At 47.9% G+C, this 71,042-nt stretch overlaps 2 protein-coding genes across 8 annotated transcripts; both read right to left on the reverse strand.

Annotated features, from left to right (window-relative positions):
* Nucleotides 1-2,092: 2,092 nt before the first annotated feature.
* Nucleotides 2,093-37,360, reverse strand: LOC132211836 (F-box/WD repeat-containing protein 12-like). Of its 6 annotated transcripts, XR_009447574.1 has the most exons (12): nucleotides 37,210-37,359; nucleotides 32,027-32,064; nucleotides 23,014-23,177; nucleotides 22,488-22,606; nucleotides 14,564-14,773; nucleotides 10,347-10,505; nucleotides 9,015-9,225; nucleotides 7,760-7,938; nucleotides 7,548-7,675; nucleotides 2,810-2,919; nucleotides 2,426-2,613; nucleotides 2,093-2,312 (listed from the first exon to the last, which is right to left on the reverse strand). XR_009447574.1 is itself a non-coding variant. In XM_059656482.1 (11 exons), the coding sequence occupies exons 1-11, from the start codon at nucleotides 37,297-37,299 to the stop codon at nucleotides 2,594-2,596; spliced, it is 1,428 nt and encodes a 475-aa protein (XP_059512465.1). In that variant the 5' UTR covers nucleotides 37,300-37,359; the 3' UTR covers nucleotides 2,093-2,593. The 6 variants fall into 6 exon arrangements, 3 of the variants coding, with proteins under 3 accessions (XP_059512465.1, XP_059512466.1, XP_059512467.1); XM_059656482.1 differs by having other exon boundaries at nucleotides 2,093-2,613; XM_059656483.1 differs by having other exon boundaries at nucleotides 2,093-2,613; nucleotides 2,777-2,919.
* A 2,736-nt stretch (nucleotides 37,361-40,096) lies between these two features.
* CDK20 (cyclin dependent kinase 20) lies at nucleotides 40,097-47,919 on the reverse strand. Of its 2 annotated transcripts, XM_059656486.1 has the most exons (8): nucleotides 47,587-47,916; nucleotides 47,081-47,194; nucleotides 44,364-44,552; nucleotides 44,008-44,129; nucleotides 43,759-43,821; nucleotides 42,861-42,984; nucleotides 42,297-42,452; nucleotides 40,097-41,060 (listed from the first exon to the last, which is right to left on the reverse strand). In XM_059656486.1, the coding sequence occupies exons 1-8, from the start codon at nucleotides 47,659-47,661 to the stop codon at nucleotides 40,863-40,865; spliced, it is 1,041 nt and encodes a 346-aa protein (XP_059512469.1). In that variant the 5' UTR covers nucleotides 47,662-47,916; the 3' UTR covers nucleotides 40,097-40,862. The 2 variants fall into 2 exon arrangements, with proteins under 2 accessions (XP_059512469.1, XP_059512470.1); XM_059656487.1 differs by lacking the exon at nucleotides 47,081-47,194 and having other exon boundaries at nucleotides 47,587-47,919.
* Nucleotides 47,920-71,042: the final 23,123 nt, after the last annotated feature.

Here is a 71,042-nt window from a genome sequence, read left to right on the forward strand (position 1 = left end):
GCCACCAACTGGGACTCTGATCACACTTGTAAAGAGTGAGGAGGCCTCACTCTTTATATAATAGGAGGGTGGGAGGGGTACAAAGCCTGGACTGAGCTGGGACACAGAACATGTATACCTTCTCAAATTCCCTCAGCCACTTCCTTTCTCCCGTGGTTGGCACCCCATCTGCATCAGGCATTCCCCACTTTGGAAGATGACTGAAGTACATATTGCAGCTACCTACGTGGCTGATGCACAGCATCTGAGCTAAGACCTCAAAACTACACTCTCAGAGGCAAGGAGATAGGATGTAACCCTACCGTCTCCCCGGCCAAATTGCAGGGAATGACAGAAGGCAACCTTGGTGTGGACCGGAACAGGTGAGCTGAGAACTGTGACTCTGATCCTGCCCTGGATGGGTTGTACTACTGGAACACATACCTTGGACTGGCCAAAGACCTTCAGACTGTGAACGGGGCGGGAGGCAGCCTCCATCATGAGGATCCTGTATCCCCACACAGCCACAGACACTTGGCATCATCTAGATTTCTATATTCCCTCCCCTTTTTGGCCAGCCTAATTGTGTAGCAGTAAAGTGATATGTCTTTATTTTGTGTGATTACTAATGTTTTGAGCATGTTATCCTATAATTTAGGGTTTGGTTTGATTTCTTCTCCTATAAATTACATTTCCTATTAGCTCATTTTTGGAGCTGCTGTCAATGGCATGTCTTCTAATGTTGGTGTCACTTGTACAAAGGATTTAAATTATGACATAGACTAATACATTTATTTGGTTAGGGGTTTTATTTTATATATTTAATTCTGCTTTAAAAATTTTCTCTATAATCTTAAAATTTTGTTTAGATCCTTTACACACAAACTTATTTGTTTGCATGATGGGAGGAAGGAATCTCATTTTATTCCATCTGGATAGCTAGCCTTACCAAATCACTTACTGCAGCATAATTTTTCCATTCTGATTTGAAATGTCACATATATTATATAACAAATTTCCAAATATACATAGATCTGTTTCTTAATCTTCTACTCTGTCTTTTCATGCACTGGTACCACTTCGTCTCAGTGCTAAAGTTTAATTTTGTCTTCAAACTCACAGGGCAGGTCTCTCCATCCTCTAGCCTTATAAAATGTACATATACATTTTGTAATCATTTTTCACTTTCTATTTTAAAACTGCTTCAACTTTATTGGTATTGCTTTCAATTTATGGCCCCTTTAAAATAGTAACTCTATCTATATATTCTTTAGAAAAGCTTTGTGTGTTTCCTCCATAAAGTTTTTTGTTAAACATAATTTCAAGATGCCCTGGCTGGCATGGCTCAGTGGTTAGAGTGTTGGCCTGTGGACCAAAGGGTAGCGGGTTTGATTCCTAGGTTGCAGGTTTGTTCCCCAGCCCCAGTCAAGGTGCATGTGGGAGGTGACCAATCAATGTGTCTTTCTTACACTGCTGTTTCTCTCTCTCCCCATCCCTCCTTTAAAAAAAAAAAAGAAAAGAAAAAGAAAAAAATTAGTGGGAAAAATATCCTCAGGTAAGGATTAAAAAAAAAAGATCATTTCAAGATATAATTTCTGCTGTTATTGTGATGGCATACTTTTCCTATCGTATTTTCTAATTGTTGGTACACTAATTTTAATATGTACGTAACTAATTCACCAATCATGAGGAATTTTGCTTTACTAATTCTAATTATTTTCTTAATATTTTTTTTAGAAATTATGGTTAATATACCTCTTTCTAATATTTTTAGAACTCAGTTTTGTTTTTAAAAAAGTATTACATTTATTAGCACCTCCAAGGTAATAATTATGGTGGTGATGTCACTCTTACATTGTTCCTAACGTCAGTGGAAATGTTTCTAATTATTAAGCATGATTGCTGTTTCTTCTAGATTTCCTTTATCAAGAAAATTATCTTCTGCCCCTATTTCATTGAGATTTTATTTCTACTTAATCCATCTATCTAAAATGTTTTCAATCTTCTGTGTGTATGTATCAAAGCCACTCTTTTTTTTAAAAAAGGAATTATTGAATTACAATTAGCAATTACTATTTTAGAATTTGTAAAGACTTCACTTGTAGTCAATTGCTAGAGAGAATATTTTAATGTTTTATATCCACTTAATACAGAATATCTTGGGCTACATCAGGAGCTCATGAAAGGATTTGAGGAAGACTCACAGAGACCCACCAGCTTGCTGTTCCTCTTGCTTACAATTAAGAACTCTGAAAGATATGCCACTACACCAGTCAGGGCTTCCGAGGGGACCAGGTCCAGGGGCACCACCATCAAAAAATACGAAAGTCTCCCTACAATTACATGATGCAATGCCATGAAACTCATCTACATGATAGCGATTTATTTTTTCAATGTGTCTAAAGCACACTGCACAAGATTAAGAAGATAAAATACATTTACTTACACATTTGAACAACAAAAATGATTCTGTGACACCCCCAGCACTGTAAGCATGGGCTTTCTAGTCCCCCGTTGGGCATTCTGTCCTTTCTGCCACTTACTATCTGAGTAGCGCTGGGCAGATTGCTAGGTGGCTGGAACATGGGCCAACAACAGGTTACTGACTCTCCTGTTACGTTTCCTGTTCCTTGTCTGAGAAACAGAGAATCATTCTTGTTTTATCGGCTTGCTGTGATTATTTACATAAACTCAAATAGCACAGTGCCCGCTCCTAGGAGGCATTTGAAAATTACTACTTCCATTCCCAATGTTGATTCAAAAATCATTTTAGTCTGTATGTACACAAGCTATTCACCAAAGTGAGATGATCTTTAACCAATGCAGTCACCTAGGTCTCGTTGCAGTTGGAAGTAGTATGACCTCAGAATACTCGTGCCAGCGCTTCTGGCTTCCACGCCCACAATGCTCATGCTGTCACTTTCCACCTGGGTAAATCCACTGCGAAGGAAAGGACATGCTGCGTGTTAACTTGAGACGAGGACAAATGTGTTGGCAGTAGGGTCTTCACACACAACCTCATACCGCCTCCACCCAGCCCCGTTTGAGGACCTACATTCATTGGTAACAATTAGCAAATATGGCCACTTCTGCAGTGGGAATAGCAGCTTCGGACCCTCCTGAGAGGAGCTGCCTGAATCACAGTGATCCTGGCTATTCTGGAAACTTCTCCTGATATAGGAGGAGGGGCACCTGATCTAATCTTGGCAGGTCTGAGTCATTCCCCAGCATTTAGAACCATCAGTTCCTGATCAGTCTCGGTGAAGATGTGAACACAGCAGCTAATAAGGCCACCATTCTCTGTGATGTTACCTGTGTCTGCCTAGACCAGCGGTTCTCAACCTGTGGGCTGCGACCCCTTTGGCAGTCGAACGACCCTTTCACAGGGGTCGCCTAAGACCATCCTGCATATCAGATATTTACATTACGATTCCTAACAGTAGCAACATGACAGTTATGAAGTAGCAACGAAAATAATTTTATGGTTGGGTCACAACATGAGGAACTGTATTTAAAGGGCCAGAAGGTTGAGAACCACTGGCGTAGACAAACGTACCATGTGCTGCTCTGAGGCATGAGAGAAAAATGAAGCAGGTATATAGAAAACCAAACCAAACTAAACTAAGCAAAAACAAAATTAGAGAAGGAATTTCTTGTTTCTTACAGAAGCCTAGCTGTTGGGCTATAGACTGCTTCTCGGATAATGCTGCTCTGGCCTTCGTGAAATACCTTTTAGCTTCAAGTCCATGCTGACTTACTAAGTTTCTTTAAGTAGCAACTAAAGTTCTAGTCAACTTAGAAATATCCAGAGTGGAATGCAGCAGTTTCCAGACTCTCAGAAAACTGCAGCATTGGCTGGTCTATCTAGGGGCTGAGCAGGTCCCCAATCTGGTCAGCCAGCCAGCCAGTGATCACTGTGATTTTTGGGCAAAGAAGGTTGAATTTGCATCTGCTTTCTCTCTTTAGAATCATCATTCCTCCTCTTAAGTCTTTTTCTTTCTCAATTGATTTTTAGTAAATTTGCAGAGTGGGGCAACCATCACCATGATACAGTTTTAGAACATTTCCATCACTCCAAAAAGATATTGTGCCCTAGCCCAATTGGCTCAATGGTAAGAGCATCAACCTGCAGTCTGAAGGGTTCTAGGTTTGATTCTGATCAAGGGCATGTACCTCAGTTGCAGTCTTGATCCCCAGCCCCAGTCAGGGCACATGCAGGAACAACTAATTGATTTGTCTCACTCACATCGATGTTTCTCTCCCTCTGTCTTTCCCTCTCAGCTTCCACTCTCTCTAAAAAAAAAAAAAAAAAAAAAAAAAATCAACGGGAAAAAAAAATTCTCAGATGAGGAATAACAAAAAAAATAAATACAAATAAAAATTTAAAGTAAATTTTAAAAAAGATTTGTTGTACCTATCTGTAGTAAATCCCATCCTACTCTAGCCACTAATTTATCTTCTGTTCCTACAGACTTGCCTCTCCTGGATGTTGCATAATGGAATCATAGAGTACTATCTTATACATCTGGCTTCTTTAGTGGAGCACGATGTTTCTGCATTTCACCCATGTCAAGTGTATGTCAATGCACCATTCCTTCTTATAGCTGAGTAATATTCCCTGTATGGATGTACCACAGTGGATTTATCCGTATCGGCTGGCATTTGCACTGTCTGCACTTTTAGGGTTGAGTAAAGCTGCTAAGAACATCCCGTGCAAGTCTTTGTGTAGATGTGTGTGTGTCTATTTCTCTTGAGTAGATGTGAAGATTCACATCAAGTCTGGGTGTAGATGAATTTATTTCCTTAGGTACATACGAACCTTCCTCTAACGTCTTTGTGTAGACATAGGTCTGTTTCTCTTGGGTAGATCCTAAGTGCTACTGGGCTGCTGGTAAATTTATGTCTAATACACATTTTCTTTGGAGAATCAGAATTCGTATTCAGAGATGACAACATTTTAGGAAACTGAAAAGTTCCTAGAAAGTTTTGGTTATTTCTTGCAGTAGTCACGAAGGTGCCAAAAAAGGAGATAAAATGTTGCACATCTTAGAACTTACAGGGAACAACAGCATTAAGCAAGATTTCTGGGTTTATTATTGCCAAATGAAGCTCCCCAAAAAAGAAATTACCACTCAACTAAGGATTTCTGGAGGTACGTGTTGTAAATCAGGGAAGGGGCATAATTTGAGGTCATGATCCATTCGTTCTGGAGTCCTGATTAAAACACGTTTTTGAGATGTGCCACTCACCTGCCACACTGAAAACAGTGTCACTTCAGCAGATGGACATGTTTACAATTTTATAATGCGCGTACTGCAGTGTTTAAAAGCACATGTGAAATGGGAGATTCCAAAGTTTCTACTTGCTTACCATGACGAGAGCAGTGCAATTCAGCAAATGGATGTATGCAGCTTTGTGATGCACACAGTGCAGTGTTTAAAAAGACTTATAAAGAAGTTTCTAAACGTGCTACTTGCTTGCTAAGTTAAGAACAGTATTGTGTCAGTGAGAGGATGTTCTAACTACTCAGTAGTGCTGTAAAGAATGCAATAGAGAATTCCGTAAAGACAGATAAAAAAGAATGAAACAGCGCATTCGTGAGGCCAACATCTAAGCACAAGCCCCTGAAGGCTGACCTGAACAAGGCAACAGCACAGGTGTTTGCGTGCATCTCCCCAGAGGGGGGACGGTATCCCTGCCCCTGGAGGGAGATCGTCGTTATTACTGACAGAGGGGCTCACTTCACACAGGCGGGCCTCGGATCCACAGCAGACACAGCAGAGCGAGGCCACGACGCCGCTCCCAAGTACAGGGGAACCTAGTACAAATGTATCCCAGCGTAAACTAGCGGAAGTACAGTACGTCCCCACCTGCAAATGTGGACATGGAACGGCCTGGCTCCCAAACACTCCGGTTCGGCCCAGACCTCCGACTTCCAAGGAATTTAATAAGGAATTCTGAGTGAAGCAGTTGCTGGTGCCAATGCTTTTCAGAATGCAGAGCACTGAGTTGGCCTTACGTCTTGTTTAGAAAGTTGAGAGGGTTAAAAACTACCTACAGACCAATGATCTTAAAATTTAGTTGACTCCCTACTAATTCTTAATCTTCCCAGAAAATTGTATTTATTTACTGAAAAGAACTAAGATTCTTCTGTTTTAGGAATTTCCTCTAATAATTGTCCTCAAATACCTACTGATTTACAATTCAGAAAATACGTAGTTTTGTTACAGAAATCTGTAATTTTTTTAAATATTTGGTTTGGGGCACTGTATTTTTTCATTTAAGATTATAAGATGTTTCATGGGCACAGACAACAGTGTGGTGATTGCAGGGGGCAAAAGGGTGAGTGCAGATGGAAAAGGGTATGGGGGAATAAATGTTAATGGAGAAAAATAAAATAAAATTTTAAAATAAATAAATAAGTAGTGTGAGAAGTTTGTTACAGGAGGCTGAATTTACCGCATACCTCATGACAAGAAAGTGACAACTCCCCCAGATGGAATATGAGATCTGGAAGCCCTGTCCTCTACGGCCCTCTAGCAAGAAAGCTCACAAGTGGTTCCAAACTATTAACCCAAAAGCACGATGCAGAACCGCATTCTTTCCCTTTCACAGGCTTGCCCCACGGACCCCCCCACACCAGGGTCTGGCAGTGAGTTCAGAATTGTGTGGGCTATGAAGGGAGGGTAAGGCTGGGCTGCAGGGCTGTCAGGCCCCACCCCGGACCTCCCACATCCCCGTTGATCTTTGCGTACAATAACCACACCTTTGCACGCCCACTGCACCTGGGCAATGTGGGTGATGCCACATAAACTGTGGGTGGCGGTTTCGTACATTAAAGGAGACCGAATGGAGGGTGCAGAGCATCTTTTTTTCAGAAGAGGAAACCGATTCTGACGAGTGACTTTTGTTGGGTCCCCAAGTAGTGCGGGGCAGGCTAGGCTAGGACTCCAAGTCCCAGTCACATTCTCTCCAAGGGAATCCTTAAAAAGGTACTGTGGGGGATATATGCACCCCTATGTTCATAGCAGCACAATTTACCATAGCTAAGATTTGGAAACAGCCTAAGTGCCATCAGCAGATGAGTGGATTAGAAAACTGTGGTACAGCTACACAATGGAAAACTATGCCGCTGTAAAAAAGAAGGAATTCTTACCATTTGCAACAGCATGGATGGAACTGGAGAGCATTATGCTAAGTGAAATGAGCCAGTCAGAGAAAGATAAATACCACATGATCTCACTCATTTGTGGGATATAATGATCAACATAAACTGATGAACAAAAATAGATCCAGAGACAAATGGCAGGGGAGGGGGGGTTAGAGAGCAACCAAAGGACTTGTATGCACGCATATTAGCATAACCAATAGACACAGACACTGGGGCGGGGGAGGGGGTTTTGCCCAGGGTGGGAAGGGGGGGGTGTCAATCAGGGGAAAAGGAGACATACATAAAACTTTAGCAATAAAAAAAAAATTTTTAAAAAAACAACTTATATATAAAAAGCCACTGTGGGGAGGCCAGGAGAGGCCATCTTACAGGTAAAGGAGGAATCGGATGCAATTACCTGGCCCAGCGGTGGGAGCCCCCGAGCAAGTGATAGCAGCTCTTGAGGACAGGAAATTTATTCCCCTTTTTCCACATGTAGACTCGCAAGGAGAGGTCGAAAGAAGAGGTGACGACTCGGCTCTGGTCCTTGAAATGAAAGCTACGTGAGGCGGGGATGTGGGCTCCGGGGGCTGGGCTCCTCGATCCGGGCCGGGGGGGTGCGGCACTCACCACACACAGGGACGTGATGGGCCGCTGATGGTCCTGGAAGGCTGCCAGCCGCAGGCCGTGGATGGTGAAGAGCACCAGCTCAGACCCCGACACCAGCAGCACCACTTGGGAGCCGTGCCCCTTCATGAGGTGAGGAGGCATCATGGTGTCTGGCAGGTTGAAACTTGCGATCTGCTGTACTTTTTGAAAGAAAAACACACCGATTGTCATTTCTTGATAGCAGCTGGAGTCTGGGACAGCGTGCCTCACCTAAGATGACGCAGCACATTGAAAAGGGCAAGGGCTTCAGTTACAGCAGCGTTCGCGGCTGAACCACGCGTTTACTCCCTCAGCCTCCCATGCATTGGCTCTACCGCACTGAACCGGTGCCTGGCTTACAGGGGACACAGTGCAGGTGGAAGTGACAGTACCTGGCACACAGCGCCATCCAGAGAATGGGGAGAATGAACACCCTTCCTCATCTAGGACAGGGTGATATGAAAAAGGGCCACATGAGAACCAAGACATTTACGACATCTGCCAAAAACTATGTTGAAGACACAGTCTTTTACACTGTATAGCGTTCCTTGGTTGTTTTTTTTGTTTTGTTTTGTTTTTTTTTAAATCAACTTGATCACTTTCTAATAGAGTTTAGCACCAGGAAGAAAAAATTACCTCTTTTGAAAAAATTCATGTGCTTTCTCGTATCAGACAAGGGATTATTCCATATCCTGTTTTCCCTTTTTCCTCGGCTGCCAGGAAGCTCAGAATAAAAACTAAGGTCAAATGATGACATGAAAACAAATGAACATAAAACCAAAGGAAAACAGCGAAGGACCACAGGGAAGGCCTGTCCGGGAGACAGGGAAGGAGAGGGCCGTGGGTCTTATTTTCCTATGGACTAGGAGCTCCTGGGGAAGAGAGAGGTGTGGCTTTTATCATCTTTGCCTGCACTGTGCTGAGAACAGTGCCTTGGATACAGCGGTGAAAAGAAGCAGGGACGAATGGAAGCAGGAAAATAAGTCCGGAGAGGGCAGACTGTAAGCTGACAGTAGTTAATGTCTGAATTCAGGGCTACGCAGAGGGCCTGACACAGAGCAGGTGCTCAACCACTCACACAGTACATAACATCACAAACAAGGAAACATTCGTTGGGTCACTATATTCTCTGCGAGAAAAGAAAGTGTCCCAAAGGCAACATGAGGAATCTGTGCTTGAAGCATCCTATGCAACGCTGGTGACATGCAGGCCCACAGGTCCTGTTGGGGGTCCTTACCCAGAACGCTCACTGCATCCCTGGACTTCTTAGCCCCTGGCTCGTAGGTGGTGACCACCCACTGCACGCCGCCGTCATCTCTGTGCACCACCACCAGCCTGGCCGCCTCATCGGGGGCCCAGCAGGCTTTGGAAGTCAGCCCGATGGGGAGAGCGGTGGAGACAGGAGGCTCGTCTTCCAGTGGACACAGCAAGGAGCGCGAGTGGAACACCTGGGGAACAGCACCGCCGGCCTCAGTGCGATGACGGGGACGCCTCCGACCCCGGAGCACTCTCCGGTGGCTCTGCTCAGGGACCCACACCCACAGTGGCCTTCCGGGCGTTAGGGAGCAGCTGTGCCACTCGCAGACCCTCTTTTCCGGTGGCTCGGGCCAGGGAGCAGGTCAGTCTCAGCCCACGTCTGGCCAGAAGATGTCTAGGTGTACGAGTCCCAGTGAGGGCAGGGGTGAGTGACTCCAGTAAACGGCTCTTCTGCTTCTGAGCAGCTGCATAGCACTGTCCTACTTCTACCTCCAGTGTCTGCCTCCAGGATCCCTTCCTACTTCCAGGTAGTCTGGTCCCAAACATTTCTTGGTCCCTAGGACTGCTATGTCAAGAGGTCCCGCTCCTGGTGACCACTGCCCCCCCGCCAGCCCCTTCCTGAGCCTCTCTCCTCCACTGCCCCGTCCAGACCTCTCACCTCCCCTGGCTGCCAGGTCCCGGCACTGCCGCCCGCCTGCCTGCCCTAGCTCTCTTCCTGGCTTCCTCATCCAGCCACCCAGCATGGCTCAGGCCTCTCCAGGGGCTCCAACTCTGCTCTAATTTTCCAGGTCCGTTCCTGGCGCTCAGGCTGGACGTCTCTGAGCCCATAAATCACCAAGACACTCCCTGGGTCCCGGGGCTCTGGTGCTGGTGGTGGTGCTCAGTGCCACGGGCTGGCCATGCTGTGCCCGGTCCAGGTAATGATGCTGTCCCCCACTGCCAGCATCTCCTCATGCCTGACCTGACACCCTCTCATCCTCGCTCTCAGGGAAGCTCTGTTCTCAAGCCGCTGAATGTCTATGACACTCCACGAAGGTGTCCCTAAGGCCCCAGCTCCTTCAGAACTAACTCTGTCCTCTAGCCAAGCCACGAACCCCTTCCGACCTGGGAGCCACACAGCAGCCTGGAAAGAGCAGCGGCTCTGGGGAGAGGCCTGCACCACCACTGCCCAGCTGGTGGCCCTGAGGGGCCGCAGGCGTGGTCCTGTGCGAGGAGCCATCCTCCCAGATGCATGTGCAAGACCGGGCACACAACCCACTACCGTGCACACAAAGCCTGGCCCTTGGGACAAGGGACACAGCCCAGCACTGACCTTGGGGCTCAGGTCTGAGTCCTGGGCCAATGTGAACACCCACTGGCAGTCGGGAGAGCAGAGCAGGCTGGCGGGGTGGTTCGGGAACACGCTCACCCTGGAGAGCACCTGCAGCCCGGGCACCGTGAGCGTGTGGAGTGTTCCGTCGGCACAGGCCGCCTGCAATGCGAAGTGCGGTGACCACCTGTGTCCTGTCCTCGCCCAAGAACCAGGTGGCCACATTACTCCTTCCTCGCTGGGGTGAAATGACACTTATTAAGTCAAAAGTAATGAATTACTCAAACAATATGAGAGCAAAGCCTCTCCTCCCTCCACACAGAAGCCCTTGCTATCCTCATGCTCAAATGCGAGCCGCAGCCTGTCCTGCCTTTTCTGTTTCCAAATACTCTTTGGAAATCTCTTCTCATCAGAAGACTTTTTTCCAGGACTTTTTACTTTGTCCCATTATGATGGAAATTTTGGTTGTTTACAAATTCCATTACCATGAACGATCTTTGTGCAGCAATGCCAATATTTCCCCCTGAGAAGTCCCTACAACTGGAATTGTTAGGTCCAAAGAGTATCAGATTTAAAACTTCTAACAGGAAAAAGGCAAGCTTTATTAAAAGTGTTCAATCTATATTCTTACTTGCCATGTATAAAAATATTTATTTTTCATCACACTTATTATAAGACCGATTTTTTTTATGTGTTTGCTCATCCAGTAGGTCAAAAGCCTTGTTGTGATGCCACTTTCTTGGTTATGAGTTGGGTTTCACTCCTTTACACATTATTGGCCACTTGTACTTTTTTCTATGAGTTGACTATTCATGTCCTCACCTATTTTTCTACTAGATCTCTATGCTTCAAAAAATATGATATTAATGCCTTGTTAAATAAGCTACAGTGTTTTCTCCTGATTTTTTATGTCTCAATTTTATAATACTCTATAGTTCAGATGTTTTTAATTTTTTAGGTAAATATGTGTACTTTTTCAGTTCCAGGTTTTGTCTTGCCTAGCAAGGCCAGGCACATCCCAGATTGATTTTAAAAACCAGTTAGTTATCCCTTGGATAATTTTATAACTGCCTTTTACATTTTTAAAACATATTTTTATTGATTTCAGAGAGGAAGGAATAGGGAGAGAGAGATAGAAACATCAATGATGAGAGAGAATCATTGATAGGCTGCCGCACGGCCCCTTCCCGGGGATCGAGCCCACAACCCGGGCATGTGCCCTTGACCGGAATCGAACCCGGGACCCTTCAGTCCACAAGCCGATGCTCTATCCACTGAGCCAAACCAGCTAAGGGCTAACTGCCTTTTAATTTAGTTTTAATTATTCTAAATGTATTTCCACAGATGGAGTGATATGGGAGTAGCTTAGCTTCTCTCTCCTAATGGTCAAGGGCTCCATTTCTTGAATGGCTTGTCCTTCACCTACTGTTTTAAAAAAACATTTTTCACAGACATTTGCACCTGGAACACAATCTGGACTTTCTTTTCCTGAAAACACTTGTTCTTACTGGCCAAGAAAACACAAACACTTCACAACGCATAGAAAACAGCAACAAACAAGGTCATGAAAAGAAAAAGTGAGAAGCAACACATTTAAGCTGATAAAACTATTCCACCAAAGGAAAACCAGGATCAGAGATCTGTAGCCACATGGACGGAAGTTAAGTATCACAATACAAGCATATGAAGGGACATCTGGAATCAGAAATTCAACACTCAGAATGGAAACGGATAAAAAACATATTAAATAAGAGAAATTACTTCAGGAAAGATACTGATGAAAAAGTTATCTCGCCCTGGCCAGGTGGCCCTGTGCACCAAAAGATCGCCAGTTTGATTCCTGGTGAGGGCACATGCCAGGTTGCACGTTTGGTTCCTGATCGGGGTGGCATATGGGAAGCAACCAATAGATGTTTTTCTCTCACATCAATGTTTCTCTCTCTCCCTTCCTCTCTCTCTAAAAAAAAAATCAGTAAAAACATTAGGAAAAAAGAAAGAAAAAGTTACTTCACAAATGAAGATAACAGCCCTAGTCAGTTTGGCCTGCGGACGGAAGGGTACCGGGACCAATTCCAGGGAAGGGCTTGTACTTCGGCTGTAGGCTTGGTACCCAGCCCCAGTCGGGGTGCATGCGGGAGGCAACCAATTGATGTGTCTCTCTCACATCGCTGTTTCTTTCCCTCTCTCTCTTCCCTTCCCTTCCACTCTCTAAAAAATCAATGGAAAAATATCCTCGGGTGAGGATTAAGGGGAAAAATGGACATAATAAACCTAAGAGAGAAAACATTCTCTGAACAAATAAGGGCACTAGAAGAGGAGAAAGAAAACAGGTAGGAGCACAAAAGTAGAATGAAAGGCTAAACTGAATCGGAAAGTATCTGAGAAGATAGGCAAGAAGATCAAATAAACATGAAGTTCCTACAGAGCGTTAATCTGTTGACGCTTCATTAACAGATTTATAATTAAAATTCATATACAGTGAAACTTCCTAGAAATAAAAAACCCTGAATCTATGTATTGAAAGGGTGACCCAGGATGATCACTGCAGACATGTCACAATGAAACTATTAGACTTTAAATATTTAACTATATCTTGAAGGCCTTTGGTTTTAAAAATCCAAGTTTCTGACAAGTGAAGTCAGGTACCTGTAGACTTTCAACAGAAACATAAACAGTGAAATAATATTTTCACAAAATTCAAGAGAAGTGTGAGCAGGGATCTGGTGCCCAGCCAGGCTATCCTTCAGCATCAAGACTACAGAAAAGGGGTGCCTCGCCTACTCCGGGGATTTCAAATACTAGGTTTTTTCATAGATCCTTTATGGTCTTGCTACTCAAAAGAACTGGCAGCCCCAATATTCCCAAGAAGCCGGTTAAAAAGTCAGCATCTCAGGCATCCCCAGGGACCCACTGAATCAGAACTGCCTTCACACAAAAGCCACCGGTGACTGGGTCCCAGCAATGTCTAGAAGCTTGGCCACGCCTCTTACCCTCTCTTCCGCATTTACACTCTTGCTATCCCGGTTCTGTTCCAGACCATGGTTGTTATCTTTCAGCTCACTAATTTCCTTCCATAGTCTAACTTTTTAATTGATGTATATAACATATATGGCAAAATGCACAAAACATAGAGCTCAAGGAATTATTACAAAAAAAAATTCATGTCACCACTTAAGCTAAGAAGTAGAACTTGCCAGTGCCCACAAGCTCCATCCATCCTCCCCAATCTCTGTGTGGTTCCACTGTCGACCCTCCATCAAGTCCATTCACATTTGCTTTTCAGTTTTTCTGTTCTGATTATTTTCTAAATCATTTTTATAGCTTTTAAATCAATTTTTGTTGAATTTATTGGGGTAACATTGGTTAATAAAATTATATAGGTTTCAGGGGTAAATTCTATGATACATCACCTGTATATTGTATTGTGTGTTCACTACCCAAAGTCAAGTCTCCTTCCATCACCATTTATCCCTCCTTTCTCCTATTCCATCTCCCACCACAACCCGCTCCCATGGGTAATCATCATGCTGCTGTCTGTGTCTATGTCATTTTTTATAGCTTTAAGTTCTCTGTTGAAATTTGCTTCCCTGATCATAGCAACCATTGGTGTCTTATGTCTGTATCTAATAACCACAATATCTGAAGCCCCTGTGGCTCTCTCAACATTGTCTGCTGTTTATCCTGCCAGTTCTAGTTGGTACTATTCTTTTTTTTTTTAATCCCTGCCCGAGGATATGTTTTTATTGGTATTATAGAGACAGAAAGGGAGAGAGAGAGAAACACTGATCAGTTTGCCTCCTGTACTTGACCCAACTGGAGACTAAACTCACAACCAGTATGTGCCCTGACCAGGAATGGAACCCACCACCTTTGGTGTACGGGACACGCCAACCAACTGAGCCACCTGGCCAGGGCTAGTTGGTACTATTCTTATCCCCTAGTTAGCTTTAAGTGTGTGATGGCTGCTATGTCTGAAAGAGAAATAATGTGAGGCCTGAGGTACTGGTATCCTTTTCCAGAAAGGATTTTCGTTTACTCTGACCAGGTGATAGGAGGCTGAGCTGCAGGAGGCTGAGCTGCAGCAGGTGACTTTTCACTCTCAGCCCAGCCTTACTGCCAGGTTGCAACACCTGATAATCCACCCAAAGCTCCAACTCTCCATGGCCCTTGGCTGGGAGACGGCTAGCACCCACAGAGGCTCCTGAGCGCCGGGCACTCACCAGCAGGAAGGGGCCCTCTGGATGGTCAGAGGCCTCCAATGCAGACGAGTGTGTAGGCAGGCAGAAGGAGGCTGACTCCCGCCCGCTCTCTGCTTCCCACACTTTGATGAGTCCCTGTGCGTCCACGGTGACAACCAGCTGCAGCTGAGGGTAAGTCACCAAATTCACCAGAGCATCAGGCTGTAGAGGGCTCGACCAGATCTCCATGCCCTGGGCAACAACAAAATTAATATAAGAACTTATATAGAGCAGTTTATTTCATAAACACACATTCTTTTCATTCATCCCTCAACTAGCACACCCTGGGACATGCAGGTGAAAGGACCCCATCCCCATCCTCACAGGACTAACCAACAGCAGGGCAGGGAATACCACGGAGGTGGCTGAGTGTGGGTGTGTAGAGACTTTGGGGGGGGACTGGGTGGCATCACCAGGTGGACCCAGGATGGGGTCCTGCATGCACATAGGCCGGTATGTCTGCTGCACTTCCGGTGGTGACCTACAGCTCTGCTGTGGAAGGCTGGGCAGGGAGGCAGGATCCAGCACTACACAGCCGGCTGGGACCTGGCCACGAATCGCTGCACACACAGCCTCCACACGGAGCATCTCGCCCAGACCTGGGTAGTCAGTTTCACCGATAAGCTAATCGGGCTTGTGGATATGAATGGCTTGTGTTGCATATCTGCAGCTGCCCTGGCCAGGACACCCACTTCCCTACAGTGAACCCAGCAGTACCACCACAGGCCAGCCCTGGCTGGCCCAGGCCCATGCCCACGCCCAGAGGAAAACCAGTGGTCCAAGCTGGGTCGATTCCATGGTCTCTTACCGGGATTCTGAGAACTGGATTGGAGAGGTCAAGAGCCCAAGTGCCAGAGGGCCCACGGTACATTAAGACAGGGCATCTGAGAACCAACCCATTAGCCACTGTTCTGAGTCTCCAGAGCTCACACACAGGATTCTTTCCAATTTGGGGTTATTCTGACCCTTTTTCTATTATGTTATCTCTGTATCATGGTCTCTATCTCTTTTCCCACACCTGGTATCTCAGTATTCTTCCACTAGTTTCTTTCTTCCCCACAGGGCAACAAATTAACAGTTGATTTCTGTTGCTCAGCTAACATGCCATCAGTGGGGCAGAACTTGGCCTGTGGACGGACTGAGGGTGAGCTTCGGAGGACACAGGGTGTTTACCAGTGGTTAGTGGCAGGAAGTGGGCGAAGGAGCAGTTAAACTCCCCTTCCTATTTCAGAATGGGAAGCAGTGGCCAGCGGAACAGGGCAGAAAGATGCTGACCAGTGATGGTCTCAGGACTCCACTCGATGTGGCCCAGAAAAGAGGCGTGGGGACTGGGGGCGTCAGAAGCTGCTAGTGGCACCAGATACTTCAATGCTAGAAAAAGAGAAACTCAAACCCTAGAATTCTCCAGGGAACAGCAAATAAAACATGGAGACAAATATTGTGAATACATAGAAAACTAAAAAAAAAAATTTAAAGAATAATTACAGACTGCAGGAAAAGCAAAATGTTAGTTTACCTCAAGGCTTGGCTGTGAAAAGCATTGACATAATTGTGGGGGAGCACGGAAGACTTGGTTGGAAAATCTGTAAGGAGGAAATTCTGACCAAGGAGCGTTGGCTGAAGGCACCAACCCGTTTATTGGAATTCCCTAGGGGGGCTGGCTGAAGGTGATTGCCCCTAATTGTTCCTCGACCTTTCCCAACAAGTCTGTGTACATTTAGACCCTTGGGTGTTTACCGGAATATTTATGCCCAATCTTTAGACGTCCTTGCTTAAAGGACACTGCAGACACATGTGTCCTCCCACGAATGCTTACCCTACTAATTGTATCTAAAAGTTAAACACAAAGGCTGGTGGTGGTGCACAGAGATGACAACAAATGCTCAAGGTAATGCATAGCAAAGACCTACAAACAAGATTATTCTACCCAGCAAAGCTATTATTTAGAATTGAAGAGCAGATAAAGATCCTCTCAGACAAGAAAAAGCTAAAGGTGTTCATCCCACCAAACTAGTATTAAATGAAATGCTGAAGGGTATTCCTTAAGAAGATGAAGAGGAAGAGGAAGAAGAAGAAAGTAGAGGAGGAAGAGGAGGAGGAAGAGGGGGAGGAGGAGGAGGAGGAGGAGGAGGAGGAGGAGGAGGAGAATGATGATAAAAAACGTGAACAATAAAAAGGCAATAAATACATATCTATCAACAACTGAAGCTAGAAATCAAAGGAACAAGGAATCTAGTGAAAAAATAAAATGATGAATAAAATAGAACCAGAGGCATTGAAACATGGAACAGACTGACGAACTCAGAGGGAAGGGGAAAGGGGGGCAGGAAGAGATTAACCAAAGAACATATATGCATATATGCATTACCTATGGACGCAGAAAATAGGGTGGTGAAGGCCTAGGGCAAGGAGGGAACCAGGTGGAAGGGGACAATGGGGGGGGGCGGAAATATATGTAATGTTCTCAACAATAAATATTTTAAGAAAAAGGAAAATAAAGTATTTTCTAAAAGCATGACGATAATTTAAAGAAACTTTGGGACAACATGAAACAAAACAACATTCAGATCATAGTGTACCCATAGGGAGAAGAGAGTGAGCAAGAGAAAGAGAACCTGTTGGAAGAAATAATGACAAAACACTCCCCTAAGCTGGGGAAGGAAAAAGCCACACATGTTCAGGAAACACAAATGGTACAAATCAAGAGGAATCAAAAGAGACCCACTCTAAGACACATCATAATTAAAATGGCAAACATTAAGGACAAAAAGAGAATCTTAAGGGCCACAAGAGAGAGAGAGTAAATGCCCTACAAGGGAGCTCCCATAAGACTATCAGGAGATTTCTCAACAGAAACACTACAGGCCAGAAGGGAATGGCATGAAGTGTTCAAAGTAATGAAAAGAAGGAATCTGAAATCAAGACTACTCTATCCAGGAAGGCTATCATACAAAATAGATGGGGAAATAAAGAGAATTTCAGACAAAAAAAAGGCTAATGGGGTTTATCATCATCAAACCAGCACTACAGGAAATGTTAAAGGCACTACTGTAATAAGAAGAAACATATATAGAGAGAAACATAGGCCTAAAGAATAAAAATGGCAATGAATAAGTACCTATCAATAGTAACCTTAAATGTAAATGGATTAAATGTTCCAATCAAAAGACATGGGGTAGATCAATAGATAAGAAAACATGACTGAAATATGCTATCTACAAAAGACGTACCTCAGAACAAAAGACTCTCACAGGATAAAAGTGAAGGGAGGAAAAAAATATTCCATGCAGATGGAAATGAAAAAAAAAAAAAAGGGTAGCAATACTTATATCTGACAAAATAGACTTTAAAGCAATAGCCTTAACAAGAGACCCCAAAAAGTCCATTACAGAATACTAAAGGGATCAATCCATCAAGAAATAATAACCCTAGTAAACATTTATGCACCCAATATAGGATCACCTAAATATATAAAAAAAGCTCTCGGCGAACTTTAAGGGAGAGATCAACAGCAATACAGTCATAGTAGGTGATTTTAACACTCTATTGACATCACTGGATAGATCTTCCAGACAAAAAAAACACACACAAGGAAACAGAGACCTTAAACAACACACTACATCAGATGGATTTAACTGACATTTACAGAACATTCCACCTCAAAGCAGAAGAATATACATTCTTCTCAAGTGCACATGGGTCATTCTCAAAGATAGACCACATGTTAGGACACAAAATAAGTTTCTACAAGTTTAAGAGAGCTGAAATTATATCAAACATCTTCTTAAACCACAGTGGCATGAAATTAGAAATCAACCACAATATAAAACACTAAAAAAAATTCAAACACACAGAGAACAAATAGTATGTTTTTAAACAATAAAGGGTTACAAATGAAATAAAAAAGAAATAAAAAACTTCCTGGAAATAAATGAATTTGAACACTCAGCAACTCCCAAATGTATGGGACACAGCAAAAGCAATTCTGAGAGGGAAGTTCATAGTATTACAGGCATACCTCACTAAACAAGAAAAAGCTCTAATAAATGATCTAACACTACAACTAAAAGAATTAGAAACAGAACAACAAGAAAAGCCCAGAGTAAGCAGAAGGAAGGAAAAAAAATTAGAGCAGAAATAAATGGCAGAGACAAAAAAACAAAACAAAAAAATCAATAAAACCATGAACTGGTTCTTTCAAAAGATAAACAACATTGATAAAGCTTTAGCTGGACTCATCAAGAAACTAAGAGAGAGGACCCAAGTAAATAAAATCAGTAATAAAAGTGGAGAAGCAAGCACTGACACTACAGACATACAAAGGATTGTAAAAAAATACTATGAACAAACTATATGCCAACAAGTTGGACAATGTGGATGAAATGAACAAATTCCTAGAAAAATACAATCTCTCAGAACTGAATCAGGAAAAATCAGAAAACCTGAATAGGCCAATAACAACTGATGAAAGAGAAGCAGTAATCAAAAACTCCCAGCAAACAAAAGCCCGGGTCCGGAATTCTTCACAGAGGAGTTTTACCAAACATTCAAATAAGAACTATCACCTATATTTCTCAAACTATTTCAAAATATCCAAGAAAAAGGAACACTTCCAGGCTCTGTTTATGAAGCCAGCATTACCGTAATCCCAAAACCAGATAAAGACACTACAAAGAAAGAGAATTACAGGCCAATAGCCCTGATGAACATAGATGCTAAAATCCTCAATAAAATATTAGCAAATCGGATCCAGTAATATATTAAAAAGATCATACACCATGAACAAGTGGAATTTATTCCAGGGATGCAAGCCTGGTACAATATTCACAAATCAACAAACATGATACAACACACAAATTAAAAGACAAAAATCACATGATCATATTAATAGATGCAAAAAAAGCATCTGACAAAACCCAACACCCATTTTTTGATAAAAACTCTCAGCAAAGTGGGAATAGAGGGCTCATGCCTCAACATTATAAAGGTCATATATGACAAACCTACAGCCAACATCATAGTCAATGAGCAAAAACTAAAAGCATAGCCCCTAAGAAGAGGAATAAGACAGGGATGTCCACTTTTACCACTCTTATTCAACCTAGTACTGGGAGTCCTAGCCACAGCAATCAGACAAGAAGAAATAAAAGGCATCCAAATTAGAAAGGAGGAAGTAAAACTATCATTATTCACAGATGACATGATATTGTACAAAGAAAACCCTAAAGACTCCACCAAAAAACTACTAGATCTAATAAATGAATTTGGCAATATAGCAGGATGCAAAATCAACACCCGAAAATCGATGGCTTTCTTTTATACCAATAATGAATTTTCAGGAAGAGAAACTAAACAGACGATCCCATTTCCCATTGCAACAAACAAATTAAGATACTTAGGAATAAACTTAACCAAAGAGGCAACAGACCTATACTCAGAAAACTACAGGATGTTGAAAAAAGAGATAGAAAAAGATATAAACAAGTGGAAGATTATACCATGTTCATGGATTGGTAGAATCAAAATCATTAAAATGTCCATACTACCCAAGGCAATCTATAGATTTAATGCAATCCCTTTTAAAATACCAATAGCATATTTCACAGAGCTAGAACAAATACTTCAAAAACTTATATGAAATCAAAAAAGACCCCAAATAGCTGCAGCAATCTTGAGAAAGAAATCCAATGTTGGAGGGATCACAATACCAGATTTCAAGTTATACTACAAAGCCACCATAATCAAAACAGCTTGGTACTGGCACAAGAACAGGCATATAGATCAAAACAGAACAGAGAACCCAGAAATCAACCCTAGCAATTATGCTCAATTAATATTTGACAAAAGAGGCAAGAGCATACAATGGGGTAAAGCTAGTCTCTTCTATAAATGGTGCTGGGAAAATTGGACAGGTACATGCAAAAGAATGAAGCTAGACCACCAACTTACACCATACACAAGAATAAACTTAAAATGGATTAAAGACTTAAATATAAATTGGGAAAACATAAAAATCCTAGAAGAAAACAAAGCAACAAAATATCTGAAATCTCATGTAGCAGAATTTTCACAGATACATCTCCTGGGGCAAGAGAAACAAAGGAAAAAATAAACAAATGGGACTGCATCAAACTAAAAAACTTCTGCACAGCTAAAGAAAGCTGTCAAGTTGAAAAGAGAACCCACTGCACGGGAGAACATTTTTGCCAATGATACATCTGGTTAGAGGTTAATCTAAAAAAAAAACACCCAAACATATATATAAAGTACTCATACAACTCAACAAAGGAAGACCAACAACCCAATTAAAAAGTGGGCAGAGGACATAAATAAACACTTCTCTAAAGAGGACATACAACAAAAGTCCTGGAGACATATGAATAAGTGCTCAACATCACTAATCATCAGAGATGCAAATTAAAGCAGCAATGAGGTACCACCTCACACCTGTCAGAATAGCTACCATCAATAAATCAACAACAAGTGCTGGTAAGGATGTGGAGAAAAAGGAACCCAAGTACACTGCTGGTGGGAATGCAGACTGGTACAGCCACAATAGAAAACAGTGTGGAGTTTCCTCAAAAAAAAAAATTAAAAATGGAACTGCCATTTGACCCAGTGATCCCACTGCTAGGAATATATCCTAAGAATCCCAAATACAATCAGAAAGAATATATTCAAAAGCAAAACAAATGATAACTGTAACTCATTCCAAAACAGCTCTAGCCCTCCTGCCCCGCTTCCCACACCCTCTCTGATTTTCCTTTCCAAGTCCCTCCCGGTTCCTGGAGTCCCTTACAGGACCTGGTTTGGAATCCTGCAGCCATCTGGAATCCTGGGCTGGTGTCTAGTTGGTGATCACACATCAACAGCCACTAGTGGTCTCAGACCTGAGTGGGCCATTTCAAAAGCACCACCTGCCATCACCAAAGAAACATACCTCACACCCGTTCTTACGGTTTCTACTGTAAAGTCTGGGCAGAGCAGGGACCCAAGGTGGCACAGGGGTATGAGAACGCAACTCCCACTAGCCAGCTGCTCATGCAGACTGAAAAGGAAGGCTCAGGTCATGGTCAGGTCGCTCTCTTACGGGCCAGAAGAGGAATGATCTGTGGGGAGTTAGGTAGAGCCTCCAAGGGTCCTGCTTGGAGACCGCCCTCCGCTCTGTGCACTATGTTCAAGTGCAAGGAACCTGTCACTTCCAGCAGAACTGAGCCACAGAGAGATAAGCACCCACCTCACCATGTGGTACTAGGGTGCCGTTGCCTGTCTAGGGATTCTGGAAACGTGAAGTAATCTACAGTTTTCTAGGAAAGGACCCATTATAAGAGTCCGGGTTACATCCATGTGTGGCCGGGCAGAACCCTGAATTTACAGGGAACCACACACTCAGAGACACTCCCTCTCCCAGGCTGTCTATACGTGTATAAAATTAGGATGATAATACCGAGAAGTCTGCTCAGCTGCTGTGAGAATCAAATGAGAAAATGGATAGAAAAACTTTTAAACTAAGAGCACCAGCAACGTGTGAAATACTAATCAAGTTTCAAGGTTTTAACACTAAGCTTGCACTGGGGGTGACTAAAAGCTGCAGTTCCCTGGGCTCAACCACCCAGGGGCCAGCACTGAGCACAACAGTGCCCCTCCCTCCCCACCCTCACCCCCCACCCCCCACCCCCGCACACACTTGTGCAAACAGCCCTGTGCAGAGGAAGTTAGAAGCAGGTCATTTGCGATCACTCAGACTCTAGTTTCAAGCATGACCTGGCATGGCGTCTGAGCCCCTTGCCGCTCAGATTTCTCATCTGTACAATGGGCTCCCACTCCTCACCTCAGAGGTCACCTGTGATGCCTAATGACACCGAAGACACTCAGTACTCCTCCTGGCCCCCTCCAGGCCACTCACCGCATGTAGATTCCAGGCACGCACAGTGCCATCTGAGGACGCAGTGCACACCACAGACTTCTCCCGCCTGTCAAAGCAGTACTCGTTGGGCGAGATGTAGGCCAGCTTAGCTATCTCTCCTGAAAGAGAACAGACTTGCCTCGAATGGACACTCCTGCCTGGAGTGTGAGCACAACCTGGGAAGGGCAGGCGAGACAATCACCCCTTTCTGTCCCTGCAGCACAACAGGCGCGGATTGGGAGACAGCAGTGGACAGAAAGGGCTAGGGCTTTAGACTTACAACTTGGGTTTCATGCCAGGACTGCCCACAGCCTACCACCCCCAAAACAATGAAATACATGCAATGAGCCCTCCTCACAGGGTTACAGTGACTGTCAATGACAACATCGATGTCGAACCCAGCATGGAATGCACGTGTCAAGTGGCATTTTCCAACTCACTGGCTGAAACACAAAATGCCATGGGACCAGACCAGGGAGAGTGAGTGGTGGGAAAGCGGGCAGCTACCACACTCCCAACACCATACCTTTGTGCCCGGCAAGGGCTTTGCAGATGAAGTCCTTCTCTGGCCGCCCAGATTCCACTCGGAAGTCCAGCTCGGATCGGCAGAGGTAGTACTGTTTCCATGTCTGTGTGCCCCGCGTCACCTGGGAGTCTTTACAGGAGGACCAGCGTCTCAGACACAACTGCCTGAAAACAGACCACAGTCCCAGGCAGGGCGGAACAGTCATCAGCAGGTACTGTGGTACCAACAGGCCAGCTTCACCATCTATCAGATTGAACACCTCACTATGCCTGTGTAGACCGCATTTCCTCTACTGTTAAAGGGGGAAATGAAGAGATAACGCAATGAGTGCTTTGTGTGTATCCAGTCAATCTGCAGAAGTGGGTCTGATTGCCATTCTGCACCAGGACAGAGAGGCAGAGAGAAGTAAACACTTGCCTACAGTTATGCAGCCATAACCATTCCAAGGCTCTGCATATTTTGAAATATCTAACTCTTACTACTGAATTGTCTATCTTTCCCTTCAATTCTGTCAGCCCTTCGTGTATTTTGCTGCTGTTAGTAGGTGTATATATGTTTATAAATTTTATTTTTTATTGATTTCTGAGAGGAAGGGAGAGGGAGAGAAAGATAGAAACATCAATGATGAGAGAGAATCATTGATTGGCTGCCTCCTGCACACCCCACACTGGAGATGGAGCCCACAATCTGGGCATGTGCCCTGACTAGGAATTGAACCATGACCTCCTGGTTCATGGGTCGATGCTCAACTGCTGAGCCACGCCAGTTGGGCTGTTTATAAATTTTAGATCTTGATGGATTAACCTGTAGTTTTTGCCTTAAAGTCTATTTTGTCTGATATTAGCCTGGCCATTCCAGCTCTCTTTTGGTTACTGTTTGCATAGTATATCTGTTTCCATTCTTTTATTTTCAACCTGAGCCTCTGAATCTAAACTGTGTCTCTTATAGTTTAGATTCCTATAGTTTCGCTGCCTTGTTATTGGAGTGCTCAATCCATATACATTCACTGTAACTAACAAGATAGCATTTACATGTCATTTACTTATTTCTATGCATTTTTCCTTTTCATACTCTATCACTGTCTTCTTTTATATTCGGTATTTTTTAGTGTACTATTTTAATTCCCTGTTGTTTCTCACACCATAGTTTTTTTTAATTCTTAATGGTTGCTTTGGCGATTACTATTAAAATATTTATCTTTTATTTTTTTACTTTAAACAAAATTATTTTTTTTCTCTTTGTTAATCCTTACCTGAGGATACTTTTCCCATTGATTTTTAGAGAGAGTGGAAGGGAGGGAGGAGGAGAAAGAGAGAGAGAAAAGACATATAATTGAAACCTTAAAAGTAAATGGAGTATCCCTAGCCAGCTTGGCTCAGTGGACCAAAGAGTCCTGGGTTTGAGTCCAGTCAAGGGCATGTACCTTGGTTACAGGTCTGTGTTTCTCTCACATCAATGTTTCTGTCTTTCCCTCTCTCTTCCACTCTCCCTAAAAACTAATGTAAAGATATCCTCAGGTGAAGATCAACAACAATAAAAAAAAGTAAATGGAGTAAATGCTTTCATCAAAAGAGATCGGGGCAGCTGACTGGATACATAAATACGACCCAAATATATGCTCTCTACAAGAGATGCACCTCAGAACAACAGTCTCACATAGGATCAGAGTGAAGGGATGGAAAAAAAAAATTTCCATGCAAGTAGAAAAAAAAAGCTGGGGTAGCAAAACTTGTATCTCACAAAATAGACTTCAAAATGAAGGCCATCACAAGAAACAACAGAGGTCACTGCATAATACTAAAGGGATCGATCAAATAAGAGGCTGGAATCTTGTTACATTCATACCATGGAATACCAGAAGAACAAACACTCCAAAATTTATATGGAACCAAAAAAGACCCCAAATAGCTGAAGCAATCTTAAGAAAGAAGAATGAAGTTGGAGGGATCAAAATACCAGATATCAAGTTATACTACAAAGCCACTGTAATCAAAACAGCCTGGTACTGGCACAAGGACAGGCATATAGATCAATGGAACAGACCAAAGATCCCAGAAATCAACCCAAGCTATTACACTCAATTAATATTTGACGAAGGAGGCGAGAACATACAATGGAGTCAAGACAGTCTCTTCAATAAATGATGTTGAGAAAATTGGACAGATACATGTAAGAAAATGAAACTAGGCCACTAACTTAGACCATACACAAGAATAAACTCAAAATGGATAAAGGACTTAAATGTAAGACATGAAACCATAAAAAAAACAAAACAAAACAAAACTAGAAGAAATTATGGGCAGCAAAATCTCAAACATCTCTTCCTCAAAAAACTAAAAATGTAACTCCCATTTGACCCAGTGATCCCACTTTTAGGAATATATCCCAAGAAACTAGAAACACCAATCAGAAAGGATATATGCATCCCTATGTTCATAGCAGCACAATTTACAATAGCTAAGATTTGGAAACAGCCTAAGTGCCCATCAGCAGATGAACGGATTAGAAAACTGTGGTACAGCTACACAATGGAATACTACACTGCTGTAAGAAGGAAGGAACTCCTACCTTTCCAACAGCATGAATGGACCTGGACAGCATTATGCTAAGCAAAATAAGTCAGTCAGAGAGATAAATATCACATGATCTCACTCATTTGTGGAATATAATGAACAACATAAACTGATGAACAAAAACAAATCCAGAGATAAAGAAGCATCAATCAGACCGTCAAACCTCAGAGGGAAGGCAGGAGAGGGTGGGTGGAAGGGGGAGAGATCAACCAAAGGACTTGTATGCATATAAGCATAACCAATGGACACAGACACTAGCGGGGTGAGGGCATGAGCGGGGGGTGGGGGTTGGGGTGACAGTGGGGGGATAAGGATACATATGTAATACCTTAATCAATAATGAAAAAAAGAAAAAATTAAATTAAAAAAAACCTCAGACATCTCTCGTAGCAATATGTTTACTGATACATCTCCTAAGGCAAAGGAAACTAAGGAGAAAATACACAAATGGGACTACATCAAAATAAAAAGCTTCTGAACAGCAAAAGAAACCATCAACAATATAAAAAGGGAGCCCTCTGTATAGGACAACATATTTGACAATGATATATCTGATAAAGGGTTAATATCCAAAATATGTAAGGAACTTATACAATTCAACAAAAGAAAGACAAACAATCCAATTTTAAAAAGGGCAAAGACCCTAAACAGACACTTCTCCAAAGCAGACATACAGATGGCCAAGAGACATATGAAAAAATCCTCAAAGTCACTGATCATCAGAGAGATGCAAATTAAAACAACGAGGTAGTACCTCACACCTATCAGAATGGCTTCCATCAACAAAACAAATGACAAGTGTTGGCGAGGATGCGGAGAAAAAGGAACCCTTTTGCACTGCTGGTGGGACTGCAGACTGGTGCAGCCACTGTGGAGAACAGTATGGAGTTTCCTCACAAAATTAAATATGGAACTGCCATTTGACCCAGTGATCCCACTTCTAGGAATATATCCTAAGAAACCCGAAACACCAATCAGAAAGAATGTATGCACCGCTATGTTCATAGCAGGGCAATTTACAATAGCTAAGATCTGGGAGCCCAAGTGCCCATCAGTAGATGAGTGGATAAAAAAGCTGTAGTACATTAATACCACAGAACACTATTCAGCAGTAAAAAAGAAGGATCTCTTACCCTTTGGGACACCTTGGAAATAAGCCAGTCAGAGAAAGACAGGTACCACATGATCTCACTCATACATGGAATCTAATGAACAAAATAAACTGATAAAAAAATAGATCCAGGGATATAGAAGCATTGAACAGACTGTGGAATCCCAGAGGGAAGGTGGGGGAGGGTGGGTGGGCAGAGAACCACCAAAGACTTTATATGCATACTAGGAGCCCAGCGCGCGATTAGAAATTGCGTGGTGCCGCCCACCCTCCAGTCTGGTCCTGCCTCCCTCTCCGGCCCTTAAAGCAGCTGCAGCTGCTGCTGATCAGGACCTCCCCCAGCACAGGTGCCCAGAGGCCCCTGCCGACCCACCCCTGATGATGCATGTGCACAACCTCCTGTCCGGTCAACCCGTTACAGCATCCTGGTTAATTAGCATATCTCTCTATTATACACATATAGTTTATATATATATACATATATATATAGATAGATAGATAGATAGATAGATGATATAGATATAGATATATATAGATAGATATGCATAACCCATGGACACAAACAATAGGGTGGTGAAGGCCTGGGATGGGAAGAGAGGGGAGGAGGAGGGGCAGGCTAGAAGGGGTCAATGGGGGGGAAAAAGGGTTATATGTAATACTTTCAACAATAAGGATTGAATATGGAAAAAAAAAAGAAAAAGCCGAGTCAACTGTACTTAAATTAGCTGATTTATAGTCTCTGTCTACTGGGTCCAATGTCTAGGCTTCCGTGGGGGCAGTTTCTCTTGTGTGCTTTGTTAATGCATGTTAGCCATACTTTATTTCTTTGCATGACTTGTAACTTTGGTTGAAAACTGAAGATTTTAAATGACATATTGTGGAACTCTATAAATCCGATGCCCCTTTCCCCAGGTGTGTTATTTATGCTGTTTGTTATTATTGTTTGTTTAGTGATGTTTCTTAACTAATTCTGCAAAGTCTATAGTCTTTGTCACATCTGGTCACTTAAGTCCCTGCTCAGTTAAATACTGCTCACTAATGATTGGACAGAGATTTTCTAATCGTCTAGAACAGGGGTGGGGAATGTCTGGCCCGAGGGTTGTATAAGGCCTACGAAGTCATTTGGCATGGCCCTGCCAAGGCATTCGGGGTGAGTTAAATGTTTGACTAAATACAGCATGCTAATTTTTAAGTTGATAATTCTGTATGGCCTAAGGATGATGTTATAAATATCCAAATGGCCCTTAGCAGAAAAAAAGGTTCCCCACCCCTGGTCTAGAACCACTAAGTCTCCCGGGCATTGCCAAAGGCTCTGTGTGTATGTCGGGACATACATTCAACACACAGCCCAGCCGGGCAACTGACTGCTCTGCCTTATCCTTCATTCCTTCAAAGAATCTCAAGGTCAGCCAGAGGTGCGAGCCTAGAGCCTTAGTCAGGTCTCTCCTGAGTTAGTGCAAAGCCCTGCTTGTGCACAAGACCTAGATTTCTAGGAATATGTCTGAGCTTTCCAAAACCCCTAAGGACATCACATTCCCAGCTTTTCGTTTTCCGTTTTTTGGTTAGCCTGTTATTTCTAACTGTCATACATCAGCACTGACAGCCACAAAGGTAACCGTCTATAACTGTTTTTGACAAATACACCAAGGTAAAGGCTTTTTCAAGTGGGTGAACTTCAAGTCAGGCAAAGTAAAGAGAGCCTACGAGGTCTTCCACGAAACACCAGATTGAGGTCAAAGAGTGAGGCTCTGCTCCATTCTCCCCCTCAGTGAGTGCCAGGCTCCTGGTTTCACTGTGACTGGGAGCTACTGATATTCAAGATTAACACAGAGTTGGAGGGAGCTGTGGGAATAGGGTACGTGAAAGCTTGCTGTTCTTACTGAGAATATGCCATTTTTTTCTTTAATAAACACTTCCCAGACTATTATGTCTCTGGTTAATTTCCAGAGTTATATTAAACGTTGATTTTGGCAATTTGGGTGTTTTCTCATTGGTTTTATGGAGAACATTTTCAGAGGTCATTAATCAACCATTTTCCAAGAGTCTGCATTCTTAACTTATACATGACCACTGTCCTAAGATTGTTGACGATGAAATATTAGCTCATCCGCACTGCAGAGAAGAAGTCCCCATCTAGTCTGTGGGCATCTAGTCTGTGAGACATAGCTCTTGCCCTAGGAGCACTCTCAGCTGGTGGTTAGGAGGAGGAGAAGCAAAACTAAAATTGAGGGGAGAGATGCTACTAGAAGTTTCAGAAGGGTAGCTTATGGTGCCATGGGAGCTGAGCACAAGGGACATGGACACCTGGCTGAAGAAGGTTAGGGAGGCTTGTGGGACAAAGGCTTCCAGCATTTCCGGTCACCAGAGCTACTGTGGCAGTGCAGGGCTCCCATCTCACAGAAAAGAACATGGTCAGGTAGGAAACAGCTGGCTCACAGCCCATGGCCTAAGCAAATACAGCAGAAGTAATTTCTTTTTTAAAAAGTTTATTTCAGAGAGGGAGAGATAGAAACATCAATGAGCTGCCTCCTACATGCCCCCTAATGGGGATCGAGCCTGCAATCTGGGCATGTGCCCTGACCGGAATCAAACCAGTGATCTCTTGGTTCATGGGTCAATACTCAAACACTGAGCCACACTAGCTGGGCTAGCAGAGACAATGTCTATCCATCACAGCCTGTATAGACATGACCACATAGTACACGCCAGGCTCTGTGTTAGGCACTAGGGACCGTCTAACACACTAGGTATTAGAAGGTCTGTGTTGGATAAAGATTTTCTTGTGCTTACTGAAACTCTGGTCCCTGTAGCATACTGGCAGATTGTGGGCAAACTTGGACCACAGATTATATTGTTTGCCCTGCATTGAAATGGCCTAAATGAACTAGCTGCTGACACTTAAAAATCTGGAGATTTCACATAAAAATCAGGTAAAAACAGCTCTAGTGATACTGAACTCAAATTCCCACCTGGCAAAATTTGTCTGGAGCCACAGTGAGCTGTAACCTTTGGACAGGAATGAGCTCTCAGCTCCACCATAGTCTTCAACATCGTTTTTATCTCCTGGACTCAGAGGCCAGTGTCAGCTGCCTCATATCACCATTCTTAAATGTTGTTGGTTTTCTTTTAATTGAAATAAGAGCTAAGAGAAATTTTTTTGTATTCATATCTCAATCTAAACAGTGTGAAAAGAAAAGCTAGACCAAGAAGATAATGTGTTTAAGAAAAAAGAAAGATGACACATTTCTTTGTGGAAGTGAAGTCTATTTCTACATAGTTAAGGCAATTACACATCAAACCATAGAAGGATCCATGGCCAATATTCAAGAGCAATGAGAAAATAAAATGATTTGACAATTAAAAAGGCTGTAAATAAGGTTAAAGTGTGAATATAAGTATGTGATATGCCTCTGAAATAAAATGATGTAGCAAGTGAAACAAAAAAAAAAATACCATGGCTCCAAAACCTTTCACAGGTGGCAATTAATAACAAAATAACCTACTGTACACAACAGAAATTATGTACCTTAAACAAAATAAAATATTTGCAATTTTACTTGTAACCAAAAAGCTAACACTTAGTGTGAAGAAATGGCAGAATTTTAAAGGTCCTGAAGTATTTAAGTCATTTGTAGCACTTTCAATGTAAATTATAAAGTACAGATTCAAAACACATGACCAGTTAACCACATTTATTCACTGTGTCCATAAGAAATTTTATAGGCACAACACCAGAAATGACACATGCATATGATGCTGCTCCTGCCATGCTGCTGTCCCAGCCCCAGAAACATAAACCCAGGGCTTTTTTTAAGAACATGAAACAATAACATCCCAAGAAACAACTTTATGCTTTAAAAAAAAAAGGTTAGCACCAAACACTATGGAATAGTAATGAACCAAAATCCCGCCTGTGACTTGGCTAGCAGACAGTTGAACAACCTACTTGAGGAAGCTGGAAGCAAGACATGATAACATGTGACATATATGTAGAGGTCAGGGGATGAGCTGCTGAGGAGTTTTTTTAGGGTTTTTTTTGAACTGCTGACCGAAATATATTTAGTTACTTCACTCAAATGGAAATTCCCACTCCAGCTGATCGGCAAAGATGGAAAAAAAGACTAGAGTTTAGGGTTGGGATCCTACCCATTTTAACAGGTGAACATTGTTCTGCCAAGGCTTACAAATAGCTGCACTAATCCGCAAGTCAATTCACTTATTCCTAGTGACGAAATGTCTTTGAGAATCACATCTAAGGCATACTATTGTCTACTTACCTACAGATCAATCAATTTCCAGAACTCAATGTTATATCTACAATTGTTGAGATAAAGACTGGAACCCACTAAAAGTTCTCTTACTTCAAAAGTGACTAAAGAGATTGACATCATTTTTCTAATATTAGCAATAAAAAGTAAATGAAAAGCAACAAAAATAACAATGCTATATTAGATATTGAAAATGAAATACGGTAAGACTGGCATTGCAGAATTATAAAATACCTCAATGAAAAGTTATCCTAAAAATAAAAACAATCAAGCAAAGATTCCCTCCATGTTTGGAAGCACCTTCATGTGTGAACAGTAATTTTCCATCACAAGTAATTAAAAGTAACCACAACTCCTAGCTGACAGGCAAGGATATAGTCTGTCCTGTATTCAGCCAGAGGTAGAAGATCTAACATTTTTATCTTTGGGCAAAAGAAAAGATGTCAGGTTCAAAAGGAGAAATGAACAGGAAAGAAAAAATTAATAATTTAATGATTAAAATATTTATTTCACCTTTAATTTTCTGCATTTTATTCAAGTTCTAATATCATACATGCCTAGAGAGCTATGTTGTTGTATTAGAGATGAATGAAAATAAAAGCAGCTTAGTTGTCTGTTGATTTGTCTACCATCAACCAGCTGTGTTCATTTGCTATATATTTCTTCCCCTGAGTTTGGTACCCCTGTCTTCTATCAACCTCCAACTCAATTAATAAAATCTCTTATATTTCAAAACATTATAAAGAAAAGAGTCTTCTGCCCCAATCAGAGAGCAGTTTCCTGCTGGGAGGGGCTATCACTTATTGAATACTCAACAGAGGCAGAAACATAGTGAGTACTGAAAAAACATACCCAGTGTAAGTCTTTTTGAGCTGCTGACCGAAATATACCTAGTGATGTCCCTCAAGTGGAAATTCCTGCCCCAGCTTATCAGCAGAGATGAGAACAAAGACTAGGGTTGGGTTCTTACCCATTTTAACAGGTGAACATTGTATACCCACCCCTCCCCCCCTTTTCAGACACTGTCCCAACCACATATGGCCCTTCTTTCATTCACTCACCTCCACAATTCCTTGGTCCCTGAAACCTCATTCCAGACCTATAACAAGAGAAGAGAGAAAAGAATAGCTGTTCAGTCGCCATGCAGTTCGCATTTAGCCTGCCAGGCCCTATGGCGGGGAGAGCTAATCAGACCCAGTGCCTGCACTCATGAAAACTCCTCCTGGGACATATTGAAATAAAAACCACCACATAAGTGAGAAAGGAGAGAATGACCAACTCAATGCAGCCACGGGGTTCAGAAATGATTACTGACCAAGTCCCAAAGGATGGGTCATTGCACTTTAAGAGAATGGCTGAAGCGTTCCAGCAAGAGACAAAACCATCTGTGCAAAGATTCAGACGAGTGAGAGACGGTGAGTAATTTGCCTTAATTAGAACATAAGTTCTGGGGAAAGGAGCCGGAGACTGGCTTACACCAATTCCTGGAGTCATAATGGCAAAAAAAGTGTGAAGCTACTTGAGAATTGTGAACGGAGGAGTGGTGCGTCAAACCGTGTTTTAGGACAATCTAGCTGCTGTGAGAAGGAAGGGTTGGAAACGAGGGCACAGGTTGTAAGGTTGCTGCGATGGAGTAGATTGGGGCCCTGGCCCCAGGGATGTCCCAGATGCCAACATGGTGGAACGGAACAGCTGCCAAGGGGAGGCCTCTATATGGGCCCTGGTCTACAAACTGCCCTCAGCAGAAGCATCTGGAGGAGGCTCAGGTGGCACGTCTGCATCCTGGATTCGGGAGCCTACACAGCTTCGGTGGGAACCACTGCGGAGATTTCTGTGGCCCAGCCCCACTGAGGGTCCTATCCCTGGAAGACACGACGGCCATGCTACCTGAGCCCAGGCTCCCATTTCTACAGCCCTCGCTCACCTAAATCAAAGTTTCTCAGCCCTTAAGAAGTCTTTTGGGCCCTATCCGGTAGCAGGTTCAATCCCCGATCGGGGCACATACGGGAGGTAACCAATGTTTCTCTTACATTGATGTTTCTCTCTTCTCCTTCCTCTCTAAAATCAATGAAAACATATCCTTGGGTGAGAATTAAAGTAGTCTTTTTTATATTTTACAAAATCAAACCAGCCCAGAAAATTTACCCATCTCCCTTTTCTATAGTTCCCAGTTCAAAATACGACTGAGATCTTATTTCTCACATATAGAATTACTAGAGGCCCTCTCGCAGTCTGGGACCCCTCGGGAGATAACGACCTGCTGGCTTAGGCCTGCTCCCGGGTGGCAGAGGGCAGGCCCAATCCCTAGGTGCAGCCCCTGGTCAGGCTCAGAGCAGGGCCAATTGGGGAGTTGGGGCGCCGCCCCCTGTCATGCACAGAGCAGGGCGGATTGGGAGGTTGTGATGCCACCCTCAGTCACCCTCAGGGTAGGGCCAATTGGGGTTTGGGGCACCGCCCCCTGTCACACTCAAGGCAGGGTCGATGGGGAGGTTGCGGCGCCACCCCATCACGCACAGAGCAGGGCCAATCAGGGGGTTGGGGCACCGCCACTCTTACACTCAGGGAGGGCCGATGGGGAGGCTATGGCTCTACCCCGTCACACACAGAGCAGGGCCTGTGGGGGGGGGGGTTGGGGAGCTCCCCCCTATCAGGCACAGAGCAGGGCTGCTCAGGGGGTTGGGGCCCCGCCCCCTGTCACACACAGAGCCGCAGGGCGTTCAGGGGGTTTGGGCGCTGCCCCCTGTCACGCTGATCCCGGTGCCGGGAGGCATATTACCCTTTTACTATATAGGGTAGAGGCCTGGTACATGGGTGGGGCTGGCTGGTTTGCCCTGAAGGGTGTCCTGGATCAGGGTGGGGGTCCCCACTGGGGTGCCTGGCCAGTCTGGGTGAGGGGCTGAGGGCTGTTTTCAGGCTGGGAGTGATTGAAGTTCCCAACCGCTCCTTTTTTTCTATTTTTTTTTTTTTTTATTCTGGGCCAGCTTTACCTTGAGGCTTGGCTCCAGCTTTAGGCCTCCATGGCTGAAAGTAGGTTTCTGGCCTTTGCTTACAATGTTGCGAATCTGCTGGCTGAAGTCTGGCGGTATTTGTTACAATGTTTCTTAAACTGCCTGCTCAGAGGCCTGCAGTCGCAGGCCGGGAATGTTGGTTTCCTCCAATGATCCTCCGTCACTGAGGCAAGCAAGCCTCATGTTAGTTTCAAGCTACCTGGCTGCCATCTTGGCTGACAGTTAATTTGCATATCTCACTGATTAGCCAATGAAAAGGGTAGCGGTCGTACGCCAATTACCATGTTTCTCTTTTATTAGTGTAGATAATCCTATCTAATAAAAGAGAAAAATGGTAATTGGCGTACGACGATACCCTTTTCATTGGCTAATCAGGGCTATATGCAAATTAACTGCCAACTAAGATTGGCAGTTAACTGCCAACTAAGATTGGCAGTTAACTGCCAACAAGATGGCAGTTAATTTGCATATGTAGGCACAATGCAGGGAGGCGAAAGGGAAAGCAGGAAGAAGCCCCCTGCCACTGACAGTGATCGGAAACCCAGGGGGGAGCTAAGAGCTGGGGGGCAGGGCAAAGGCAGCCCCAGGGCCGCCTTTGCCCTGCCTCCCAGCCATGATCGGAGAATCAGGTGCCTTTTCCGCCCTGGCCAGTGATAGCAGGAAGTAGGGGTGGAGCCAGCGATGGGAGCTGGGCACGGTCGAAGCTGGCAGTCCCAGGAGCTAGGGGTCCCTTGCCTGGGCCTAAAGCGAAGCCCACGATCGCGGGGCCGCTGCAGCTGCGGGTCCCCGCTGCCCGAGCCGGATGCCTCAGCCAGAGGCCTCAGGCCTGGTCAAGGGGCCGATCCGGTGATTGGTGATCGGAGGGTGATGAGGGTCAACTCCTCTGGCCGAGGCATCAGGCCTGGGTGGGGGGCGGAGCCGGGGATTGGGGGGATATGATGGTCCCCTTGCCCAGGCCTGAAGCCTGGGTCAGAGGCGTCAGGCTTGGGCGGGGGGTGGAGCAAGCGATCAGAGGGAGATGGGGGTCCCCTGCCCAGGCATGATTCCTGGGCCAGAGGCCTCAGGCCTGGGCGGGGGCCAGAGCCAGTGATCAGGGGGAGATGGGGGTCCCCTGTCCAAGCCTGACACCTCTGGCGGAGGCGTCAGGCCTGGGCAAGGGGCCAATCCTGCGATTGGAGGGTGATGGGGGTCAACGCCTGAGGGCTCCCAGTATGTGAGAGGGGGCAGGCTGGGCTGAGTGACATTCCCCCCCCCACACACACACACCCAGTGCACGAATTTCGTGCACCGGGCCCCTAGTATGTACTATAACCTGCAAAGTAAGTCCTACCCACCTTTACGGATCCCTCTGACCCTGGCCTTAACTGAACACCCTGAGGCAGCGATGACTGACCTCACTTTACCTAATGGGGAATCTAGAACCTAAAACGTTCATGCTATAAAAAGGTCTAAGGCTGTGGTCGGCAAACCGTGGCTCGCGAGCCACATGTGGCTCTTTGGCCCCTTGAGTGTGGCTCTTCCACAAAATACCACGTGTGGGCACGTACGTACAGTGCGATTGAAACTTTGTGGCCCATGCGCAGAAGTCGGTTTTCAGCCTGGGCGAGTCTATTTTGAAGAAGTACTGTTGATATTTGGCTCTGTGACTAATGAGTGTGCCGACCACTGGTCTAAGCATATCCCTTTCTCACTCTGCCACTTTGCCATCCAGAACCTGCGGTGGAAGCGGCCAGGCATCCAATTCCATCGTGTGGGACCACTGGACGTCCTTGAACAACGCATTCACGGAGATACTCACCTTAGTAGTAAACATGGGGATGAAAACCCACTATTTTACTTGACACATTTAAAATTGTAAGTACAGAACTCAGGTCATGCTCTGTTTGTTAATCTTTTTGTAAAAATAATAGGTTATTTTATAATTTACTCAACAAATACTTATTGGGAGTGTGATAGGCAGTTAGGCAGACATGAGCAGAGCAAGGACTAAGGACCAGGTACAGAAGGTCATCAGAAGAGAAAGCCCCAGGAGCCTAGCAACTGACAACTGGAGGGCGCGACCTCATCCCCAGGGTGACTTTTCCTCCCCTAGCAGGTCACTGGTCCTGTGGTTTGGACCCCCTGATCTTTCATATCTCTGGTCATTCCGTTTGGACCCCTGCCCCTGACCTCTCCTCCCTAGACATAACATCTAGGCCTCAGTTGTATTTCAGCTCCAGGCCCAGAAAAGCAACAAAACCAGGTAATCAACACCAGGGCTGACCTCAGGACCAGCTGCATTGCACACTGACCACCTGCCCTGGTGCCCACCAATCCGTCAGTGGAGACCCTGAAAGGACACACACTGAGTGATTCCCCCGGAATCTGCCCTAACACCTCCACGCTTAAAACCTTCCGAGGAGGACCCAGTGCGCGCCCCCTCCAGGGAGCACATCCGAGCCTTTCTTTCCCTTTCCCCTGCCCCCCAGGGGCCACCCTTACCTCCCTCACTTCTAAGCTTCAAGGGCCCGTCCTTTGCCTCTACCTACTGATTACTTACTCTAGCTCTGTGATTTTCTAAATAAATGTTCTCTTATAGGTTGAGTCTTGGCTGTGAAATCCTTCCTAGCCAGAACTCAAGCACCGAGGTTGCCAAGTCCAGGTCCAGTCTAACGCCCGGTGCCATTCTCACCACCACCACCAAGAGTCTGTGATGCAAAAGACAAAACCCCTGTTCTTAGGAATGCGTAGCGGGGGAAGCAGTCACCAAATGCACCCTACAAACAGCGCTTGGAGTTGTGCCGAGTCCCAGGAAGAGGGGATGAGGGCAGGAGTCACCAGGGATGAGGCCCAGGCGAGACTAGCGCACTCAATGGGAACTCGGCACGGCCAGGGGCCAGGGCGGAGTGCGGCCTCCGGGGCTGCGGAGAAACAGGACGAGGTCGCCCCCTAGAGGAGGGGCCAGGGGCGTGGCTTTCCAGGCAGAGCCAGCGAGGCAAATTCCAGAAAGAAAACGCTCCCTACATTAATCTCTGGAGTGAATCCAGATGGAAGCGCGCGGGCGTTCCTAGGCAAGAACCGGGCCTTTCGGGGCGACCCTTCCAGGGGCCGCGGCAGCAGCCACCTTGCGGGCCGAGAGCGCCCTCTGCCGGTCACAGCTTCAAGCCGCCGAAAGCCCCAACCCGGACGGGGAAACGGGCCAGAGAAGGGCCGGCCTCGGGCACTCAGGGGCCATGTCCCCAGCCCGGGCGCGCTACCTTGTCCACCTGGGCGGCACGGAGCAGGTCTCGGGCCTCCAGGAAGGAGAAGACGTGCAGCAGCTCATGTACGCCCAGCGACGGTCCCATCGCTTCCGCAGTCCCAGGCCCGCCCCGCCTTCTCCGCGCTTCCGCCCCGCGGGCCAATCCGCGCCCGGCCCGCCTCTGCGTCCCTGCGCCGCCGGCGGTGCCCCTGCCCCGGGCAGAACCCGCCCTGCTAGCGCGCATGCGCCTCATTAAGCCAATCCCGGGCCGGTCCGCCGCTCCTCGGCCCCTCCTCCCGCAGTGCGGTGGCCCCACCTACTCCGCCTCTGCCTGGCCTTGGGTTTGCCCCTGACGTCACCGTGGATCTCGCCTTTGCCCTGACCCGTACCCTGACCTCCCCAGACCCTCGCCCATCCCCTCCCGCTGACATTCACCCGCATCACTGGACCTTACTGTGTTCCCGAACCGGCACCTCTGGACCCCGCGCTGTGGTGCTGGCCCTGGCCCTTGGTCTCACCCCTTACCAATATGTGTGTCCAGGCTCCACCTCCACCTCACCCCTCCCCTCTAAACCTAACCTTTGACTTGGACCTCTCACCAGGTTCATACTGGCCTTCACCCTGCCCCTGGTCCTGCCATGTGCCCTTATCCTGACTCTCTCCCTCAACCTTGCGCTGCTCGTCACCTAGTCCTTATTAGCACCTGTCACCCACCCTTAGCCCTCCTTCCTTCACCTAACCCTGATCCTGACACCCTCACCGTGAATGTCATCCTGGCCCGGACCCTCACTTTCACAATGACCCTCAGACTCCCTCTTACATTGGCGCTGGCACGTGCCCAGACCCTCGCCCTAACTGAACCTGTGCCTTCCTTACCACGGTCCCTAGCCTGGTCTCACCCTTGCCTTGGGCCCTGACCCTGAACCTCACCCTGAACTTGGTCCTGGCCCTGGCCACGTGCAGATCAGTTAGTGTAAAGGTGAGGGTCGTGATCAAGTTCAAGTCAGGGCAGGTCCGAGTCACAGGATGAATGTAAGATGAGGGACAGAGTAATAAGGGTCAGAATCAGAGTGAGGGTGAGTGTCTAGTTCAGGGTAAAATTCTGTATCAGGTTACGGATCTGGATGAGGAAGAGGTCAGTGTCAGAATCAGGTTCATGGGCAAAATCAGTGTAAGGGAAATTTTAGGGCCAGGGTTATGTTCAAGATCAATGTGAGAATCATGATCAAGGTCAGGACCAGGGTCAGGTTGAGTGTCCATTAGAGGATCAGTGAGAGGATGAAGGTCAGGGGCTATTGTCAGGGTGAGGTAAGATTGAGAGTTGCACTCGGGTTGACAGTGAATGTCCAATTCTGCGTAGGATTTGGAACAAGGTCAGGGTGAGGCCGATATTCAGGATTAGTTGGGGTCAGTGTCAGGTTATGGGTCCAGATCAAGGTTAGGATAGTCAGTTCAGGGTGAGCATGATGTTCATTGTCAAGGTCAATTAAGTCAATGTGGGGTTTGTTTTCTTTTGCTGCTGGAGTGAAGACCTCCCACCTTCACTTCTCTCTCGCATATACACCCACCTGCATAATCTAAGACACTCTTCCCTTGTCAAGGTCTGTACACTTGATGGCACCTGCAAAGCCCTATTGCTATGTAAGGCAACATTTTCATAGGTTAGAACATGGGCATCTTTGAGGACTGAGCATTCTTCAACCTACCAGTTATTGTCAGGTTTAAGGTCAAGGATGGGTCAAGATGTGGGCATTGACCACGCTGAGGATGATGGTCACCGTAATGATGGTCAGGTTTGATTTCAGGTCAGGTTCACAGCCAAGTGTGAGTCCAGGTTCTGCTCAAAGGTCAGTGTTAGGATGAGGATCAAGGTCAGGGTGAAATTGAGGTTTGGGTTAATGTCAATGTCAGGATCAGGGTCCTGGTAAGGTTTGACATGCAGACTAGTTTCAGGTTCAAGGTCAGGCTCTATGGTTAGGGTGGAGGACTATGATGGTCCTTGTTAGAGAATTCAATCTAGGGGCAGGGATAGAGTGAAGTTGAGACTCATAATCAGATTAAGAGTACCAAGAGTCTCATTCGTGATAGTGTTGAGTCATGACCAGTGTAACAAATAGTCATTGTCAAGGGTAAGTCAAGGTCAGGATAAGTATGACAGCCATGTTAAGCATCAGGATCAGGGTCATGATGAGCATCAAAGTATGAATGCCAATCAGAGAGGGTCAATGTTATTGTGAGAGTGATGGGGGAGTTCATGAAAAAGGTTAAGTTCTATGTCAAGTGGGGTCAGTTATGGTGAGGGTCATGGTCAATGCCAAGATCAAGGCCAGGTTTAGGTGGGTAAGGGTCTGACAAAGAATTGGGTGAGGGTGAGTGTATATGTCAGTCAGGGTGATGAATAAGGGTCAGGTTTAACATAAGGCTTAAGGACAGAGTGAAAGTCATGAAAATTGAGCTAGACATTCTGACACAGATATGGCTGGAGAAACAGGCAGAGGCCCAATCCTGAAAACATCTTTAAAGACAGATGAGACGGCCACTTTCCCCTCCAGAAAGCAACAACTGGGGTTTGTGTTTTATATTCCCTCTAAAAGCAGTGACTGGCAATGTTAGTCACCTCTGTCCTCAGTGCTTACAGAAGTTTAATCACATGGGGCACAGAATGAATATTTTAAGGATAAGAGTACTAAGAATAAATTTCTTTATCTGCCTGTTTTTATCTATCCTTGAACCAACACCACTGTCTCAATTATTACAGCCCTATGCCAAGTCTTGGTATCTAATAGGTAAGCCCTTTCATCATCATTCTTCTCATTTCTGCATCCTCCTTTCAACCCTTATATTTCCATATATATTTTACAACTGTCATATCAAATTATTAAATAAGAAAAACAAGAGCTGGATAGAATTGTATTGTGATTTATTGAATTAACAAATGAGTTTCAGGAATGCCTGTCTCCTTCTCTAAGGAAGAAGATGGCACAACTGGTTCTGGCTCACCCTTCTCCAAAGGCGGAGCTGTCTGTAAACAGACTAAGGTGCTTGGTTCACAACCTGAGCCATACTTGGGCCTGGACTTCCGCCACACCACCTCCAAAGGGAAGCTCCGTCATATAAAGCCCGAAGAAGCCCCCAAGATTAGAGTAGCCATGAATGGGGTCACTTTCCCAGAGACCACAGAGAAGCAAGGACCAGGAGAAAATGCCACCTCGGCCACTTCCCTTGATAGGAATGGAAGAAAGGCAGACACCAGGCAGAACTACTTGGGCTTTTTTATAATAAATCTCAAAAACTGAAGTAGTGTTTAACATCCTTGAGAACAAAAGCAAACCCACCTCCCTTCCCACTCGGGTTTCTGAATTGAGGACATCCTCCTCTGTGCTCACAGAAGGCTCTTCCAGGACGCGTCCTGGCCAGAAAGGCAGTGCCTGGAGCAGCAGCACCACGGCCAGCACGGAGGTGGGCGCACGGCCCCTTTCGGACGGTCAGTCAGCAGCACTCAGCCTCGGGCCTCCTCCTCTGCTGGGGCTGGACTTCCTCACTGGCGGGCTGGGACAGGACCAGGTACGGAGAGAGCCCAGGGTGGTCGTAGCGGCCATGGGCTGAGTCAGGCTGGAGCAGAGGAACAGGAGGCCCTGGGACACAGGCCGGCGGGCCTGGTCCAGCAGCTCAGCTCTCCGGGATGAAGGGCCGAATCAGCTCTGGGTTCAACAGCAGCTCCTCGAGGGGCTGGTCCACATGGAAGTCATGGACGTTGGAAGGCCCTGGGTGGGCCTTGGGGGCCAGTCCCCCCGGGCGCTGGGGAATTGGCAGCTCTGAAGGGTGGGCAGGCAGGGGGGCTGTGAAGAAGTACTGGTGCAGGAGGGCCTGGGGGTGACAAGAAGGAACAGCATATGGAAACCCACCCCTTCCCTGTCCCAGCCTCAGCTCACTTCCCTGAGCCGGGGAGACAGGTGCTGCCCTGCAGGGCTCCTTCCTTCCCCTGCTCGGCTGACTCGCTTCTGAGTGCTGACTGGGCACGGCCCCAGAGGCCAGGGGTGCCGCAGCGCACAGACCTCCACGTGCCGGGAGTGGGGACGATAAACAACACAGAGAAGTAAGGTAGTCAGTGTGCCAAATGACCAGGGCCGAAGCGGCGCAGGCCCTGGGAGGTAGCACTTGAACAAAGACAAGAGAGCTGAGTACGTGAGGCCCGGGGACAGAAGTGCCCAGACCCTAGGACATGGGGGGAGCCCTGGGGCCAGGGCGGGGTGACCGAGAGGGACAGGAACAGGCAGTCAGAGGCGACAGCCCCAGCCCGTGACTCCTGTGGGCCACTAGGACCTGGGCTGTCCTCTGAGGGAGCCACAACAGGAGGGCCTGCAGAGGGTGCTGGCCTGTCCGGACAAGGTCACGACCTCTGCCAGGTGGGAGCAGACACTGAATGGGCAGGAGGAGACTCTGGGAGCAATGGGGAGGGGTTTAGATGGAGCGGGAAGTGCTAAGTTGGTCTCAGGATGCTCTGAAGGCACGGTGGACATGGTGCTCACCAGGCGCATGCACGAACACACACTGCTAGTGCCAAGGGGTGGGGGGGAGGGGAGTGGTACAAGCCACAGAGACCCTGACGCCATAGGCCATGGTCCCCCTTCCTTCCCTGCCTCCCTGCCACAACCCGTCCTGCTGGGTCCTTCTCTCCGGGCCTCTGCGCATCATCTCTCATGAGGAAACACCTCCCGCGCCTTAGCCCATCCTCCAGGAAGCCAGACGCCCACTGCCTGGGCGCCCTGCCTCGCCACAAGGTAGAGGCCCCACAGGGATGGGGCCATGACCACTTGTTCGCTCTGGCCCATCCCAGGACAGTGCCTGGAATACGCCAACGCTGAGTAAATACCTGCTGAAGGATGAAGGCATGACGAAGCGAGTCACCAGTAACCGGAGGGGCTGTCTTCTGTGAGGTGGGCACGCCCTTCCAATGGGCCACCCTTCCTGCCCGCAGCCCCTCCGGGGTCTGCTCAAGAGAGGCCGGGTGCCTCCGAGCCCCCATCACACCTTCTCAGGGGCCTTGACCTCCGGAGTCCCATGAGCGTGAGTGAGGAGGGTCAGGGCCACGGGTCACCCTACCTGAGAGGCTGCAATGCGCTGGCACGGAGGGTAGAGGAGGAACTGCCCCAGCAGGTCCAAGGCCTGGGGAGAGGCGTCGGGCAGCACCTCTCCTAGGGGCACAGGCGCCTGCTCCTCGAAGGAGATCTTGTTGTAGTCGGGCAGCTCTGTGATTTCCTGAGGGGAACGGGGTGCCTCAGGGCCAGCACTGCCCGCCAGCTCTCTCCATCAGTCCTCGCTCCCTGTCGCCCACCTGCTCAGGCTACTGGCTGCGGCCCCAGCCACGTGTCCCACCCTCACCCCATCGCCCATGTCTTCACTCACTCACTCAGTCCCTCGTGCCTCCATCCTTTCCAGAACCTGCTCCACCCCCAGCTTGGAGGGACTGCAGGTGCTAGGGGCAGGCAGGATGGGACAGCGGACAGCAGGGAGGGGGGACCCCCCAAGCTGGGCGAGGACAGTGGTCTGGGATTTCAGGGAGGCATGGGGCCAAAAGAGCGAAATTACAGAGAGGGGAGTCACCAGCTACCAGGGGGAATGAAGGGCACCTCTCCCCTCCTTTCCCCACCGAGGGCCCCTGCTCACCGGCCAGATTTGAGGGCTAGGGGTGCCCAAGATGCGAAGTACACAGCATAGCTGTTCGATGTCGTTCTCCCCTGGGAAAAGCGGGGACCCGTTCAACAGCTCCCCCAGTATGCAGCCAACGGCCCTGCAGATACAGAAGCCAAACAGCTCATAGACTCACACCACGGGCACCGGTCTCCCCACACCAGCTCCATCGCCTCACACCATGAACACCGGTCTACTCATACCAGCTCCATCACTCCCCACCGCGGACACACGTCTCCTCACACCAGCACCCACCTCTCGGCGCAAAGTAGCCTAGAGGGCTCACAGCCAAGACCAAGCCCCCAAACAATCAAAGACCCCCAGCCTACAACACAGAGCACAGCCCCCTCTCCAAGCATCTCTCAGCCTCAAATCTACAACACACAATAACCACTCAACAGTTCTGCACCTTCTCAGAGCTCCCCACCCCGGGACACACAGCCACCTCCTCACATTCTGCGGCAGGCCTCCAAACAGCCACCCAATCTCAAACTCTGAGGCAGGTATACGCCACGCCGTCTCAAGTGAAGGCTCAGAGCCTTACCACCCAAGGACCCAGGCCTCGGGATCGCTCAGGGCCATTGCATCCTGGGCTCTCATCCCCTGCACAGTAGCTAGACGCGCCACACCCCAGGAAACTTCCCACTGGGACAACCACTCCCATCCCACCCAACCCCCATCCAGCTCCAAAAAGTCCTGGAGGGGAACACTGGTCCCACACTCCTCAGAGATACCCTAACTGGGGAAGAGAGCCCAAGGCAACCCAGAGCTCACAGCCCGAAAATACCGCTAAGCGGCTGAGAGACCCCAATGCCCAGGAGGAAAGGGTGACTCCTCGACCCATGTTCCCCCCTTGCCCAGCCCACAGTCTCACCACAGGTCGACCCCCTGGTCATACTGGCGGGCACCGTACAGGAGCTCGGGGGCTCGGTACCACCTGCAAGAGAAGGGTAAGTGGTCACAGCCAAGTCTGCAGTCTGACCGGAGGCAGCCCCAGAAGGTCACCCTGGCCCCCATGCCCGCCTCATGAGCAATGTCTGGAGAGGCCCAGAAGCCTCTTTTCCCCGGGGGAGGCATGGGGCCTGTCCATTGCTAGGTCCTGCCTGGGAACCGCCCTCCCTACCTGGTGGCCACCTGGTGCGTATAGAGGCGGCTGCCGTCTGGGGAAAAGACCCGGGCCAGGCCGAAGTCCGCTATCTTGAGCTGGCCTGAGGCGCTGATGAGCAGGTTGGCTGGTTTCAGGTCCTGAGAGCACCAAAGGAGGCATCAGTTCTTCCAGGGCCCCAAGAACCTTGGGGGCTGGCCGGCTGAGCACCTGGGTCAGCCCAAGTCCCCACCCCCTGCAGGACCACACCCCAGAGGGCTTACCCACAGGCTCCACCCCCACAGTCCCCCTCTCTGGTCTTGTCTTCTTCAAGGGCTGGTCCACCCCCAATCCAACGGGCCCTCAGGCCCCACCCCGCCCCTGCTGGGACTGACCCGATGCACGATGTTGTTGGCGTGGCAGAAGGAGACACCTTTAAGGAGCATCTGCAGGTAGCTCTTGACCTGTGCCTGGGCAAGCGGCCTCTGGGTGTGGCGCACCACCTCCGCCAGATCTGACAGCATGAACTCGAAGGCCAGCACAAAGCCTGCCCCGTGCGGGAAAACGGCCTTCAGCTGCACCACCTGCAGGCAGGGCATCTGGTCAGCCCCCAGACGCATAGGGCTCAGACTCTCTCTGGAACCCCCAGCCCTTGCCACAGCAGAGGACAAGACAGACAGAAGAGGTGACGTAAGATCTGAATGGGGACCAAGGAGCTGGGTGCCCTCTTGTTGTTCCTGTCTCCTGAGAGAAAACAGGCTCCCACTCTAACACTCCACTCACACTCAGGGAAAAGGAGGTCTAAGGCCACTTAGGGCAACGTCTGGTTCCCCCACCCAGCCCACAAACTGGAAAATCAACACACACACACACACACACACACAAAATCAAGTCTCATCTGGTTTCCTCTAGGGCAGCGGTTCTCAACCTGTGGGTCGCGACCCCTTTGGGGGTCGAACGACCCTTTCACAGGGGTCACCTAAGACCATCGGAAAACACATATATAATTACATATTGTTTTTGTGATTAATCACTATGCTTTAATTATGTTCAATTTGTAACAATGAAATTGGAGGTCACACAACATGAGGAACTGTATTAAAGGGTTGCGGCATTAGGAAGGTTGAGAACCACTGCTCTAGGGCTATTAAATCCCAGCACCAAGAAAAGGCAACCACTACTCCCCAGAACTGTGACAGCTGGAGACACGTCATATGTACTGAGGGCCCACAGGTCACGGGTGTTGGGCTGCACAGGAAGGAGCAAGAAAAGGGGACCTTAAGGAGCTGCCAGCACAGGGGGACAGACTACTGACAAATGGTTCTAATGAGGACAGAAGAGAAAGAATGGGGTGGGGCTGATTATACAGGGAGCTGGACAGGAGCTCTGGGCAGGAGACAGCAAGCACAAAACCCCAAGGCAAGAACAGAGGAGGCTGGAGGGAGGGACATGTACACGTGGGAAGGCTCTGCTCTCTTCCGCCCCAAAGCCTAGACGGTGCTTGTCCCGGGAGCATCATTTAAGCTGTGTTGAATGAATGGAAAGAGAGGCTGGAGGCGGGTGGGAGCAGATGGTGACAATGCTTTCACTGTGAAGACAAGCCACTGGGAATGACAACTCCACCTACATGTTTGTGACTGTGGGGCAGGGCAGCAGTGGGAAGGCTGCTGTAGCTGTTCTGGTGAAAGGCGACAGTGGCCTGGGCCAGCGTGAAATCTACAGTGTTTTAAAGATAGAACCTCAGGCCTGCTGATCACAGGATGCAGGGCCTTGTCACCAGCCTCCTGGTGGCCACACAGGGGCTGTCAGCAAGCCCTTTTACTCCCTCAAAAAACGAGAATGGCCTTACTGCTATTTTTCTGATTTTGAGGCGAGGACATAGTCATTTTACAGAGTGAAACACACACATACATTCAGATAATATACAAAATTACTTTAAAAATTTTTTTAAGTATATTTTTATTAATTTCAGAGAGGAAGGGAGAGAGAGAGAAACATCAACGATGGGAGAGAATCATTGATCAGGTGCCTCCTGCATGCCCCCTACTGGGAATTGAGCCTACAACCCGGGCATGTGCCCTTGACCAGAATCGAACCTGGGACCTTTCAGTCTGCAAACTGACGCTCTATCCACTGAGCCAAACCAGCTAAGGCCAAAATTACTTTTTAAAAAACAAAAAAAGGAAAATCCTACCTACTATAATCAACCTTAAGAGTATATCCCCCCAGACTTTACAACAGATACGGCATACAGACACACATTCACATATACACAGATATAATGTTTTCATACAAAACCGGGATGACAAACAGTTTTAGAGCATGCCCTTGTCACCCAATATATCATGAAGAGCTTCAGAGATTAAGGAACAAATCAGGGTCTCGCTTATCCAAGGTCTGCCCATCCTTGTCACTCCCCGGGAAGTTGAGCACATTCTCCACTCCTGACATGGACAAGAGAGAGAGCCAAAGAGAATGAGGCTGGGATATGAGGTGTCCCTCTTTATGTGCCCACAGGCCCTCCCAGTCCTGTCACAGCACCAACCACACCAGCTGGGCCCTGTGGCTTCTGTCCATCTCCCTTACCACACTAACTTCTCAAGAGCCTGGTGAGGGCCCGTTTCTCCCGTGTTGCCAGTGCCCACATCCAGACTCCTCAATCAGACCTGGTCCCAAGCCTCCACAGACAAGCTGAGCCCCATTTGCTGGTGGCTGGCCCTGCTCCCTGGTCTGAGAGAGGTCGATCCCAAAACCTCCCTTGCAGATTAGCGGAGAAAACTCAGAAGGACAATGGAGGTCAAGCAGTTAACCCAGCCGGCAGAACATAGCAGGAGCTCAATAGGTGGCAGTGATCATTACCACTAGAAACCACTGATCAGTTCTGAGAAATAAGGCATACGTTCGTGAATGGATGGGTGAGTACAGAAAGAAGTGGATGAACAAGAAAGTGAATGAGTGAGGAATGAAGAAGTTTGGTAAATGAGAGTGAATACGTGGCCAAGAAGGGACGTGAGGGCGGGGAAGCACATGAGCCAGTAGAGTGGGTGCAGGTCCCCCCGAGTGGGAGTGAGTAGAGGGCGGGAGGAGGTGCCCGGCCCCCAGCCTCACTCACATACTGATTGTCCTCGATCTCCTGCAGGGCCTTGATCTCCCGCAGGGCCTGGTTGGGGATGCCATCCTCCAGCCGCCGCAGGGCCACCTTCTTGAGGGCAACGATCTCTCCAGTCTGTGCAGGACGGAACGCAGACACTGCCACCCCAAGAACCCTGGGAAAGGCTGGCGAGGGGGTGGGAAACGCGCCCTCTGGGTGGGTCGCGGAGGCCCGAGGCCCTCGTGAGGATGGAGGGTGCCCCCATCCCGTCTGGAGGGAAGTCACAGTTCAGAAGCATCCTCAGCACGCTCCTGGGGACACGTGTGGGATGCGGCGGGCTGCAATCTGGACGCCTCCATCCCCACCCCTTAAAGGGGTTAAAGCGATGAGCACACGCGGCGAAGAGGAGAGAGACCGGGAGGCCGGCGCAATGGCCCACGCCTGGGTTCGGAAAAGAGGTGCACCACACGGAGAAAGGAACGGGACCCCAGGGGGAAGGCCCGGGAGGCCCCGCGGGCGCAGCTCACCTCTACGTGCTTGGCCTTGAAGACGATGCCGTGTGCGCCCTCCCCGATGCGCCCCAGAATGCAGTACTGGTCCATCGCCCGCCCTCCGGTGCCCGGACCGGGCTGCCTAGAGACTGGGCGGCCCCCAAGCGCCGCGGGCCGGCGGCCAAGTGCAGCTGGGGACGCGCGGGGGCCTCATCTGCGCTTTCCCCGAGGCCCCCGCCCCCACGCCGCAGGGCGCTTCACCGGTGTAGGTCACCCGCGAGCGGACAACGCCAGCCCCGGAGCGCGGAGCAACGACCGAAACAGACCCCAGCCCGCTGCTGGGAATCACGTAAGGAGATACGCAAGGCACGCCGGGAGGGCGGGGCCTAGGGCTGAAGGGCGGGGCCTCGAGCTGAAGGGCGGGGCCTCGAGCTGAAGGGCGGGGCCGCGAGGGTTAGGAGACTACCAGCAATGATGGTGAAGGGAGAGGGCCAGGGCTGAGTGGTAGAGGGACCCTCAGTGAGGCCTCCCTTCTGGAAGGTCAGATGGCAACATACAGAGATAACTTTTTAAAAGTGCAAACTCCAAAAAGAGAAAAAAAGTACAAACTCTGACTCAGAAAATCTATGACTAAGGGCTTCTCATGAGGAAACATTTGAAGGAATTTGCAACTTGAATGATTTTAAGAATTGCATATCATCAAAGGAGGTTGACCAAAAAAACACACAACAGAAGTAGCTCTTAAATTTCTGGAAAGATGCTCAATCTCACACACACAAGATAAATGCAAAATAATGTATAACTTTTCACCTATCGGATGGCCAAAGATTGCAGATCTAACAGCCTGGCCAGGCTGTGGGAAAACAGGAGCTTTCCTATATTACTGGTGGGAGTGTAATCCCTTAGCCTCAGCAAGCCCACTCCTAGAAATTCCCCCAATAGATATATAGCACATATGTGAAATGACATGTGCAAAATTATTAAGTGAAGCATTGCCTGAATAGCAAAATATTGGAAACATTACAAATGTCCATCAATAGGAGACTGACTAAATTGTGATACACCTATCAAATGAAATATTAAGCAGCTTTAAAAATGAATGAGGAAACTTTTAAGGTACAGTAATTGGAAGATTTCTAAACGATATTAAGTTAAAAAGGCAAGATGCAAAACATGGCATGCCACTAGCTGTGTCCAAGAAAAGGAAAAAAGAATATAAATAAAAGCATATGTAGCCCTAGCTGGTTTGGTTCGGTGGATAGAGCATTGGCCTGTGGACTGTAGGGTCCCTGGTCCGATTCTGGTCAAGGGCATATGTCCGGGGTTGCAGGTTCGGTCCCTGGTGGGGGACATACAGGAGGCAGCCAATCAATGATTCTCTCTCATCATTAATGTTTCTATCTCTCTCTCCCTCTCCCTTCCTCTCTGAAATCAATAAAAATATATAAAAATAAAAAATAAATTAAAAAAGCATTTATAAAAAAATAAATGTGTGTTCATACATTCCAAGATATTTGTAAAGATACCAAGTTTTCATGATTGTAGTTACCTGGTGGGACTAGAAGCATTGGGGACAGAGTGGGAGGCAGACTTTTCACTGGGCCTCTTTGTATTCTTTGAGTTTTGAGCCGTATAATTTACTAATTCTTCAGAAATTCCACTCTTTTAATAATTTCAGAAGAAGGTCTTTATGTCCATAGAAGGATATTCACCCCGTTTGATGGTAGTAGAGGCCAGAGAAGAACCCAAATCTACTTTTGGCCAACTCTGGAAATCAGATTATCTTCCATCTTCAGGATTTGTTGTTGTACATTTGCTTTTTGGTTTAGTGCATTTCCCAATCTAATTGTGCAATGTCTGTTTTCTTTCTTATGTGTGGTCTCTGAAATCTCTGCTCTGTTAGTGTAGGTGTCAGCTAACAACTGGGGAGAGGTTTTCAGTGGGCAGGCTCCTTTCTTCAGCCCGCACAGCCAGTGTCCAGGGGTTCTTTCTGACAGAGGTGGTCTGTATGAACATGAAGGAATGTGAGTGAATAGCAAACCTCATGCCCTGATGTGAATTTGAATCCCCAGACAGAAGTCATGGCAGAGGAGTCAACACAGAAATACTTCAGCATTAGGCCTCTGCCTTCCCTCACTCAGCCTCTAGCTACATGTAGTCAGAAATTTCTTTGCTTATCTGTTCCTCTCTGGCTCCACTGATGTGATTGGTTCCCAGTGCTGTGACCAGTTCAGGAGCCCAAGACTCATCCAATACCTTCTTGTCCTTCAGCAGTAATGTCAATAGACTGCTCATATCTGGACTTTATTTTCGCTTACTTTATATAGCTTTCCTCTCTCTCCTCCTCTTATTTACTATATGAACACTAGAGGCCCAGTGCACAAAAATTTGTGCACTTGGGGGGGGGGGGGCCCTCAGCCCGGCCTAGGCCCTCTTGCAGTCTGGGACCCCTCGGAGGATGTCCACCTGCTGGGCTCCCTGGGGGATCGGGCCCAAGCTGGCAGTCAGACATCCCTCTGGCAGCCTGGCAGCCCTCAGGGGATGTCCACTTACCAGCGGGGAGCAGGCCTAAGCTGCAGTCGGACATCCTTAGTGCTGCTGAGGAGGCAGGAGAGGCTCCCGCCACCACCGCTCTGCTGGCAGCCATCAGCCTGGCTTGTGGCTGAGCAGAGCTCCCCCTGTGGGAGTGCATTGACCCCCAGGGGACAGCTCCTGCATTGAGCATCTGCCCCCTGGTATTCAGTGTGTGTCATAGTGACCAGTCATTTCCAGGCGTTCTGGTGTTAGGGTCAATTTGCATATTACCCTTTTACTATATAAGATAGAGGGAGGCCCCGCTCACCCACCATAACCTGCCAGTCAGTGGCCTGGGCCTCCCTCTTTGGGGTGATCGTGGAGCCCCCTTATTGATCACCCCGCCGGCTGGTGGCCTGGGCCTCCCTCTACGGGGTGATCCTGGGACAATGGCAGGGCCCTCCCAACCAATGGCATCGCACCCACTTTGGCTGGCCTGGCACCAGTGGGTGTCATAGCGTGGTCGTGCAGATGGTCCTTCAACTGTTTGGCTGTTCGGTTGATTTGCATATTATGCTTTTATTATTATAGATTATTATAGATAGATAGCCAAGATATAAAAGCAAATTAGGTATCCACCAATAGGTGACTGGATAAAAAAGATGTGGTAGATATATAAAATGAACTATTACTCAGCAATAAAAAAGAATGAAATCCTGCCATTTGTGACATGGATTGTACGCAGAGGAACATGGATGGACCTAGAGGGTATTATGCTCAGTGAACTAAGTCAGACAGAGAAAGACAAATACCAATGGTTTCACTTATATGCGGAATCTAAAACAAAACACACACACGCACACAACAAAGTAACAAACAAAGTAAAACAGAAACTCATAGAAACAGAGCTCAGACTGAGGTTGCCAGACCCTTCTGGTGGGGGGGATAGGTGAAAAAAGGCTAAGGGGATTATAGTCAGTAATACTGTGGTAAATTTACAAGGTGACAGGCGGGTACTTGAGTTACCTACCTGATGACGCGGTCACACCATAGGGTATATAAATGTCGAATCACTATATTGTACACCTGAAACTAATGTGTTGTCTACCAACCATATTTAAATCTCCAAATTGAGAAAAGCCAATTGATGGCAGCTTCCCACCCTGCGGTGTTACTCCTTCCTCTCCTGTAACCCCTGGCAATTCTCAATCCAGTGATCTTTTTACTTATGTGGGTTTACACGCTGCTAAAAACCCTGGGGCTTGACCAAATTATCCGGATTTAAGAGGAGGAGGCTCTGAGATACCGCATAAACCTCATCCTAAATCTTGACTCACCATCTTCTACATGCAGCTGCTTCCTGTAAGTTCATTGAGGAAACAGCTGGGGGTCCCATAGTCGCTCAGTAAGAAAGCTGAGTCTCAGCCCACCTCTGCAGCTGGGGCGTTGGCTGCCCTGGCCGGTAACCGGGTCAGTAATTCATGTCTGGCCCCTGTAGACCATGACCTGTGGTCTACACCTTCACGGATGGGTCCTGCCGCTGAGCCTCGCCCAGGTGCGTTCGCCTCTCCACAGCCCGGCTGAGCATCCTGTCCGGAGGAGGGACTATTTATTACTAGGGCGGGTCTTACGGAGGCTTTAAAGGGGCCTAACTGGGCGGGTGCTGCACTTCCCTACCAGACTCGCCCTGGGAGGGAGGCAGTTCTCACCTGGGTCCTGGCTGGTGGGTGAGCCCAGCCCGGACATGTTCTCCAGCAGTAAGTTTTTGAGGAGGCTGCGGGGCTGGGGATGGCAGGGAGCCCGGCAGTCTCTCTGGGCCCTGTCCTGTGGGTTCAGGAGGGTGGGTCCGACCAGGGGTGGGTTGAAGGTCACTGTGACATGAGGCGTTGACACTTGGACAGGGGAGGCTAAGCACCCTAAAAGGCTGCCCGAGAGCAGGTGAGCAGGGAGGCAGAGGGCGCCCAGGTAGGGGCTGCAGTGATTGTCAAAGTGGGGAAACGTCCACTCTGCAGGGTGGGAGGGGGCGGGGGGCGGCAGCCTCTGGGAGCTTGGAGGAGGGCTGGCGGGGGCGGGGGGGGGGGGGGGGGGGGGCGGAACCCGGCTCTGCCTGGGCCTCGTATGTTGCCCACTTTTCTCCATTGAGAAATTCCATTTTGAACGGAATCAACGAGTCAGTGGTGAGCCCCGCTCTGATGCACTCCAGGGGCCCCCCCAAGCTAACACTGAGGCCTGGGGAGCTTGCCCAGGTCACAAGAGAAAGTATAAACGTTAGAGTACAGAACGCACCCCCCCCTCCCCCAAACACACACACTCCCGCTGTTAGTTTTCTTCCCGCATGGAGATTCCTTATGTTCTGGTTTGGGGATCTGGGTTTTGGTGGGCTTTGGTTCCTAGTCCAAGTGGAGTTTTGGCAGACCAGCTCTGCGCATGGCCGTCTCCGGAGGTGCGCTTCAGTTGTGATAATAGTTTATATAGCACGCCTCCCCCCTCCCCCCCCTCAAGAATTGTTGGGAACTGAGGCGAGTTGGGAGCACGTTCTGCAGAGTACAGGGCACCAGAGACCTCTGCCTGCAAACAAATTCCTTGGTGTGGGAGGCTGCCCCAGGCTGCCGGGACAGGGGGCAAGTCTTCGTAGACCTAAATGTGACGTGGAGACTAATGTCTCTTCTGCTGTGTGTGTGTGTGTGTGTGTCCGTCCGTGTGTCCGTCCGTGTGTGTGTCCGTCCCAGGGCCCCAAAGAGACTCAAGGTGCCAGAAGACCAAGTACAACAAAAACCAACTCAAGGTTCTTATCGAGGCCTTTGAAAAGGAACCATACCGGGATCCCACTGAGAGAGAAAAACTAGCCAAGTGAATCCAGATTCCTGAGTCAAGAATCCTGGTGAAGTGTCAATTTGTGCTCCTTGAGGGAGGGAGAGGTGGGTGAACCAGCAAGGTGGGAGAGCCTGTTTAAAAGGCAAGCTTTAAGCAAACACCTGAATTAACCCTTGTACTGCCCCTCTGAGGTGGACGTTAGTCTCAGTCACAGGGGTGGCAAAATAAAGATCAGAGAGGCTAGTGGCTTAGATTACAGCTCTGGCTAGGGGTAGAAGCTAACTGGGCTGTGTCTGTCAAATATTTACCATGTTAGAAATCGAAACTGAGACATTTAAAACTATTCACTAATTTTTAAAAAATTATCTTTATTGTTGAAAGTTTTACAGATATCACCCTTTTCCCCCCACTGACCCCACTCCTGCCCCCTCCCCCAGGCCTTCCCTACCCTCTTGTCTGTGTCCATGGGTTATGCATAATGCACATAAGTTCTTTGGTTAATCCCACACCCCTGAAATTCGCCAGCCTGTTGCATGCTTCAATGCCCCTGGATCTATACTACTTTTTAAATAAGCATAATAAAACATGACATGTCAACCTGTTTTTTAAATAAAAGTAACCATATTTTCACAGCCAGAAAATGTAGTGAGAGGAATGGCAGTGGAGATGAGGGACTGGCGAAGTTTGCTGCTGGAAAAGCAGGTTTGCAAAGGTCCTGAGGGAGGAGAGCAGGATCGACTCTGGTGATAAACTAGCACCCAGTACCCTGCTGGCTGCTGGGCCCAGCAGGTGGGCATGGAAGCCCCAGATGCTCAGGGAGCCTGAGGGGCTGGGAACCCTGTTGTTTCCGGCGGGAAGGGCGTCCTACGTATTGGTTTGGGGAGCGAACGTAGCAGCTAGTCGGGAACTGGAAGGAGGCTATTTCAAGGGCAGGGAGAGGGGGCCAGTGCTGACATGCACCCATGTGTTGGTGCGGATGGACAAGTGAGCTCACTCAACACCTGGGTGCGAGGTGGGCACTCTGGGGAGATTTGTCCGGAAGGTCGGTTAGGCCGCACTGAGAAGGGTTTGAATCAGCCAAGGATTTTACTTTTATTTTAAGCTCTAAGGCAGTGGTTCTCAACCTTGGCTGCACATTAGAATCACCTGGGAATCTTTTTAAAATCCTGATCTCTGGGCCTCATCCTCCGGAAATTCTGTTTCTTTGTTACTAATGTTGTGGCCCCACCCCATAACAAAGAAACAGAATTTCCAGAGGATGAGGCCCAGAAATCAGGATTTTAAAAAGATTCCCAGGTGATTCTAATGTGCAGCCAAGGTTGAGAACCACTGGGCTAGCGGAACTTTGGCTTGACAACTGTTTAATCTCAGATACAGGCTTCTCGGTGATAATTTTGGTACTGGGCTTAATTAGAAAATATCTTCTCTCTTTTGCTCCCTCTGGCCACCCTCCCCCTCCCCGCCCCCCCAGGTCTGGTTTCAGAACCACAGAGCTCAAACACCAAAGCACTCCCAGAGGAGGCCCTGTGGGAAGGCAGCCGCGGCCCCAGGATCCCGTCAGGGTGGATTCTACGCCACTGCTCTGGCCTCCAGAGCCTTCTCCCCAACTGTGACTCCAACAGAACTCTCCAGAGCGATGTTGGCCAATTCTCCTGGGGGGTGGGAGGTCTTCCTAGTCAAGCTGTCTTCTCAGGGCACATGAAGGGGGAGACTTGTGATCCATAGACTCCAGCTAGAGCACTGGGGAAGCCTGGAAGTTTCCATCACTCTCTGTCCTCGGGCTTCAGCCTTGCAGCCCTGAGTCTACCTCCTGATCCCCTCCAACAGCCCTTCTCACAGGTGGAGGCTGGTGGCACAGGGATTCATCAGGGGGACCCCAGGCTAATCATGGCACAGGGGGGCTGGGCCCTGCATGGATGTGGGCAGCCTCCGCCCTCTGAGTGGCAGCCATGGGGGTGCTGGCAACCTACACCTGCTCTGGAGCCGCTGTCCCAGCACCCTAGGGCCCAGGAGCAGCCACCCCTGCCCCCACCCCCTTCAGCCCAGGAACACTGGCCAGATCTTGCTGATTCAAGTCCTCTCCTTCCTATCAAGGCAGAGGAGGTACCTGCTGGGCGTCTGGAGTAGTTTCCATCCCTCCCTTGGAGTCAGGACCTTAGTGGGAGGCCCTCGGGCACCCTGGCCCCCATCCCCTGCAGGAGCACTTGAGGCTGCCACGACAGCAAGCAGTGGGAATGGGCCAAGCAACTGAGGTCACCAGAGGCAGGAAATCGGCTGTGGTTCCTCTGCACATTTCATACTGCACAGCGGGAGGGGGGAGACTTGTGGACTGTGTGTGTGTGGGGGGGGTGGGTACTTGTGGACTGTGGGCTGTGGTATGGAGCGCTCTCACAGGCATCTCTCAGGGCAGAAGACCTAAGGGCTTTTCTTAGATGGGAGAAAAGGGGCTTTAAAAATCTGTCTGTCCTGCCTTTTATTGACTTGTAAATATGGACCACTTATAATGTTCTGCAAACCTTGGAGGGAGGGCTGGGGGTCGGGGGAGGGTTGCTGTGTGGAACTGTGCCTGGCCATCAATAAAACATGACATTCGAGCTCAGTCGTTTCTGTGCATCTCCATGGTCCTCCGGCGGTGTGCGGTGGCACTGCCCTCGGCCTGGCCTTCGCAGCGCTCCGTGACCAGGTCCTCCGCCCCTCCCTGCGTCCGGCCACCTGTGGCTTCTCTCTGAACAGTGAGCGGCCTGCTGCTGGGCAGTTTTCCGAAAACCAGCGCTCTTCTCCCCACGCCCCCTGCAGGGCCTGAGGCAACCCCAGGTGGGAAATGAACAGGTCTGAGGAGAGATGGGGACAATGAATGAAATGCATCTTCTCTCTCCAGGGCCAGTCTGCGGGGGGAGGGGGCCTGCCCAACACCCACCGATCCATGCCTAGAATGCCTAGAGAAGGGGGCAGGTGGGAGAGGGCGGGGAGCATGCCAGCTCCCAGGCTGACTGCTTGGCAGGAGGCCTGATGGTGATTCCTCATGTTTGGGGACATCAGAAAGGCCCCTTCCATTCACTGGAGAGACCGTATCTCCCGAGGTTACAGAGAAGCGGAAGTGCGCTTTCCCCGATTTATATGCAAGGATCTGGTGTGAGTCAGAGACAAACTCGGGGAGGCGTATGTTCCCCTGCACAGTCTCAGTTTAAGAAAAACTGGGAGCTGAAACCGGTTTGGCTCAGTGGATAGAGCGTCGGCCTGTGGACTGAAGGGTCCCGGGTTCGATTCCGGTCAAGGGCATGTGCCTGGGTTTCGGGCATATCCCCAGTGGGAGTGTGCAGGAGGCGGCTGATCGGTGTTTCTCTCTCATCGATGTTTCTAGCTCTCTATCTCTCTCCCTTTCTCTCTGTAAAAAAATCAATGAAATATATTTAAAAAAAAAAAAAAAGAACAACCGGGAGCTGAGCACAGGCTGCTTGGTAGAAACGATCTGTCAATCGGTTCGCCTTCTTTGCTACCTGCCACTCTGTGAAGAAAAGACCCATGCATTCACGGGTATGTGGGGCGATGCAGCCGCCTCCGGGTGCCACCACATCCACTCGCCTGTCCCCCTTGGTCAGGTGAGGCCTGGGAGGCCCCCTGGCCCCTGCCTGAGCCCCAAGAGTCTAAAATTGGGTCTACAGTGGCACCACGGGTCTTGATCCAAACCACTTGGGTGTTGATCAATACACAACTTTCTAACCTACAATCTCAGGGCACCCGCCCCTCTTTTCCTTCCCTGATGACAGCCTCAACTGAGTGGGGTGTAACTGGTGCTGCTCTCCTGAGAGGATGTTCTGGACTTCCCACGCTAGAAGGGAGGTGGGCGGGCCGTGTGGAGGGGCACGCTGCTGGCTGGCTCAGGTGGAGCAGAGTGAAGGCTGAAAGCTGACCTCAAGGGCAAGGTTTCTCCTCTGACTAGGTCTTTCTGCCTCTAACACCTTCCAATGTGTGCAATCCACACTGGAATGGATTCGCAAGTACTAATTGGCCCTTCTATGTACCCGATCGTGGTGGGGACTAAAGAGAAGACCCTTCACCAACCGTACACCTGCTTGTGCTAAGGTGATCAGAAGTTGTTCTATTTTTTTTTCTTTATTGTTTAAAGTATTGCATAGTCTCCTTCCCGCTCACACACACATTATGGGATGTTCTTTCTCTGAAGTGAGACCTGATTCAACCAGCTTTCTAAGTGCTATTCCAGGTTGCAAAATTCCACTCATGTATTCGATCATGAAATGTTCACAAGAGGCTCACTATAAATTTTATATAGATTGTTAAAAATATATTTTATTGATTTTTTTTACAGAGAGAAAGGAAGAGAAATAGTTAGAAACATCGATGAGAGAGAAACATCCATCAGCTGCCTCCTGCACACCTCCTCCTGGGGATGTGCCTGAAACCAAAGTACATGCCCTTGACCAGAATCAAACCTGGGACCTTTCAGTCCACAGGCCGAAGCTCTATCCACTGAGCCAAACCGGTTAGGACTTATATAGATTTTTAAAGCATAAATATCGTACAGTACTCTATCCCTCTTCACATGGCTACAACATTTGATAATCAAATGTCTTTTCAGATGATGATTTGCTGGATCATTTGGATGCTAATCCTAGTTTTTCATGTTTAAGGTTGGGATCAAAATATAGGGACTGCCCTGGCAGGTGTAGCTCTGTGGTTAGAGCTCAGCCACAGCATTGGGTTTGATTTCTGGTCAAGGGCATGTATCTGGGTTGCAGGTTCAATCCCTGGCTGCAGGGAGGGAACTAATGGATGTGTTTCTTTCACATCAATGTTTCTCTCTCTTTCTCACTCTCTCTTTCCCCTTCTCTGTCCCTCTCTCTAAAAAACATCAATGGAAAAATATCCTCCAGTGAGGATTAACAAATATTGATGTCACACCTTCCAGAAGTGCTCTACAAATTACTGCTAGTTTTTAGCCAAATTGGTATGGAATACGTTTCTGTTATAGCAGACTGCAACCTCTAAATCAGGCCTTCCATATGATTTTCTGTAAAAATCATAATACATTTTAACATAAAAGGTCAGAGATGGAGAGAAAGTAGTCACTACATATGTTTATTCAACATTTATTGAAAACTTGCTGCTGTGTAATAGACACCATTCTAGATACCTGGATAGCAACGTCAAACTAAATTCCCGCCCAGCAGGCGTGGCTCAGTGGTTGAGCATTGACCTAGGAACCAGGAGGTCAGTGTTGGATTCCTGGTGGGGGCGCATGCCAGGCTTGCGGCAGGATCCCCAGTGTGGAGTGTGCAGGAGTCAGCTGATCGATGATCCTCACTCATCATTGTTAGGTCGGAGAGAGCCCAGGATCGGATACAGGCAGACGTTTGATGAGATAATGGACTCCCCCTGGCATTTCTAACAGATCAGCATGCCAGACACAGATACCGGCTTCTTCTTCCTGAATCAACAGGACCCCCACACAGATACTGACTCCTTCCTGAATGCCCCTGCTGACCCCTGCAGCGGAAACTTCCTCAGCTGAATACCTCAGCTCATGTCCCCGCCCCTCACCCAACCACAGTATAAAAAAAGCGCCCCCCCCTCCCTGTTGGCGCGGATCCACGTGCCCTGTCTTTGGGGTTCCTGGGTCGCTCGGACGTAATAAACTTTTCCTTTTCTTTCTTTTCTGATTCACTGGACTCTCTTTATTTCCTATGCCGCCTCCTGAGCCACCTAACCTAACAATCATTGATGTTTCTATCTCTCTGTCCCTCTCCCTTCTTCTCTTGAAAACCAGTAAAAATATATTTCTTAAAAAGATTAAATTCCCTAAACCCCCATGGAGTTTTTGATTACTTGTTGTGGATACCTATTAGGGTCCCTTCAAGAAATAAGTGCTCACAAATATCAGATTAAAACATGCCGTTTTAATTCCTAATGTTCAAAAGAAGATGATTAGTAAATTTACATTATACATGCCCCAAAATTCATTGCAGGGCTGAGAGCAAAGAAGTCCATGTACTTGCAAAGATGTTAAGACCTAAAAGCAAAGGCCACTTCAACTATTTTTTTTTTACCCTCACCTGAGGATATTTTGTCCCATTGATTTTCAAGAGAGTGGAAGGAGCCCTAACTGGTTTGGCTCAGTGGATAGAGCATTGATTGGCCTGTGGACTCAAGGGTCCCAGGTTCCATTCTGGTCAAGGGCATGTACCTTGATTGCGGGCACAACCCCAGTAGGGAGTGTGCAGGAGGCAGCTGATAGATGTTTCCTAACTCTCTATTCCTCTCCCTTCCTCTCTTAAAAATCAATAAAACATATTTTTAAAAAAGAGAGAGTCGAAGGGAAGAAGGGAGGGAGGGTAGGAGGGGCAGAGAGAGAGAAACACCAAAGTGAGAGAGACACATCGATTGTTTGCATCCGCCCCCCCTAACCCCCCCCAAGCCTGACCCGGGCCTAGAATCTAAGGTCAAACCCACAACCCAAGAGCATGGCCTGACTGGGTGCTGAATCCGTGACCTTCCCCTGCATGGGACATCACTCTAACCCATGGAGCCACACCTCTGGGCCCAACTGTTTCTTTCATGAGCCAGTCCATGCAGAGGGTGAAATGCAAGGACAAGTCAGGAGATGCATGTGATGGTGTCCGCTGGGCACTTCAAAGGCTCTGACCGCTGTGTTGGCTTCAAAGGACACGGAAGGCCTGGGAGATGCTTCCCTGCGTCCCCTCCATTGCCCCACAAGGTCAGGGACTCCCTCCCAAGAAGGCTCCTGGGAAAGGACTCCCTGTTTGCTCACTCACAAGGCAGCGTATTGCAGTGCAATCCTTGCTAGCTGCGGGCTCTGCTCTGGAAGTGGGGGTGCGGCCCCAGTCAGGTCAGGGCTCGGGTCCACTCCTCAGGAACCTTCTCAGCTGGACCGGGAGGCGGGCGGCCAGGGCAGCCATGGAGGGAGGCCCTGACTCTGGGCCGCACAGAGAAGCTGGGGAGCCCGGAGGAGGGGCCACATGCCCGCAGGATCTGGGGGCTCCCGCACTGGCTGTGACAGGCTGGGGCCTCCTGGGCCCTGGGGAAGGCGCCTGAGCGCCCGCAGAGCCCGAGGCAGCCAGGGCAGGTCTGGCGCGGGGACCGGGTCTGGAACAGGCTCCTCCTGCAGGGCCAGCGGGTGCCCAACACCTGCCCCCCAGCTGGAGGCCCAGGTGCTGGAGAGTCAGGAAGGGCGTGGCCAGTGCTGAGGCCCCGCCCCCTGCCCTTTGACCTCTGCTCCCGCGCTGGCCTGGCACGTGCACAGTGTCCAGTCTCCGTTGACGTTTCCATGGAGACATCAGAGCTCCTGGCCCACGTTGGCTCAGTGCGTGCGAGAGCCCCAGCGGAGGAGGAAGCGAAGGAGCAGCGCTCCCGGTCTCCACTCTGACCTCGGCTCGCTTGGCGCACAACTTGCTCTCGATGGGCAATTTGCTTTCCAGATTTCTTGCTTTATTCCGCGGCCACCGCCACCGGGCCTTGCCTGGTGCCCTCCGCCCGGTGGCTTTCGGGGTGCGCAGGGGGGATGCCCCGCCTGGCCGCGCACAACCCCTGGCTCCTGCACCTGCCCTGGGCCCTGGGCACCGGGTCCTCCCCCGGGGTCCTGCACCTGCCCTGGGCCCTGGTCACCGGGTCCTCCCCTGGGGTCCTGCACCTGCCCTGGGCCCTGGTTACCGGGTCCTCCCCTGGGGTCCTGCACCTGCCCTGGGCTCTGGTCACAGGGTCCTCCCCCGGGGTCCTGCACCTGCCCTGGGCCCTGGTTACAGGGTCCTCCCCCGGGGTCCTGCACCTGCCCTGGGCCTTGGTCACAGGGTCCTCCCCGGGGGTCCGGCACCTGCCCTGGGCCTTGGTCACAGGGTCCTCCCCCGGGGTCCGGCACCTGCCCTGGGCCTTGGTCACAGGGTCCTCCCCCGGGGTCCTGCACCTGCCCTGGGCCCTGGGTTCGGGCTCTTACCCCGGGGCCCTGCACCAGCAGCAGCTGGCTGTCTCACAGCGGTGGGAAGGCCGTGTCCTCTCCCTGAGACCGGTGGCTTCCCTCTGAGGCTCCGCCCCTCCGTGGGGTGGGAGGACCCCCCAGAGAAGCCCCGTCTGTGTTTCCGTTATCCCCGGACGGTCTACATCCCTCCTCCCTCGGGCAGACTTGATCTCCCCAGGAAGGAAGTCCAGGTTATGAAGCCCAAACCAGCCAGGACCATCCCACTTCCTCCTCCGAAGGACATGGAGGTGAAGGTCCAAGAAAGGTCCCCAAAAGGGAGGGCAGAGAACCAAGACCATCAGGTACAGAACAAGGGACAGCGTGACCAGGACAGCCCCTACCGCCCTGGGGGCCCCCCACTGACATGGAGGGCCACAGAGCCCACCGGGGTCCTCCCGGCCGGCAAGAGCGGTCCTGGGCCACTGGGCCTCCATGCCCAGCACCCACAGGGCAGCGTGAGTGGGAGCACCCTGCTGTCTCCCAGGAGCTGCTCCTCCAAAGGCGGGGTGGGCGCAGGCTCACGCAGCCCTGAGGGAGGTGCCCTGCCTGCTCTGCAGCCAAACCCAAGCCCCCTTGGCTTCCTGCAGCCACAGAGCCCCGCAGAGGGAGTGCTGCGGGGAGACCCCCCGCCCAGCGTCCCAGTGTCACCACCTTTGTGTGAGGAGGTGGAGGCTCCAAAGCCATCCAGCAGCCATCCTCCACCCGCCTCTGCCCCCAGGAAGTCCCGCAAGAGAACCATGGCCCTGCCCCTCCAGCTCCCGCTGCCCCCACTGCGGTGGGATCGAGGGCAGCTGCCCCCGCCTCCTAAGCTGCCCTGCCTTGCAGGTGCCTGCATCCTGGGCGCTGACCCAGAGGCCAGGGCGGGCTGCAGTGCCACTCAGTCTGCCCCTTCTCCCTCCCCTCCTGGCTCAGCCATGGCAAACACCCTGCCCCTGGCCACTCACCCTGGCCAGGGCGCTGCTCCCACCACAGCCGGGACACCTCATGGTCTCACCTCTCAGCCGCCCTTGCATAATGTGGACAGTGAAATGGACACCACTCCCCCTTCCTATGCTCGCACTTACCCTGAGTCCACTGTGAGGATCCGGACAATTTACCAATGCCGTGATCTGCAAAGGGACCCTCCAGGCCCCCCACCGAAAGACAAGCACTGAAGGACCGCTGCCCTCCTCAGACCATCCCATTGGCCCCACCCATCCCTCAGCCCACCTGAGGGACTCCTCCAGGTCCCAGAAGGGACCCTCTCCCCCCAGTGCTCCTGTTAGCGCCCTACTTCACACTATGGCGTTGGCATTGCCACCGAGATGCTAGACACCGGGAGCAGCAGCTCAGTTTGCCGGTTCCTCGGCAGGCCGACCTGTGGTTATGGTCCTGCGGCTCCCATGGATGGTGCCAGCTCCTGGGTCAGTATGTCCACCCCAGGCCGCACTCAGCCACAGTAGCCGGGGCATCCGCGTTAGAGGTGGACTGAGGAAGGCACACAGCCCTGCTGCTGCGTCTCCCTTTGGCCATAAGACCAGGGACCCACCTGGCCACAGCCTGGCCGCTGAGGAGGAGGAGCAGGCATCACCCCAGTGCGTGGATACGCTGCTGGTTCCACCTGAAATCCCACCCCCTGGAGCCCTCCTGTCATTACACAGGCGGTGTGGTGACAGGGAGGGCACCAGGCCCCTGACGGAGGCGCTAGTGTTCACTTGCCATCAGTGCACTGCGGCCGCCTGGACAGGGAATCTCCTGCACTCGCAACAGCCACCACCATGGAGAATGAAGGTACGTCCGAGGCATGTGTGTGTCCACCTTTCCTCAGGCCACCCAGGCTATCCTGGCCGCATGGCCTCCATGATCCGTGCAAGTCCCTCTTGTAGTTGCACTTTCTTTCCAAGCCCCGGGAACCACCTGTGCAGAATGCAGGTGATGCGATGGGAGGGCCCAACATCCCTCCCCTGATGGGAGGACCTGTTACTCCCACTTCCCATCAGAACAACTGGGGCCCACCTGGCCAGCACACAGGTGGTGCCTTCACAGGGAGGTGTCTCACCTGTGATGGGAGGCCACCGTGTCACCACCTGCCATCAGATCCCTTGCAGTCCAGCTATCCAGTGATGGGGACAGCACACCTGCAAAGGCTGGATAGGCTTATGGGGCCCCATTCATACTGAGCCTTGGGCACCCCTGACCCACACAGCAGTGCTATGGGGGAGAGCACCAGGCATCTCCACAGAGAAATGTGTGCTCTCAATCAAACACCTGCCTCCATCCCCCAAGGTCGGGTGCCCCTCTCCCTTTGGAGGAGCCAGGACTGTGTGTGGAGGCTCCTGCTCAGAGCAACGGTGCCTGTGCTTGGGCAGGGCAAACGCCAGCTTTGCAGTTGGGGCATCTGCCCAGGGATTCCTAAGAGCCACCAACCAGTTCTATCACAAACCTCAACCAATTAGGACACCTTCTCCGCAAACTGTGTGTAGTAGCATGGACTTCGCTCAACTGGGAAGAGGCTTCGCCCCTTCAAGTGAAACTTAACCTGCTGGTCCTACATCAAGTCAGAGGGCCACCCCGCAGGGGTCTGTGTGCTTGGGGCAGGCGGCCTTTGAGGGTGAGGGACAAATGAGCCCAGGTGAGAACTACCCGAAACTTAAATCCCTTCAGTAGCCTACCCCTAGTTCAAACCCTTGTTCTGGCATGTGAAACCTCAAAATCTGCTCCCCTACCCTTTCTTCTCCCCTCCCTGCATTGCGTCTTCTGTATCAGCACATAGAACAGTGGTTCTCAACCTTGGCTGCACATTTAGAATCACCTGGGAACCTTTCAAAATCCTGATTTCTGGGCCTCATCCTCCGGAAATCCTGTTTCTTTGTTACTCATGTTTTTGGCCCCACCCCATGACAAAGAAACAGAATTTCCGGAGGATGAGGCCCAGAAATCAAAATTTTAAAAAGTTTCCCAGGTGATTCTGATGTGCAGCCAAGGTAGAGAACCACTGACATAGAACTTCCTGCTGTGTTTCCAAATAGCCATTCTGTGCTCAGGCTGTTCTCTCCTTCTAGATACCTCTGCCCCGACTTCCTTCCCCACCTGCAACTTGATAATCCTTGCCCATCATTTAAGACTTTTCTCAGGCATCTTGTCATTCAAAAGTCCCCTTTGTCTCTTGTCCCGTCTGGACTAGGTGCAACTCTTTTATGTCCTTGGAATCCTCCATGCACATCTCTGCCCTCATACTTACCAGATTGTATTATAATTCACAGTTGATACAGCTTGGGTTCTCCCTAGAACATGAGATCTTGGGTGATGTTTCATTCAATTTGAATCTTTTGCAACAAATTTATCTTCTATCTCACATTAGGCACTTCATTAAAGAGTTAATGCATGTATGAATAAATGAATAAATTTAAGCTGCATACATTGGAATCAAGTTTTGATGGGATCAGAGATAATACAAAGTATAAACTTCCCAACTGAAGCAATAGATTTATGGTATCTTCCCAGAGCTTTTTCTTTTTTAAATATATTTTTTATTGATTTCATAGAAGAAGGGAGAGGGAGAGAGAAGTAGAAACATCAATGTTGAGAGAGAATCATTGATTGGCTGCCTCCTGCACGCCCCCAACAGGAATTGAGGCCCCAACCTGGGCAGGTGCCCTGACTGAGAATTGAACTGTTACCTCCTGAGCCACGCCGTTGGCCAGGCCTGTATCTTTTTCTCAGTCCTTACATGTGAGCATTAGCACGCACGGAGATCTGATTTAAGAAACAATCCCCTCATAAGTCTGTACAGAATGGAGGAACTGCCGGTTCTATACAGTCATTAAACCAGAGTCTTTGGTCTTTTCGGCAGCATGCTCTTTAACCAAAGCAATGAAACAATACTGGAGAAATGTTATCACAAATCCATCACAAATAGGAAGATATGGGTGATACCTGTGTCTCAGGCTTCACCTCTGAATGTCTGATCTTTTTTTCAAAAGTAGGAAACAGAGCACAGAGTCAGGCCCCATATCAATAACGAGTGTATGGACAGGAATCTGGGGGCATGCGCGATGGCGGTGTTCCTGTCAGAAACTTGCATTACCTATTGTGCCATTGCTTCCTTGCTGTGGGATCCAGGTTGCTCAGTTATGGGAGAAGAGGAAAGGTGATGAGCACAGGGAGTTCACAGGGACTCTAAGGCACTTTCAGAGCTCTGCCACGACAGTTTCCTGTCCTCAGACCAAGGAGTCACTGCCAGGGCTTTTTTGTTCTGTATTGGCTATATGATCGCTGAGAGCCAGCCTGCAGCCACAAAGTAAAGAAATCTCCTCTGCTTCTCTCTCGTCGTTCCACAGGTAGTTTCCTGCCTTTCAGTGAGGTTACTTCACAGCAAAAACTACAGAAACGGCCTGCAGTTCATCAGCCTGCATTGCCTTCAGTCTGAACCCTGACTCTTCAATCACAGCGGACTCATTTGGAATCACACAAATTTAAAGGTCATGACATTAATCACAGATTTACCTAAAGCCCTTTCTTCCTTTTTTGAAGGGGTGGCTTGTCATGGGGTGGGCAGAGATCTTCATGGTTTCTGCAGCTTGATCAATTTCATATGTGGTTTTCTGATATGATTACCGAATATTTGATACCAGGGTGCTATCTACATAAGGTCCAGTGACATAAGGTTATGAGAGTGGTGCGTGGTTTCAGGTAGGGGTGCAATGAAGTCAGCACAGAGCAGTGTTGGTTAGAGGACTATTCATTCTGTGGAACAAGTGAGTGGGCATTCACTTCACTCTAAGCCATAATCTTTATAGAAAGCCCTGTTTTGCTTTTCTTAACAATCAAACCTGGTAGGTCTTATGACCATATAAAGTGGGGGGAGGGGGGCGTGAAAGGGATAGTTCAAGGATGTGCTGGTGATTACGTTTTTATGAATAAGACTCTGAGCAGATGGAAATGAAACCACATCCTTTAATGGCAGGGAGGAGAGAAGGTCTGAAGGAATCTGCACTACCACCTGCACACCTGCCATGTGGAAGCTGGGCGGGCTAAGACGGACTTTCTGTTGATTGAGATGAGTGTGATGGCTCAGGAAAGCTGTGCTGACCTCTGCACTTGGTGTGGTTGCTCTGTGACTGTACAGCCAGGGAGCATGGAGGAGTGTCCCCCACTAGCCAAGATGGCAGGGGGAGATTCTTACACTGAGCATGGAGGATGACTAGAAAGATGAATGGAGAGGGCTCCAGGGCACTAAAAGCTAGAAGGATAACTGGATAGAAAAAAGCCCTCCCCCCTCTCTCCCTGTAGACCCCCAGCCTTGAGCAGGAAGGGGGATGGTCTTTGAGACAGAAGTCCACCATTTCCCCAACTCATGGCACCTGAATTAACTTCTTTCCTTTTGCAGCAGTACTTGTCTCAGGAGTCTGGCTTTCCCTGGGGCAGGCGGCTGAACCTGCATTTTTGTTTCAGTTCGATAGGCCTCTTTTTATAGTGTCTCATAGTAAAACCCAGAACCTAAATCTATCCATAGCTGTTCTATAAATTGGTTCAAAGATGTCTTCATTTTTCCTAATATTGAAAATATTTTAATGTAGTGGATTAACTATAATATAAAATTAAGCTTTAGCGAGGTAATTTATGAAACTAAGTCCTTACTCTTTCCTTTTTTGGGGAGCACTAAATAAAAAGAAATGGAGAAAGAAATATACAACATGTAATGTCCCCAAACAATCACCTATCAACATTGATGAAGATCTTACACAAGTAAATGTGAATCAGAAGAAACTTAAATTCCAGAGCTGGGATAAAACATCTTTGGAAAGCGCATTCATTCATAACACTGGTTGGAAAACAGGTAAAGTGTGTGTATTTGGTTTGGGACTTTAATAGGTTTATTGGGCATAAAGTGTGGTTTGATTAGTTTCCTTTGTTTTTCCTTTGTACTATGAACTGGACAGAAGCTTGATGCAAAGGAAACCAAATAGAATATAGAAAATTGGAAGTTTAGACAACATTTTAATAATGTGTACAAAAAATTAAATGATTAAAGTTGTAAGGTCATATTCCCAAATGATATAACAATGATACCTCCACTAGAAGATGTGATAAATATAATGTAATACATAGTTAATGTAATCTAATCATTCCATCACTTGTGAATCACTTACTCAATCAGGATTTGCTTTTCTTGAATAATACTTTGATCTTGTCTGTATTCAGTAATTGGATATAAAAAAAAAAAAGCATTTTGACTATAATTAAATTTTAAGAAAAGAGAGTACTAGCCCTTGAATATAAAGTTTAAAATTACTGTATATGTAGAATCCTTAGAAAGCACTGTCCAAGTGTTTTGCCTCGACACTATGTTTAAAAAAACATGCAAAATCTAATACCATAAAAAATCTAATAAATGGCCAAAACCGGTTTGGCTCAGTGGATAGAGCGTCGGCCTGCGGACTGAAAGGTCCCAGGTTCGATTCCGGTCAAGGGCATGTACCTGGGTTGCGGGCACATCCCCAGTAAGAGATGTGCAGGAGGCAGCTGATGGATGTTTCTCTCTCATCGATGTTTCTAACTCTCTATCTCTCTCCCTTCTTCTCTGTAAAAAATCAATAAAATATATTTAAAAAAATCTAATAAATGATAGATAAAATAGTGTTTAAAAATGAACAGCTCTGTTTTTCTAATATATTTTAAAGGAAATTGTATGTATATCAATACGTTAGGTAAAAACAAATGTACTCACGGGGAAAGATTAGAAAACATATTCAACATTATAATAGCAGCTATGTTGAGGTGGTTTATTATTAGTGAATATTTCTCTAATTTCCATATTGGGTAACGCAGTTATTTGAATGGAGCAATTTAGGTTTAAATCCCATTAGGGTAGGAATTTTCCTACATCACTGCCTGAAACATATTAAATACCCAATAAGAATGTGTTGAATGAAAACTTAGGACATTGATTTCATTATAATGTCTTCATTAGATTCATAAAAGTAGATTGTCCCAATCTTGACATTTCCTGCCCCGGCTTTGTAGGCTGTTACCAGGCAGCGAGGGGTGTCCTCCGGGCAGTTCTCCGTGGAGGGAGGTCAGCCCTTGGCCTGCAGAGGCTCACCTCTGAGCTCACTGCTGCCTGATGCCGTGCAGTGCGGCCTCGAGCAGGTTACTCTCTGTGACTCAGTCTCCCCATCTGAGCAGTAGGTGTAATGACGTCTCCTTCCTAGGACTGTGTGAGGACCGAATGTTTCCTACATGTAAATCTCTTAGTGGACTGCATGCCCCATTGTAAGGGACAGATCAATGTTGACCGTATTGTTAGTGTGTCGTTGATGTGGTTATTATTATTTTTATTATTAGTGGACGTTTCTACCTCTAGTTGTCTGGCCAGTATGTTGTTTTCAGCCTCTAATGCCCACAGTGGTTTCTGCCTCGTGCAACAAAACCCATGTAAGTCTGACTGAGAGAGACTGAAATCTTGCAATCGGCTCTCAAGGGAATCACTAATCTCCAGATGACTCTTGAAAGACAGATAATATCTGCCTCCAAACTCAAATGAGGAGAATTGAAGACTCTGCAAGTTGTCTCTCAGGGTTCAAAAAGGAGAGAGCTAAAGCCCTTCAGAATGGGTGTCCGCCTGCCTTGCCGCAGCCTGGGGCAGAGGGTCTGAGCTCATGGAGCCTGGGGTGAAGGGTGGAGGGATGAGGTGGGGACAGGAGCAGACGCCTGATAGAGATGAGCTGGGAGTGAGGAGGTGGGAGCACTCCCAGGAGAAGGCTTTTCTTCTCTCCACTCGGTCCTTCTCCTTCACGCTGTCCCCTCACTGGCATCAGAGGCCTTCGGGAAGCAGAGCTCTGGGGGGACCAGACGACAGGGCAGGGGCGCTGGCTGGCTGGCTGTCTTCTGCTGTGATGGGCCCAGTGTCTAAGGTCTGCGGGTCACTTCACAGTTGTGGCAGGAAGGTACATTGCGCTATTGTGCAGCCACAATGTCAGCTTCCAAAATGGCAACTTATTTTTAAAAATTTATCAAATAAATTATTTTCTTAATGTACCTTTAAGAAAAGGAAATTTAGTTGAAATCTGTAATTGTGAGTTTTAGAAATCTAGATGCGATTTTATTGCCTGCGTGTGTTTTCAGTGGAAATTAATTTCACTCATGATTACCGTCTCGGTGCAGGAGTTTCAGAAATGGGGTTCAAAGCAACAGGAAAACCTGTCCCTGGAGAAAATAAACTTTGTCATCTAATGGATCAGAACTTTGTTTAGAAGGACAAAACTCCACTTAAGATAAGTCACTGGTTACTACTTCATTTTATAAATCACTGAGCTTTTATTTAGCATATAATTTTATTGTATTTGTTATAAAATGTTATAATTTCTACAGTTATATTTTCTTTACTTGTTAATATCTGCCTTTCTCACGTGACTAAGCTCAGTAGCACCTGTCGGGGGGCTGTTTCTCTCATTTCCATGTCCCGCATGGAAAAGGAAACAGTCCATTTGCTGAGTGGAGGAGCTGGGGATTAAGAAATTAAAGAAAGACCAAGATGCAGAAATAGATTTTAAGCTGGGGCCAGGTGGGCGCCATCCTCTCTGATGGAGAGGCGGCAAAAAAGCGGGCTGAGCCACACAGCAGGTTTATTTTAAAGGCCTAGATTTACATACCTAGTTCCGCCCCTGCCTGATTAACATGTCCAGCCTTATTGGGGAAGCATGTTCCCAGGGCATGGCTCTGCCTACCCTCTGAGTTCAGCTGACAATAATTATAAGAAAATGCCTAGGTGCCTCCCAGGCAGCCCTCTACATCTCCCCCGTTTTTGTTTTTTTAAGCTACTATAATAAAAGTAAAATTTTAAACATTAATAGTAGGGCTCTAGAATTAAAACAATTGCAAACAATGCAAATGCAAAAACTAAACTACATACATGTTATCATTTTCAAAATTTGAACGTTAAGAACAAAACTGACTATTAAATAATAACAAAACAATGCCAATGCAAAACAACAATATGAGAAATCAGAACTATAGACACATTAACATTTTTGCTACTAAATGAAAAAAAGTCTCTTTTGCTGCTGGTGTATATTTCCTCAGAGTCCTTGGACTTGGCTGCGCCAAACTTTTCAGAAGACTGGCAGCTAACAGATGCTAGCATGAGCAGGAACATGGTTGAAGAAGTAGCTTCAACTTCTTGCTTTTCCACAATCTGTTGCGCTTCAGTCGTTAACTTCTTCAGATGACTCCATATTGGCACAACAGGCCCTTGCGTCTTTCAGTTTTCTTTTTCTTCCCTTTTGCTGTCATTAGGGCAGTACTTAGTCCTTTTGAGTGAATGTCTGAGTCCATTGTGGTGACGGATGTAACGCTCTGGCACCCGAATTGGCTGCATTGCTCCTTCTTCCATGCTCTTGGTCCTGGGCAACCTGTAGCAATGCACAGGTGCTGACTGCTATCATGACAAGGCGTCTTCACCATCACCATCTCTGAACTGTCTTTCCTGTCTTTGTGGCTGGAGCAATCTGATCAGTTGGGATCTGTTGTTGCAGGAATCCACATGGTCTTGAAGCTGTTCTCTGAAAGTATACAAACATATTCTCGACCACAGGTTAATAAAGAAAACCTTACTTGGGATTTTTTCTTTGAAATGATCTTCTCCTGGCTTTCCCTGTCACAATGTGTGTTTTTTCTGGGTGTTTTGCTGTTAGCATTAAATGAAAAATTTTATCTAAACATAATTTAGTTAAAGGATAATTTTCTTTACGTGGTATTTTTCCACTATCCCCCCTTTTTTATTTAATTATTAGGAGGCTTTTCGGAAAACTTACAATGCAGTATAGGTAACTTTAAATTCCAACTTTTTGCATAAAAATATGTCTGCTTTAGGTTTATAGCATGTTAAGCAGTTTTACCATGAAATTAAAATTTTGGTTAATACTTTTTGAATAATTACTTATTCCAAGTTAGCCAAATTTAATTAATTTGAAAACTTAACTATTTTACTGTCAAATTTAATATTATAACAATAATCTTAATTTACACTGTAAATATTAATTGAAAGGATCACTTTACATCCTTGAGGAGGCTTAAGCATTTCTGTTGTTAGGCGAGATTTAAATTTAGGGTCTGGTAACTAAGTCTTCATTTTTCTGGGTACCATTTTCAGCTGGACCAAGTCTTTAGTTATTTGGTTCCTGATCTGGGCTGGGCA

The sequence above is a fragment of the Myotis daubentonii genome, chromosome 11, assembly GCF_963259705.1.
Source record: "Myotis daubentonii chromosome 11, mMyoDau2.1, whole genome shotgun sequence".
Taxonomy (NCBI): domain Eukaryota; kingdom Metazoa; phylum Chordata; class Mammalia; order Chiroptera; family Vespertilionidae; genus Myotis; species Myotis daubentonii.

Bases quoted from the DNA above. Each gene is read 5' to 3' on its own strand.
- LOC132211836 (XM_059656482.1), bottom strand. From the start codon at position 37,299: ATGGGACCGTCGCTGGGCGTACATGAGCTGCTGCACGTCTTCTCCTTC. The intron at 9,226-10,346 runs GTCAGTGCTGGG...GCTGTTCCCCAG, and splicing joins ACTCAGACCTGAGCCCCAAG to GTGTTCCACTCGCGCTCCTT. The intron at 2,614-2,809 runs GTGACTGCATTG...TCTGTTTCTCAG, and splicing joins CCAACTGCAACGAGACCTAG to ACAAGGAACAGGAAACGTAA.
- CDK20 (XM_059656486.1), bottom strand. From the start codon at position 47,661: ATGGACCAGTACTGCATTCTGGGGCGCATCGGGGAGGGCGCACACGGC. The intron at 42,985-43,758 runs GTGAGACTGTGG...CTGTATCTGCAG, and splicing joins GACCAGGGGGTCGACCTGTG to GGCCGTTGGCTGCATACTGG. The intron at 42,453-42,860 runs GTGAGCAGGGGC...CGTTCCCCTCAG, and splicing joins CTAGCCCTCAAATCTGGCCG to GAAATCACAGAGCTGCCCGA.